The 72089-nt window shown below is 43.9% G+C and overlaps 4 protein-coding genes and 1 long non-coding RNA gene across 7 annotated transcripts in view; 3 read left to right on the forward strand and 2 right to left on the reverse strand.

Annotated features, from left to right (window-relative positions):
• LOC311102433 (putative E3 ubiquitin-protein ligase MGRN1) overlaps positions 1–7780 on the forward strand; it is a 13104-nt gene extending 5324 nt beyond the window's left edge. For 2 of the 3 annotated variants that reach the window (XM_084143786.1, XM_084143788.1), the window contains 11 exons: positions 1557–1674; positions 1768–1834; positions 2013–2056; positions 2169–2216; positions 2447–2515; positions 2767–2926; positions 3193–3302; positions 3485–3699; positions 4767–4924; positions 5119–5229; positions 6167–7780. In XM_084143786.1, the coding sequence (XP_083999912.1) occupies positions 1557–1674; positions 1768–1834; positions 2013–2056; positions 2169–2216; positions 2447–2515; positions 2767–2926; positions 3193–3302; positions 3485–3699; positions 4767–4924; positions 5119–5229; positions 6167–6279 (1213 nt within the window). In that variant the 3' untranslated portion in view covers positions 6280–7780. Of the gene's footprint in view, positions 1–1556; positions 1675–1767; positions 1835–2012; positions 2057–2168; positions 2217–2446; positions 2516–2766; positions 2927–3192; positions 3303–3484; positions 3700–4766; positions 4925–5118; positions 5230–5885; positions 5932–6166 lie in introns of all 3 variants that reach the window. The other variant, XM_084143787.1, reaches the window with a different exon arrangement.
• A 4993-nt stretch (positions 7781–12773) lies between these two features.
• LOC311139071 (forkhead box protein J1-B-like) lies at positions 12774–16428 on the forward strand (the record flags this gene model as incomplete). Its single annotated transcript, XM_084173939.1, has 2 exons — positions 12774–13346; positions 15589–16428. 2 exons carry the CDS (start codon positions 12774–12776, stop codon positions 16426–16428), a joined length of 1413 nt encoding a protein of 470 aa, XP_084030065.1.
• A 10370-nt stretch (positions 16429–26798) lies between these two features.
• LOC311101785 lies at positions 26799–27507 on the reverse strand. Its single transcript, XR_014609947.1, has 3 exons — positions 27465–27507; positions 27058–27354; positions 26799–26883 (listed from the first exon to the last, which is right to left on the reverse strand). It is a non-coding gene; the product is annotated as an uncharacterized lncRNA (long non-coding RNA).
• A 12547-nt stretch (positions 27508–40054) lies between these two features.
• LOC311144126 (serotonin N-acetyltransferase-like) lies at positions 40055–41220 on the forward strand (the record flags this gene model as incomplete). The annotated part of the gene is made up of 3 exons (XM_084180111.1): positions 40055–40220; positions 40600–40754; positions 40915–41220. 3 exons carry the CDS (start codon positions 40055–40057, stop codon positions 41218–41220), a joined length of 627 nt encoding a protein of 208 aa, XP_084036237.1.
• A 1907-nt stretch (positions 41221–43127) lies between these two features.
• LOC311144133 (inactive rhomboid protein 1) lies at positions 43128–59159 on the reverse strand. Its single transcript, XM_084180120.1, has 17 exons — positions 59019–59159; positions 54860–54999; positions 50358–50577; positions 49905–50111; positions 49095–49220; positions 48663–48832; positions 48144–48395; positions 47910–48021; positions 47566–47640; positions 47245–47406; positions 46909–47009; positions 46705–46768; positions 46510–46604; positions 46087–46162; positions 45366–45466; positions 44519–44672; positions 43128–44266 (listed from the first exon to the last, which is right to left on the reverse strand). Exons 1-17 carry the CDS (start codon positions 59133–59135, stop codon positions 43847–43849), a joined length of 2592 nt encoding a protein of 863 aa, XP_084036246.1. The 5' UTR covers positions 59136–59159; the 3' UTR covers positions 43128–43846.
• Between the last annotated feature and the right edge of the window lie 12930 nt (positions 59160–72089).

Here is a 72089-nt window from a genome sequence, read left to right on the forward strand (position 1 = left end):
CTTGGGCCGACACTTTTCTCCGTGTATATCAATGATGTCGCTCTTGCTGCTGGTGACTCTCAGATCCACCTCTACGCAGACGACACCATTTTGTATACATCTGGCCCTTCATTGGACACTGTGTTAACAAACCTCCAAACGAGCTTCAATGCCATACAACAATCCTTCAGTAGCCTTCAACTGCTCTTAAACACTAGTAAAACTAAATGCATGCTTTTCAATCGAACGCTGCTAGCACCCGCCCACCCGACTAGAATCACCACTCTCGACGGGTCTGACCTAGAGTATGTGGACAACTACAAATACCTAGGTGTCTGGTTAGACTGTAAACTCAACTTCCAGACTCACATAAAGAATCTCCAATCCAAAGTTAAATCTAGGATCGGCTTCCTATTTCGCAACAAAGCCTCCTTCACTCATGCTGCCAAACATGCCCTCGTAAAACTGACTATCCTACCGATCCTTGACTTCGGCGATGTCATTTATAAAATAGCCTCCAACACTCTACTCAGCAAATTGGATGTAGTCTATCACAGTGCCATCCGTTTTGTCTCCAAAGCCCCATACACTACCCACCACTGTGACCTGTACGCTCTTGTTGGCTGGTCCTCACTACATGTTCGTCGTCAAACCCACTGGCTCCAGGCCATCTATAAATCACTGCTAGGCAAATCCCCGCCTTATCTTAGCTCATTGGTCACCATAGCAGCACCCACCCGTAGTCTGCGCTCCAGCAGGTATATCTCACTGGTCATTCCCAAAGCCAACACCTCCTTTGGCCGCCATTCCTTCCAGTTCTCTGCTGCCAATGACTGGAACGAATTGCAAAAATCTCTGAAGCTGGAGACTCTTATCTCCCTCAACAACTTTAAGCATCAGTTGTCAGAGCACCTTACCGATCACTGCACCTGTACACAGCCCATCTGAAATTAGCCCACCCAACTACCTCATCCCTATATTGTTATTTAATTTGCTCTTTTGCACCCCATTATCTCTATTTGCACATAATCTCTTGCACATCTAGCATTCCAGTGTTAATACTATTGTAATTATTCTGCACTATAGCCTATTTATTGCCTTACCTCCATAACTTGCTACATTTGCACACACTGTATATATATTTTCTGTTGTATCTCTGACTTTATGTTTTTTTTTACCCCATATGTAACTCTGTGTTGTTTTTTTTGTTGCACTACTTTGCTTTGTCTTGGCCAGGTCACAGTTGTAAATGAGAACCTGTTCTCAACTGGTTTACCTGGTTAAATAAAGGTGAAATAAAAAAAAAAAAAAACTACAGACCCCCTGGTTCGATTCCAGGCTGTATCACAACCGGCCGTGATTGGGAGTCCCATAGGGCGGCGCACAATTGGCCCAGCGTCGTCCGGGTTTGGCCGGTGTAGGCCGTCATTGTAAATAAGAATTTGTTCAAAACTGACTTGCCTAGTAAAATAAAAAAATATCTGAAAAAGAACATCTTATATTTCCTGTATACTAAATTAACCTTGATAGTTTTTGTATTGATAAGATATTGACATCACTGTTTCTGTCCTGTGTAGGTACAACCCAAAGGGACCAGCCATGGTATCTGAGACTGTGCACTATAAGAGGGGTGTGAGCCAACATTTCTCCCTGCCTTCTTTCAAAATCGATTTCACCGACTGGAAGGAGGAGGATGTGAGTATATCTGGGCAGCAGCACTCAATCTTGTGGAGTGATGTCACCAGCTGACAGTTGATAAACTAATCTGTTGTCACCATTTCTTTACAGCTGAACTTTGACATGGACCGGGGTGTTTTCCCCATGGTGATCCAAGCTGTGGTGGATGAAGGGGATGGTAGGTGGTCCAAACGGTTTGGACGCATAGAGAGATGTTATTAATGTTATGTACTCCAGAGTTGGCAACTGTCTCTCAACTGCCTCGCCGCTGTACCACAATAGCAGGTGCTAGATTAGGCATTCTGTATGCACAGAGTACAGTAATCCCTTATTAATTAATGTTTGTCCTTTTCCAGATTGCTTGGGACATGCACATGTGCTACTGGCAGCCTTTGAGAGAGTAAGTAACTCATTGTGATGATCCAGTAGAAGAGGACAGTATTCGAATTTGACTCAAATTTGCATCCCTCATTGCGAAATATGTGAAGTTAACACAATTTCTTCCTTTCCAGCATGTGGATGGCAGTTTCTCGGTCAAGCCTCTGAAGCAGAAGCAAATTGTAAGTTAATCCAAGTTAATCCATGTCTTCTTTATTATATTAGTAGATTATTCAAAATACAAAATGCCTGAATACCAAAAACATGTTAATTTACAACACATATATATTTGTTAGCATGTGTGCTTACTTCCTCCTCTTTATGCCTTATGGGACGTAAGGCTATAATGTGCTCCTTCCATCATTCTCTGTCCTTGGCCACGTGTTGTTACCATGTGTGCTCTCGGTTATAGGTGGATCGTGTGAGCTACCTGCTGCAGGAGATCTATGGAATTGAAAACAAAAACAACCAAGAGACCAAGGTTCTTATTCTAGAACTCACCAAGAACACTTTTGTAGATGCATACAGTAGATTTATTTAACATGAATTCACAAAGGTTGTTGCATAAGGAAAGCAACACATTTTTACATTCGAGTCTTTCAGAAATGTAAACTAGAAATGTGGCTCATTATGCTGTAGGTTTTCAGACCGTTGGTTATCAGTTGGTTTGCGTAGTCTATTTTTGCTACATGTTCATCCCTCTAACAAATATGTTTATTTTGTTCTCTGCAGCCGTCGGAGGATGAGAACAGTGACAACAGCAATGAGTGTGTTGTTTGTCTGTCAGACCTCAGAGACACCATCATCCTGCCCTGCAGACACCTGTGTCTCTGCAACTCCTGTGCTGACACCCTGCGTTACCAGGCCAACAACTGTCCTATCTGCAGACTGCGTAAGGAGCGACGCTAGTTTGTTTCCAATAGGCTTCCAACTGGGATTTCATGCCTTATTTCCTGCCTTCGCTAATAGGAAATAGACCTGCCAGGCTGCCATGTTTCAGAGCTCAGCGAGAGAGACACCTAATGGATGTAGAGATGAACGCCCTGTGGGGACTGAGCTGATTTAAGGAAAATGCTATAAAGTTGACATTTTAGTGAAGATGTAGTCACATTTGACAGTGTGTAGTGTAATCCGTGTTTGGTCTGTCTCACTCCCCAGCCTTCCGAGCCTTGCTGCAGATCAGAGCTGTGAGGAAGAAGCCTGGGCCGCTTTCCCCTGTGTCTTTCAGCCCTGTACTGGCTCAGAACATGGACCATGATGAGCACTCGGTACGGCCCACGCATTTGTTGTTATTACACACACGGCATCATTTGTGTCAAGGATCATTTCTTATTCTACTTGTATTTAACAAACCTCAACTCCATCACTATGCAATTACAAAGCCTTTCATAAATGACTGTGAATGACTAGTAAAGATATGACCAGTCTTTCTGTGTGTGCGTCTCTCCAGAGCTCAGACTCGGTTCCCCCAGGCTTTGAGCCCATCTCTCTGCTGGAGGCCCTTAACGGCCTGCACTCTGTGTCCCCCTCCATCCCTCCCGCCCCCCTCTACGATGATATCAACTTCTCTGGGGGCCTGGTAGGGGAGGGCCGGCCGCTGGGCTCCCCAGAACACTCTGGGGACGGGGGCCTGCAGAAGGCCAAAGTCAGCAAGTCACCTGACAGGTAATCCTGTGACACCGGGGTTGTCACAAGCCCAGTTCACTTTCTCCTCCATCTGAGATGGACCATCTCCCTGAAGTGTGCACTTGTACACTACACTCCCCCTCATGGATTTAAAAGGAATGGACAGGTGTAAGGGATGATGGTGGAACCTCCCTCCAGCCAATATGTAAACCAATCCAATGCTTTGAAATCTTTTGCGGTAGGGTGAGCCAGTGCACACTTTAGGAAGAAGGGGGAGAAACTGAAGTAGGCTACAGTCTCCCAGTGCTGCCCTCTACAGTCCAGCTGCCTGCTACTGTAATTGTTCACACAATTACATTACCATTTGATTTGAACTGCCTCTAACTTGGAGCATATTCAAATGCAAGATTTAATTATTTAGTTTTACATTTAATATGGAGTTAATAGCCCTGACATTAACTGCGCTGGATGGATTTGCTTTTTGGCATTGGCTTTGACTCTGGATTGATTGCTCATCATTTTGTGTAACAGCTGGCCCAGGGTCAGAATAAAGAGGCTCCTTACGTTGTGGTGAGCTGCTGCTAGAGGTCTTCTCCTGTATCCAGCACTATGCTACAAACTGATTAGACGGCATGTCCTTGGCAATCCATCCAGTTGACATTGCTGAGCCTTGCCAACCTGCAGGAAATAACATTACTACAGGACAACAGTACAGAGTGCAGTCTGTTTATTATAAAGAACATTACTACAGGACAACAGTACAGAGTGCAGTCTGTTTATTATAAAGAACATTACTACAGGACAACAGTACAGAGTGCAGTCTGTTTATTATAAAGAACATTACTACAGGACAACAGTACAGAGTGCAGTCTGTTTATTATAAAGAACATTACTACAGGACAACAGTACAGAGTGCAGTCTGTTTATTATAAAGAACATTACTACAGGACAACAGTACAGAGTGCAGTCTGTTTATTATAAAGAACATTACTACAGGACAACAGTACAGAGTGCAGTCTGTTTATTATAAAGCTTCACGTCGGTTGTAAACGTGTTTTTTTGTTTGTTATCAATGTCACCTCATTGTAAGTGTTTGACCCCTGCAGCACCCTGAGGTCGCCCTCATCACCCATCCAGGAGGAGGATGAGGAGAAGCTGTCTGAGATGTCGGATGCCCAGCCTCACACACTGCTCTCCAGCAGCCCTGCTCCCACTGGGGCCACTGCAGCCCAGGATGTACCGGAGTCCATTTCCCCAGATGATGGTGAGTTCTGTCATGCTCTGAATGCACATAGATAGCTGTTGTGGTAGGTCCAGTCTACATCAAGTTTGGGTAGGTGACCCCTCCAAATAATGACTTGAATTACCTACCAGGGTACATTGCAAACCAGCGTAAGGACATTTAGGTCTTGTTGCATGTTGTGACCTTGTCTCTCCCTCCTGTCATGTGTGGTACAGAGGACAGGCTGCACTCTGGAGGAGAGCGAGAGATCCTTCATGACTGCAGCAGTGAACACAGCAGCCTGACCAAAACAGAGAGTGACCCGCCAGGGGACCTGTCTCTGCCAGGTAAGCTAATAATAACACAAGGCCCAGGCCCATATCTGTGCTTGTGTGCACAAGCATGTATGTTTGTCTGGATATTAAAGATATTCTCCGGTACTGTATACATTTTAGCCAGTAGTTCTGAAAGTAGTGCCCTTGAGGCAAAAGTGGTCCCCGAAAATTGCGCACTACATCACAAATGTACAGATATATGCACCACATCATTGCTCTCTTTCACTCTACTGTGTGCGTGTTGCTAGCTGTCACTCCCTTGGCGGGCTGAAGCTCATTGGCTGAAACTTGAATTGCTAGGCGGCTAGCCCACATGGTGGTAAATGTAGGGAAAATTGCGCTGCACAGCTTCCAGACAACAGTCAAACTAGGGATTTTTTGGCTAGTTCTGTTCATAGATTATGCATGAACTACACATTAACACATCCAGTCCAAAGGGTATTAAAACATACTTATTAGTTGCCAAGGTACCAGAGCATGTCTTTAATGCTTAAACCAATTGTAAACATACATTTTTGATTGCAGGTATAACACCTTTGGCTCATTTTCTCTTTATTCTCCCAGGCTTTCAGTCCTCCAGCTTTGCATCTAACCTGTGTGCTGTTGTTTATTCTTCTCTGTTTCCTTACTCCCTGCGCTGTCCCTTTACCTGGCGTTGCTATGGCCAGCTCTAGGTCCTGATGCCTGCTCTATTGGTGTGGAGGAATAAATGTGGTATGTAGGACTTCTCTGTCCTGTCTTTACCTATCTGCTTTTCTGTCGGAGAAACCGATCCCTCGCAATCTGTCAGATTCAGGACAGTTGGTTAATAATCTGCTGCAGGTTGTAACTCTGTTTATCATGCAAATTGACAGCAAGTTTGTATTGATAAGTATGCAACTGCTTAGATTTATTTCACATGAGTAAGAGATCCTCTTGTTTAATTGGATCATCCTCCTCGTGTCCACAGGGTCATCAGAGTCAACGGAGAGCCTGAAGAGTCAGAGTACCAACTGCTCCAGCCAGCCCCTCCTGTGTCCCCCCAGCAGCCTTCACATGGAGGATGAGCAACTTGACTCCTAACCTCTGGGCCCAACGTTTCTCCCTCTCTGGCTGAGTCCCAATTCTCCACCCTTCTTCAGAAGTGTGCACTTGCACACTTTCTCGCATTGGATTTAACAATGGTGGAAACTCCTTCCAGTCAATAATTTCACCAATCCAATGCTTTTAAATCCATGACGGGGAGTGTGAAAGTGCACACTTAGCCTGAAGGGTGGAGAATTGGGACTTAGCCATGGTCTCCTCCCAAGCCAACCCTCCCCCATGATCCAGTCCCCTTGGTCTTCTCCAAGGCCCACTCTCCTACTTTGGTCACCTATTCATGCCATAGCTGGCATCGATTCAAAGTTTGTTTGTGGTGGTCATTGCAAGGATTTACTAAAACCATACTATACCTTAACTAAAAAACAACAAGTCCTTGATTAGATTGCTTTACATACATTTAGGAGTGTGTAATTGTTTGTCCATTCTGGATGGGGTTGTGGTGCAGTGGCGGACGCTGCATGATTCCAGAGGTTGAATATGACTACCATCATATGGTGGTGCCAGAAGCACACTCACTTTCAGTTGACTCTACTCTAATTACTGCTAGACACTAATTGTTTTAGAGAGCATTAATACCATTCCTGTTGTTTTCATCTATGACAAACGAATAACTTTTTTTACATTTTATTTCTTGGTGCTTGTATGATATGAAACGTTTTTGAAAGCAAACTCTGAAACATTTCGATGGACATTTGACATGTTTAAACATGACAATTGAATGTTGTCATTTTAAAGGTTTTGAGGACTAATTCATTTTACCTTGTGAAATGGTGAATTCCCCTGTAATAGCAAGTCAAATTGAGGCATTTCATTTCAAGTTGTCTTCAACGGTAAATATCTACATTTGTGCATTTTTATACTGAATTATGTGATATTCTATATATTGTACCTGTACTAGAAAATTGTGTAGATTAATTAGCAAAATTGTATATTTGTGTATTATAGAATTCAAATAACGAGATTAGTAGTTACAGCTACATGCACAGTATCTCAAATTTAGCTGATAGATTTCCTGTGACAGAGCCCCCAGCTTTACACCCTAACAGCTGAACACAAAGAAATATAGAGCCTGCAACAAGCCAATATGCTATGCTGACTGTATAGCACAAACTGTGTTATTTGTAGATGTGGCAGATTTCTGTAGTTCTATTGTGGCTTGTCATCATGGCATAGTCATTGCCTTGCTCAAGTTCTATGACTTGCAGTGTCTGACTTTCCTGTAGATGTAGCACCGTACATATAGTTCTATGTGCCTTCAACAACTAAACAGATATGGCTGCTGCTTGTTGTGTTATTGGTGTTCTTGTGATGAAACTGTTTTCAGGATATACAGCTGTATGAGCCTGTAGTCTAGGAGTTTTTATTTTCATTGGCTGATATAAAGAGCTTTAAATGTATGACCTTTCTTTGCATTCTCAATGGTTCATGAAATATTTCAAAATAAATCTTATTGTTGTTATTAAACAATTATTAAAACCAATTGTTCAGCATTTACAATTATGTTAAATCCATATATTGATACATTTCATCTAAAAAAGTAAGTACATTTAAGAGTAGACTTGGTTGTTATATGGTCTGTGTTGTGTTTGTTTCCTTATTTTTTTCCCAGGAGGAATAAACTAAATGCTTCTTAACCATTTTACTTATGCAATATGTTGAGACATTAGGTTATCTTTTGCATGTGGGTTTTGTTGTAGACAGGCGTAAACCTCTCCAAACGGGGGGACCAGTATGAAAAAATGTATGCACTCACTAACTGTAAGTCGCTCTGGATAAGAGCGTCTGCTAAATGACTAAAATGTAATATCTAAAATGTAAACTGCTTTGGATTCATACTGTTCATGTCATGTGTCTTTGACTCTAACGATGTGCCATGTTAACTTTGATGATACACCTGTGCCTTGTTCCTGTTTCTCACTATTATTGACCTGGTATCCAGGATAACACCACATTTAGTGATTCATAACTCTTTCAATATCTGTCTGTCCCTGTGTGTACAGATGTAAGATCTTAATTTGATCAATATTTTGTTGCTGAGAATTTTCCTGCACGGTAGGAAAGGCAAACTTGTGTATTCGAGGTTTAAAAAGGCTACTCAAGTTTGTAATTTCCACTTTAAAATATCACTTGATTTGCCCTAATGAAAAATGTATCAACCCCTTCAAAAATGTCCATTCATTATAATAAACATAATTTAAATGTCCTGTTGCTGCAGGATTATTTTCATGCTGTAGCAAACTGGCTCAAATTAAGATCCTACATCTGTAGCCTATAGCCGCATGTGAATAACAATAAAATAAAAGTAATGTTGAACACAATGTCTCATGCTTGATTTCCATTGATCTGTGATGACCATTTGGGGTGAATTCGGAATAAGTGGGACACTTTTTGCATTTCCGTCTTCTATCACCTCTTTCGACATCTATCCAACATATTAGCCCAACACATGATACCTTCCTGAAATCCTCAAGATGTTTCCTAATCACACACAAAAAAATGTTGTTGATATCATATTCACAGGAGGCATGATACAGTCATTTGTGGACACTGTCAAAACCTTATCTTCAGTTCGCATTTGGTAGACTATGACACCATTATTGTAGTCCTAATTGTACCCCAATGACGATTCAATTTTGTGTGATTAGGAAACATCTGAGGATTTCAGAAATGTGTCGTGTTGGGCTAATATGTTGGATAGATGTCTGAAGAGGTTACAGAAGACGGAAATGCAAAAAGTGTCCCACCTTCTGAATTCACTCAAATAACAGTACTAATAACAGTAGTACAATAAATAATTAACAGGACATAGTACTACAAGAACCAGAGCCCTGTCTAACCTAAATATAAGGGGTCGCTTTCCTCCGTAAGAAAAGCCTACTCCATTCGTCCTACTTTAGCTAGCTATGGTTGGTAAAGCAGGACAACAACAAAAATGACAATTACAAAATTGAAAGATAATATTGGCAACTTTATGAATTTTGATGCACCAGTACATAGTATGCACATTTACATCACAATTTGGCACAATGCATTATGTATGACAGTTTTATAATCTTAACATCAAAACAGAAAAGCTATGTCACTGATTTTACCTTGAGCTTCCTGTTTGACGCTTTCTCTGCCCCTGAGAAATTCTCTGAGAATGCCAAGAGTGTGCAAAGCTGTCATCAAGGCAAAGGGTGGCTATTTGAAGAATCTCAAATATAAAATATATTTTGATTTGTTTAACACTTTTTTAGTTACAACATGATTCCATATCTGTTATTTTATAGTTTAGATGTCTTCACTATTATTCTACAATGTAAAAAATAATAAAAATAAAGAAAAACCCTTGAATGAGTAGGTGTGTCCAAACTTTTGACTGGTAGTGTATATATGAAACTCGTCAGTCTACAGGATGCTGACCTTCTAGGCAGAGTTGCAAAGAAAAAGCCATATCTCAGACTGGCCAAATAAATGGAAAAGATTAAGATGGGCAGTCTGAAATATGGCTATTTCTTTACAACTCTGCCTAGAAGGTCAGCATCCCGGAGTCGCCTCTTCACTGTTGACGTTGAGACTGGTGTTTTGCGGGTACTATTTAATGAAGCTGCGAGTTGAGGACCTGTGAGGCGCCTGTTTCTAGACGCTCTAATGTATTTGTCCTCTTGCTCAGTTGTGCACCGGGGCCTCCCACTCCTCTTTCTATTCTGGTTAGAGCCAGTTTGCGCTGTTCTGTGAAAGGAGTTGTACACAGCGTTGTACGAGATCTTCAGTTTCTTGGCAATTCTCGCATGGAATAGCCTTCATTTCTCAGAACAAGAATAGACTGACGAGTTTCAGAAGAAAGTTATTTGTTTCTGGACATTTTGAGCCTGTAATCAAACCCACAAATGCTGATGCTCCAGATACTTAACTAGTCTCAAGGCCAGTTTTATTGCTTCTTTAATCAGCACAACAGTGTTCAGCTGTGCTAACATAATTGCAAAAGGGTTTTCTAATGATCAATTAGCCTTTTAAAATGATAAACTTGGATTAGCAAACACAACGTGCCATTGGAACACAGGATTGATGGTTGCTGATAATGGGCCTCTGTATGCCTATGTAGATATTTCATAACAACTCAGCCGTTTCCAGCTACAATAGCCATTTATAACATTACAATGTCTACACTGTATTTCTGATCAATTTGATGTTACTTTAATGGACAAAATAATTGTTTTCTTTCGAAAACAAGGACATTTCTAAGTGACCCCAAACTTTTGAACGGTAGTGTATATACAAAAGTATGTGGACAGCCCTTCAAATTAGTGGATTCGGCTATTTCAGTCACACCGCTGCTGACAGGTGTATAATATCTAGCACACAGCCCTGCAATCTCTATAGAAAACATTGGCATTAGAATGGCCATACTGAAGAGCTCAGTGACTTTCAACGTGGCATGGTCATAGGATGCCATCTTTCCAACAAGTCAGTTCATCAAATTTCTGCCCTGCTAGAGCTGCCCTGGTCAACTGTAAGTGCTGTTATTGTGAAGTGGAAACATCTAGGAGCAACAATGGCTCAGCCACGAAGTGGTAGGCCACACAAGCTCACAGAAGGGGACCGCTGAGTGCTGAAGCGCGTAGCGTGTAAAAATAGTAATCGGTTGCAGCACTCACTACCGAGTTCCAAACTGCCTCTGGAAGCAACGTCAGCACAAGAACTGTTCAGCACAAGAACTGTTCGTAGGGAGCTTCATGAAAGGGTTTTTTCATGACCAAGCAGCTGCACACAAGCCTAAGATCACCATGTGCAATGCCAAGCATCGGCTGGAAAGGTGTAAAGCTCATTGGACTCTTGGGATGAATTGGAACGCTGACTGCGAGCCAGGCCTAATCGCCCAACATCAGTGCCCGACCTCACTAATGCTCTTGTCGCTGAATGGAAGCAAGTCCCGGCAGCAATGTTCCAACATCTAGTGGAAAGCATTCCCAGAAGAGTGGAGGCTGTTATAGCAGCAAATGGGGGACCATCTCCATATTAATGGCCATGATTTTGGAATGAGATGTTTGACCAGCAGGTGTTCACATACTTTTGGTCATATAGTGTATGTATTAAACTAAAACCATGTGGAGACTGTGTAGAAACGATAATGGACCTACAGTACATTCATACAGTTTCTTGACTGTGTCCAAATCGTTAATAATCACCGAAATGAAAGCTAGAGAGTCAGGGAGCATAGAACATTCAAAAAATGATGGATAGATGACTATCTTTAGTGCGCAAAATGAGTTTGACACCCTGAGTTAGAAAGTCAGAGTTTGTGAGCCTGTGTCCCAGACTCCCAGGGCCAGAGAGAGAGTGACTGTGATGGAGTTTTCTACAATTATCATATTAATTTGAATGAAATCATACTTTCCCTGTCAGCTGGGTAGACCTACTGATGAAAAAATGAGTACAGCAAACACGATTACCTAACATCGACAATAACCAGTAGATGTCACTAATACATAATGTCAAACCCAGAATTACCCAATTTCATCCCAGAGCCAGTATGTTCGCAATGTCTACACACAATATATTTTAACTATAACATGTATGTCTTCAACGTTTATAAAACGTCAATTCAAATATCGACCATGTGTAGGTACATTCACATCACAGTTGTAAACATTTAACTCCAAAGGTGGCTGTTTTACAATCATCTAAGGATGTATTAATTATCTGCAATTATTAAGGATACATTTTAAATATTATTTATCATTAACTGTCCAATAGCCTACAGAAGACCCTTGGTAACAAAACTGCACTTCAGTTTTTAAATCAAAACTCATCCTTCATACAATGCATGAATGCACAACGTATTCATGACAGTCAGAAGACAATTTTTAGCTGATGAATTAGGTAAAAAATATTACATAGAATATTCTGAATAATTACTTTCTGTTTGTTTTCACTGATTTAACACATGTTTCCTATATATGCACACATACAGTGAGTCGTAGAAACAGAGGTGAAACCTGGAAACCACGGAGCCAATCAGCGACCTGCAATTGGTTTATGGCTATTAAAACTCGTGGCGGTCTTTTCTGTGTTTCCCTCAGTATGTTCTGATCTTTCTCTCCGCCGTTATGGGATTATTATCACACACCGACAGGATCTGGGGTTTACATTTTTAGATAGCAGTTCCTCTCCAAGCCATCTGTACAGACATCGCAATAACTTGTAAGAGGTTGGGTACCATATGAGAACAGTGGACCGATCACTCAAGCTGCACTGCGGAGTACACCAAGACCAAGGTAATTGTACTGTTTTTGCTAATACTTCTTTTTGAATGAATGGCCACTGTTCTTTTATTTTTATGAGATTATAATGCAGTTTTTCATATTGTAAATTAAAAGTCAGCTGAGTGAGATCACACCAATATGGAAAGGATTCACAGGGAATGACAGCCAGCAAGAAATGTAATACAGTGATCTTTTGTGGGAATTTATTAACAGGGACACTTTACAATGCCAGTACTACCAAGTCAGGAGATTGCCACCAGATTCCAGGAGAACTGGATGAAGCTTCACCCAGAAGACCAAGACAATGTGAATGGTTCAGTGCACCTGGATGACAGTCTCACCAGCCTCCAATGGCTCCAGGACTTCACCATAGTCAGTGCGAGTCTAGAAAGCCTACCGGGCTCCACTTGCCAACCGTACCACCTGCCTCAGCCCAGCCACCTGCACCCTCAGGGCTCCGACTCCCCCTCCAGTCCACCTGCTGGGGACACTGCAGCCTCCAGCATGCCTCAGAGTGCAGGCAGCCCCATCACCTCCAGTGCCTCAGCCAAAAGGACTAGTTACTCCTCACTTCACCAGACAGTGACCAACAACCACCACCAGATCACTGTGCCAGCCAAGTCCCTGGAGGAGGTAGACTTCAAGACCAACCACGAGGTGAAGCCTCCCTATTCCTACGCCACACTGATCTGCATGGCCATGCAGGCTGGGAAGAAGAACAAGATCACACTGTCTGCTATCTATAACTGGATCACAGAGAACTTCTGCTACTACAGACATGCTGAGACCAGCTGGCAGGTTAGTGACTCAGTCTGTCTTCTACATTATTGATCAAACCTGAGAGAGGTACGCAACACAGGGGGAGAGAGATGTGTGGGCGATTGCATGGAACCAATCCCTCAGAGATACAGTATTTATTTTGATGTTGTATGGAAAATAAATTCTAGGCTTATCATGATTATATTTTTTAATCATTGATGTAATCATGGGTTATTTCTTGTTTGATTTTCTTTTGGAAATAAGTAGAACGTGCTCAACCAATGAGGACCACTTTGGAAACAAGCGTCTTAAAATACATTCAATTCAATTCAAAGAGGTGCAACGTAAAAATGTGTAGACATCATTGGACAGGAAAAGGCGCAACGCTTGCTCACCATTAAAAATGTGAAGTTTTATTAGACAAGTTTAAAAGATTGACGTTGTTTGATTTTCTTGGAATCTCTGTGATGGGGACTACAGTGGGGGTAAAAAGTATTTATTCAGCCACCAATTGTGCAAGTTCTCCCACTTAAAAAGATGAGAGAGGCCTGTAATTTTCATCATAGGTACACGTCAACTATGACAGACAAAATGAGAAAAAAAAATCCAGATAATCACATTGTAGGATGTTTAATGAATTTATTTGCAAATTATGGTGGAAAATAAGTATTTGGTCAATAACAAAAGTTTCTCAATACTTTGTTATATACCCTTTGTTGGCAATGACACAGGTCAAACGTTTTCTGTAAGTCTTCACAAGGTTTTCACACACTGTTGCTGGTATTTTGGCCCATTCCTCCTGCAGATCTCCTCTAGAGCAGTGATGTTTTGGGGCTGTCGCTGGGCAACACGGACTTTCAACTCCCTCCAAAGATTTTCTATGGGGTTGAGATCTGGAGACTGGCTAGGCCACTCCAGGACCTTGAAATGCTTCTTATGAAGCCACTCCTTCGTTGCCCGGGCGGTGTGTTTGGGATCATTGTCATGCTGAAAGACCCAGCCACGTTTCATCTTCAATGCCCTTGCTGATGGAAGGAGGTTTTCACTCAAAATCTCACGATACATGGCCCCATTCATTCTTTCCTTTACACGGATCAGTCGTCCTGGTCCCTTTGCAGAAAAACAGCCCCAAAGCATGATGTTTCCACCCCCATGCTTCACAGTAGGTATGGTGTTCTTTGGATGCAACTCAGCATTTTTGTCCTCCAAACACGACGAGTTGAGTTTTTACCAAAAAGTTCTATTTTGGTTTCATCTGACCATATGACATTCTCCCAATCCTCTTCTGAATCATCCAAATGCACTCTAGCAAACTTCAGACGGGCCTGGACATGTACTGGCTTAAGCAGGGGGACACGTCTGGCACTGCAGGATTTGAGTCCCTGGCGGCGTAGTGTGTTACTGATGGTAGGCTTTGTTACTTTGGTCCCAGCTCTCTGCAGGTCATTCACTAGGTCCCCCCGTGTGGTTCTGGGATTTTTGCTCACCGTTCTTGTGATCATTTTGACCCCACGGGGTGAGATCTTGCGTGGAGCCCCAGATCGAGGGAGATTATCAGTGGTCTTGTATGTCTTCCATTTCCTAATAATTGCTCCCACAGTTGATTTCTTCAAACCAAGCTGCTTACCTATTGCAGATTCAGTCTTCCCAGCCTGGTGCAGGTCTACAATTTTGTTTCTGGTGTCCTTTGACAGCTCTTTGGTCTTGGCCATAGTGGAGTTTGGAGTGTGACTGTTTGAGGTTGTGGACAGGTGTCTTTTATACTGATAACAAGTTCAAACAGGTGCCATTAATACAGGTAACGAGTGGAGGACAGAGGAGCCTCTTAAAGAAGAAGTTACAGGTCTGTGAGTGCCAGAAATCTTGCTTGTTTGTAGGTGACCAAATACTTATTTTCCACCATAATTTGCAAATAAATTCATAAAAAATCCTACAATGTGATTTTCTGGATTTTTTTCCTCAATTTGTCTGTCATAGTTGACGTGTACCTATGATGACAATTACAGGCCTCTCTCATCTTTTTAAGTGGGAGAACTTGCACAATTGGTGGCTGACTAAATACTTTTTTCCCCACTGTATATGATTCAGGAGTACACTGAACTTAACTTGTTATGACCTTGTCCTGACGATGCACATTTGACATGTTATAACCAATGATTTATATATACACATCATTAGTTATAACATTATGATGATCCAGCGACAAATGACAAAGAATCTTTAATAAGACTGCTGTCAGTTAGCTCATCTTTTCATGAACCCCATTCTATTCTCTCCTCAGAACTCTATCCGCCATAACCTGTCACTCAACAAGTGCTTCATGAAGGTTCCCAGGCAGAAGAATGAACCAGGAAAAGGGGGATTCTGGCAGATTGACCCTCAGTACGCGGACATGTTTGTCAATGGGGTCTTCAAGCGAAGGCGGATGCCCGCCACCCATTTCAACACCCAGACACACAGAAAAACCCAAGGATCATCCCGTAACCGAAAAACCCAGGAGTACCACCAGCATTGCCCCCAGGCCCACTACACAGTGTCCCACAGAGGGGCAGGTGCTGGGAACAGATGCAAACGTGGTGGCACAAAGTGGGAGATAGTCCATAAGTCACCACTGTTGACACCGGAACTCAGGGAACCAGAGACACTGAAGGGAGAACTAGACTGGGCCATGGTGTTTGACGACGTTCTGAATGGGAGCAGCAATAACTTTGAGGATCTAGACATGAACCTAGCTCTGAACTCCCTGGGCTGTAAGGTGGAGCTCTCCCAACAGGATCAAGGCCGGGGCCGGCACCTGGGGAAGTGGTGCAGCGGAGGGGCTGACTGGGACCACCAGCAGGCCTGCAGGTACATGGAGGTGAGCACCATGGGCTGCTACAGCATGGAGGAGATCCAGCAGCACCTCAACCTGACTGGGCTGCAGCAGCCGCTCCCTTTGACGGTCCACCCACAGCACTTTGAGGAGCTAACACTGTTCCCTGATGAGCAGCAGAGGCACCCCTGGGAGGAACTGAAAGAGGAGCTGCAGGCAGTGCCTATCACACTGGACCATAGTCTCAGTTTCTGTGAAGGCTTCTTCACTGAGATGCAGCCATGGGGGACAGCAGAGTCTTATGTGTGACACCCTCACCCAGCACCAGCCCCAATACTGAACAAGCACTCCAGCAGGCGGCCAGAGGACCTCTATAGACTATGATTTTGCTACATTAGCATTATGGATTCATTCAGAGAAAATACGTTAATTTATTTTTTATCTGAGTCACATTTACTGTGTTTTTTATGTGTATTTTCTATTTGCTTTTTGATTGTTTGCATCCATGAAACAAACAGGCTGGTGTTATTGTAGTAATGAATGTCTGTTATAGAACAAAACTAATCTATCCTAATTAGCAACCACTTCATTTTACATGAAGGGTTTCATTTCAAAATGCTACAGTGGGGAAAAAAAGTATTTAGTCAGCCACCAATTGTGCAAGTTCTCCCACTTAAAAAGATGAGAGAGGCCTGTAATTTTCATCATAGGTACACGTCAACTATGACAGACAAAATGAGAAAAAGAAATCCAGAAAATCACATTGTAGGATTTGTAATGAATTTATTTGCAAATTATGGTGGAAAATAAGTATTTGGTCAATAACAAAAGTTTCTCAATACTTTGTTATATACCCTTTGTTGGCAATGACACAGGTCAAACGTTTTCTGTAAGTCTTCACAAGGTTTTCACACACTGTTGCTGGTATTTTGGCCCATTCCTCCATGCAGATCTCCTCTAGAGCAGTGATGTTTTGGGGCTGTCGCTGGGCAACACGGACTTTCAACTCCCTCCAAAGATTTTCTATGGGGTTGAGATCTGGAGACTGGCTAGGCCACTCCAGGACCTTGAAATGCTTCTTACGAAGCCACTCCTTCGTTGCCCGGGCGGTGTGTTTGGGATCATTGTCATGCTGAAAGACCCAGCCACGTTTCATCTTCAATGCCCTTGCTGATGGAAGGAGGTTTTCACTCAAAATCTCACGATACATGGCCCCATTCATTCTTTCCTTTACACGGATCAGTCGTCCTGGTCCCTTTGCAGAAAAACAGCCCCAAAGCATGATGTTTCCACCCCCATGCTTCACAATAGATATGGTGTTCTTTGGATGCAACTCAGCATTCTTTGTCCTCCAAACACGACGAGTTGAGTTTTTACCAAAAAGTTATATTTTGGTTTCATCTGACCATATGACATTCTCCCAATCCTCTTCTGGATCATCCAAATGCACTCTAGCAAACTTCAGACGGGCCTGGACATGTACTGGCTTAAGCAGGGGGACACGTCTGGCACTGCAGGATTTGAGTCCCTGGCGGCGTAGTGTGTTACTGATGGTAGGCTTTGTTACTTTGGTCCCAGCTCTCTGCAGGTCATTCACTAGGTCCCCCCGTGTGGTTCTGGGATTTTTGCTCACCGTTCTTGTGATCATTTTGACCCCACGGGGTGAGAACTTGCGTGGAGCCCCAGATCGAGGGAGATTATCAGTGGTCTTGTATGTCTTCCATTTCCTAATAATTGCTCCCACAGTTGATTTCTTCAAACCAAGCTGCTTACCTATTGCAGATTCAGTCTTCCCAGCCTGGTGCAGGTCTACAATTTTGTTTCTGGTGTCCTTTGACAGCTCTTTGGTCTTGGCCATAGTGGAGTTTGGAGTGTGACTGTTTGAGGTTGTGGACAGGTGTCTTTTATACTGATAACAAGTTCAAACAGGTGCCATTAATACAGGTAACGAGTGGAGAACAGAGGAGCCTCTTAAAGAAGAAGTTACAGGTCTGTGAGAGCCAGAAATCTTGCTTGTGTGTAGGTGACCAAATACTTATTTTCCACCATAATTTGCAAATAAATTCATAAAAAATGCTACAATGTGATTTTCTGGATTTTTTCTCAATTTGTCTGTCATAGTTGACGTGTACCTATGATGAAAATTACAGGCCTCTCTCATCTTTTTAAGTGGGAGAACTTGCACAATTGGTGGCTGACTAAATACTTTTTTTCCCCACTGTATATATACATTTTCTGAAATGTTGGTAAATTAGCTTTTATTTTTTAAAGAACTTATGAAAGAGTATGTTTATTCACCGTCTAATCATGGCATGAGGTTGTTCAATAACAGACTTATTTATTTGAATTCTATCACTTGACGATTTCATTTCAGAGAGACAAATAATCATGTTTTGTTGCAAAACGCTATATATCCGCCTCACTCTCAGAGGAATAAGTAGTACTTCTAGGTTTTACACAGTCAAATGTGATAAATAACTATGTATTTTATAGAGAACTGTACAGATTATACATTTGTGATATCAATATTTAAACAACAAAAATAAAAATGAATCAATATGAGATCTGTATGTAGAATAGCTGCATTTTACATTTAAGTCATTTAGCAGAAGCTCTTCTCCAGAGTGACTTACAATTAGTGCATTCATCTTAACATAGCTAGGTGAGACAACCACATATCACAGTCAAATATACAGGATACGAACATTCCATTCCTGCTAAACAATGAATATATAGCGTTTTGCAACTAAACCTATTTTAATACATATATAAAATCTATTAATAAAACAATTGAAGAACAGTGATATTTTACACACACATGAAGGTACCCATAAGCAATCATTTCTGATGAAAAAGAAAATTGTGAAAAATGTGTGTATATAGCATTTTGGAACTCTTCACTTATTACTATAATATAATTTCGCAATCAGTATTGTGTGGGCAATCAGATCAGACATAATGCAAGAGAGAGTGGTGCCCGTGACAGTTTGTTGGCTCTCTAGCCGGCTACATTATGCTCTGAAAGTCTTCAACTGTAAAACTGTATCATGATTTTTTATATTCTTTCCATTAGTAGATATTCTAAAAAAGCTCAGGGTTACCTAACATTAGTATAGCCATGGTTTTAAGGGTATGTTATGTAAATGATGTTTTACGTATGATTCAAGTAATAAAATTAAAATATGAAAATCAGCATAGATGGTCATTTCTTTGGCAGTAAGTGTATCTAAACGTACATGTGATGAATGGGGAGATGAATTATTGAATTATTAATTAAAAGGCTGTAAATAATGCATTAATGAAATAAATACAGTGGATTTTAAAAAATGCTTTCGTGATGTAGTTTCTATGATCTTCCTAGGGATAGGAAAAACATGTACTTTATATCTCACTATACTGTATTATTTATTATTAGTGTATGTAGACAGACAGATAGGACAACTACAGTATCTTGCAAAAGCATTCATCCCCCTTGGCGTTTTTCCTATTTTGTTGCATTACAACCTGTAATTTAAATGGATTTTTATTTGGATTTCATTTAATGGACTTACACGAAATAGTCCAAATTGGTGAAGTGAAATGAAAAAAATAACTAGTTTCAAAAAAGTCTAAAAAATAAATAATGGAAAAGTGGTGCGTGCATATGTATTCACCCCCTTTGCTATGAAGCCCCTAAATAAGATCTGGTGCAACCAATTACCTTCAGAAGTCACATAATTAGTTAAGTAAAGTCCACATGTGTGCAAGGCCCCAGAGTCTGCAACACCACTAAGTAAGGGGCACCACCAAGTAAGCGGCACCATGAAGACCAAGGAGCTCTCCAAACAGGTCAGGGACAAAGTTGTGGAGAAGTACAGATCAGGGTTGGGTTATAAAAAAATATTAGAAACTTTGAACATCCCACGGAGCACCATTAAATCCATTATAAAAAAATTGAAAGAATATGACACCACAACAAACCTGCCAAGAGAGGGCCGCCCACCAAAACTCATGGACCAGGCAAGGAGGGCATTAATCAGAGAGGCAACAAAGAGACCAAAGATAACCCTGAAGGAGCTGCAAAGCTCCACAGCGGAGATTGGAGTATCTGTCCATAGGACCACTTTAAGCCGTACACTCCACAGAGCTGGGCTTTATGGAAGAGTGGCCAGAAAAAAGCCATTGCTTAAAAAAATAAATAAGCCAACACGTTTGGTGTTCGCCAAAAGTAATGTGGGAGACTCCCCAAACATATGGAAGAAGGTACTCTGGTCAGATGAGACTAAAATTGAGCTTTTTGGCCATAAAGGAACACGCTATGTCTGGCGCAAACCCAACACCTCTCATCACCCAGAGAACCCCATCCCCACAGTGAAGCATGGTGGTGGCAGCATCATGCTGTGGGGATGTTTTTCATCGGCAGGGACTGGGAAACTGGTCAGAATTGAAGGAAAGATGGATGGCGCTAAATACAGGGAAATTCTTGAGGGAAACCTGTTTCAGTCTTCCAGAGATTTGAGACTGGGACGGAGGTTCACCTTCCAGCAGGACAATGACCCTAAGCATACTGCTAAAGCAACACTCGAGTGGTTTAAGGGGAAACATTTAAATGTCTTGGAATGGCCTAGTCAAAGGCCAGACCTCAATCCAATTGAGAATCTGTGGTATGATTTAAAGATTGCTGTACACCAGTGGAACCCATCCAACTTGAAGGAGCTGGAGCAGTTTTGCCTTGAAGAATGGGCAAAAATCCCAGTGGCTAGATGTGCCAAGCTTATTGAGACATACCCCAAGAGTCTTGCAGCTGTAATTGCTGCAAAAGGTGGCTCTACAAAGTATTGACTTTGGGGGGGGGGGGGGGGGGCTGAATAGTTATGCACGCTCAAGTTGTATGTTTCTTTGTCTTATTTCTTGTTTGTTTCACAATAAAAAATATTTTGCGTCTTCAAAGTGGTAAGCATGTTGTGTAAATCAAATGATACAAACCCCCCAAAAAATTCCATTTTAATTCCAGGTTGTAAGGCAACAAAATAGGATAAATGCCAAGGGGGGTGAATACCAGGGCCCAGGAATGAACTGTCCTATCTCTATCCCCTACCTACACCCTCTCACCATACACCACTGAACCTTCATCTTATGAGTACCAGCCTGCCTAAGCCCAGGTTACTCAGTGCATTCTGAAATGGATAGTACAAAATAAAGGACTTGACCCAGCAGGGCAGAAGAACACACTTCAATCTCTGCAAGATGAAACGTTGCTTTCAGTTCCCTCAAGGAGTTTGTTATTTATCAGCCTTTCCCAAAACATCTGAATTCCATTTACAGAGGAGGATCCATTAGCAATAGAGCGTGATGAGGTATTGTAGCAGTGCTCATTCAATTTCACTCATGGTGGTGTAGAAGTTCTTCCAGGATAAAAATAATAATTTGGTGATTTGTGTGTGTGTGTGACCCGTTCTGAACACTTCCCTCCTTCTCTTGCCCCATGTTATAATGAAGAGACCCTCTTTGTCTTTCACAACAGAAAAAAAGTACATATTTCCCTAAGGCAAGTCTGAGCTTGTCGAAGCTTCATAAAATGGCCAGACCCACTGGACAAATAACCGTGGTGCAACTTGTTCTGTCTGTGTAAGTCTAATGTTTATGTAATCGTCACCCTGAACATGAGTAGTCCAGAGGCAGGTGTTAAGGAAGAGTGTCAGGTCAGGTTGAGGTAGTGGAGCAGGTCTGGGCATGCAGGGGCCATTGTGTTATAATGCAGTTCTGAGTAAACATAAACCAGTTGGATGTGTAGGTAGGTTGGGTCATCCTGAGGTCCATGGTCAATCCGCACGTCACTTAAACTCAAACTGAACCACACCACAGCTTGTGGGCCTTATGACAGTTTACTTTCTAGACAATCTAATGGAAGGTACAGCTGGGTGGTGAGGTCAAATCTAACATTCCCCCCCCTGGACAAACTTCTTGTCTGGTGTCAAAGCCAAACCTCCTGAACTGCCCTGATAGACTTATCTCCCTGCAGTCTGAACCATGGGGCTCTATTCAAACAAGGGGATGTGGCACACTGTTGTCCCAACATGCAGATCTGTCAGGGGGAACAAGCAGGGCCGTCAGTGCCCCCTGACCCTGGCTGCTTTACGTCCTCCTGGTACTGCTGATTACAGGAGCTGACTGCTGGGGGGAACAGGACAGCCAAGGAGGAGCTGAAACAAAGGGAAAACTGATACTAATGGGTTAATTCATGTATACAATACATGAACAAAACAAATCCTGTAGGTTTGTATTACTGTCTTTCCAGTGATATACATTAGAAAGCACAACACTGAGTGGGGACGGGCTGGAAAGCTCTATGGCTTGTTCTGTGTATGTTTCTATTAGATCTGTGCAAACAGTCCCGACCTGACATACATATTATTAAACAAGAGGTCCCCGATCCCCAGAGTCCATTCACTCTGAGAATGATTGCTTCTCATTGTTCCCTGCATCTTCATCCAAACCAAATGGAAGTCTTTGTGTGGTGGAGAGATGAGCGCTGGGGATCTATCTCCTTCAGATGTGTGTGAAGCCAGAGCAGAGAAGGGGATGGGGCGATGCATCTGACTTCATACTGCCTGGCATTAGTCAAGTAAACCTCTGTCCTAATACACAGCTCTGCTGAGTATAAAACAGGCAAAATATATTTCTATACTCTTGAGCTTGGTTATAAATATGTCTTCAATTATCACCATTGTATATATCACAATAGGAGAAACCTGACAAGTTCCAACGTTGACATTCTCGGCTATACTTAAAAATCTACCTCCACATATTTGGGAGACGAAACGTCATGGTTGATATTCAGAGACACAAAAGAGATCAATTTTAATCAAGTGGGAAGTCTCTTATCTCTCCCATTAGGGGTTAAAACAGACTAATCTAATTTTCTCACATGGTCATTTCATTTCCATGGTCCATTCCCAATTCTGACTTGGGCTGACTGACCAATGACATCCTCCAGAAAGAAAGACAATCTATACATAGAAAAAAATAAGATTAGTTTTTACCATGCTGTTTGAACGACCAGCTTGCCGACCAAGTTGCCTACTGTTTGTGACTGGAATCTTCACAGAAACTCAAGAAAATTGTATTTTTTCTCTCAGAGATAAAGCATGGTTGGGAATAATGGTTTAATATCCAATGGTCTTTTATTAACTTCTCTATGAAGTCATGTGGTCTCCCACATGAAAAACTATTGTAGTATAGATGCTGTTAGGAGGTCAATGGAACTCAGACCGTGAGGGATAGAAGGATGCTGGATTGGAACTAATTAAACACATTTTATTTTAAAAAGTGGATATTCATCAAATCCGTCATGATTGATGTATTGTAAGAGGCCCACAATGTGGTTGCTAACGTCCGATTTGGATATATTTGGGTGTTTTCACTGCATAACATTTAGAAGTTGTCCCTTTCCATCTCTTTATTGTGTGGGGAACTAAATAGACTCAATGAGTGATAATCAAATCTGTTGTGGTAAAGAATTATTGGTAGTGCATTCCTGTCCTATTATTCACCCATGACCATAGACGTGCCTCTGAGGTGTCCTGCAGTGCTGGTTCACAAGTTCAGAAAGCAGTTGATTCCTTATAAGAAACAGTAGCGGGCGCACATCTCACCCCTGAGGACTCCCGACATAAATAAAACCACAGCACAGGCTTAATGCCATTTTTATTATAGCTACATTCTAGATCGCTCTGTGTATACACCAACACAAAGCTGGGTTCATGCAGTGTGCCCTCTGGCTTTGATGGGCAGCAGGGTAAAGGTCAGAGGTCACAGATCTGTCAGCTAGTTCTCCTGTTGAGGCTGTAATTAACTTGGGCCCCTCTGAGGAAGGGGGTGAAAGGATTGTCTCCAAGTATAGTTTTATAACAGTGATGATTGGTCCCCTGTAGCTCAGTTGGTAGAGCATGGCGCTTGCAACGCCAGGGTTGTGGGTTCGTTTCCCACGGGGGGGCTGTATGAAAATGTATGCACTCACTAACTGTAAGTCGCTCTGGATAAGAGCGTCTGCTAAATGACTAAAATGTCAATGTAAATGTATAGATTTGGTCTGACTAGATTTGGTCTCATCCTTGACCCTATAGATAGTCCAGTTTGAACATCTCCCAATCTCAGTGCATCAGCAGGATATTTGACCATTGGTGTCAAAACAAAAGAGGGGTCCAGTTAGAGCAGCAATATGTCAGAGAATCCTGCAGCCCAAGGTGAGGTGACAGGCTGGAGAGAAACATGTTACCTCTGGTCAGCTGATCCTTAGTCATCATCATTTACGTTACATTTTAGTCATTTAGCAGATGCTCTTATCCAGAGCGACTTACAGGAGCAATTAGGGTTAAGTGCCGTGCTGATCGACAGATTTCTTCACCTTGTCAGCTCGAGGATTCAAACCAGCAACCTTTCGGTTACTAGCCCAATGCTCTAACAGCTAGGCTACCTGCCACCCTTTTTGTTCAGCTTCCCCCACGTCCACACCAGCCTCCACCTGCTTTGGGTCTGCTCTATCCCTGTGGGGAATGTAGATTATCATCAATAATGAACACCAAACAACAGCCTCCACTCCAGACCAGACCGAGGAAAGAAGGGAATGAGTGGTGGAGAGGTGGGGCCTTGTAACATCCCCTGTAACACAACATGTTGAATTAGCTCTTGCAAATCTCTCGATCGTTATAAGAAAGGATTTTCTGCCACATCATTGTAGTCACAATTAACCCTATTTTCCCAATAAATTGATGTGTTTGTTTGAGTTGTGTGCTGTGTGTGAGAGAGAGAGAGCAGATGCTCTGTGCTCTTTTCTATTTTCCGTCTCCTCACAGCTCTCCTGATGAATAAGAAGGTGGGTTTCTATTGCAGGCATTGTCTGGGTCTTGAAGAGGGTCTTATTTGATTAGCTGCTCCCTGCTTTATGAAGCCTGACATCTGGCTCCCTGGGCCAGCTAACTGGTTAATACAGGGTAACACTACACCTTCCTTCCCTAGGCCTGTGGCCAGGTGACCGCACTGGGAACCTAGCTCTGGATGGAGGGTTGTGTGTATGTATGCTGGAGGCAGATGTGATGGGAGCAGAATCTCTCTCACCTGCTCTCCTCTCAGGACATCATCATACTCAACACAATAATCTCTCTCTCTCTCTTACTATCAGACAAACAATCAGTAGTCAATATTGACCAATCAAAATAACAAATGCCTACCATACCTACGAACACGGATAAGCCAGTAAAAGCAGACCTGTATAAAGATTAGAATGACTTCACCTTGGGCCCAGAAAAAAGCGATCTGGGCCCGTATCCTTAAAGATTCTGAGAATCCTCTCAGAGAGCTCCTAACTTAACCTAAAAATTCCTTGCCAGGAGTTTTAGCTTAGAAGTGATTCCAGAACATTTTCAGTGAACTCTGAGCCAGGAATGGATGAAAAATCCTATCTTAGTGAGGAGGTGTGGTTGACCCCGTTGCTAGGTATGAGTCATCATTTCAAAAGCCGTGATTGGTTGATCCTACAAGTTTGATGAAAATGAACTTTTGGTGATAATGAGCAAAGGATGTACCCTCAAATCAATAAACATAATTATACACTCTAATCTTATGCAGACTATAATTGTAAATAATATTTCACATTCAAGAAAATATCTGGAAAATGAATAGTAAGCTGTAGGGGTTATAGCCTAACATTAGAATCTAAAATATGTGAAAACTTAAGCTCATTACACCCTGTTCAAATAATGATTTGTGTCTCATTTGCTCATATTAATATCCTAGCTGGCATATTTTGTACTTTCACTTCCATATGGACCCCATTGAAAACAAGATGGCCTATCTCAAGGGGCTGTCCTTAATGAAGTAGAAATTGCAACGTTACAACTCAGTGTGAACTTAACGAGGGTAACACAGCTCAGCTTTTAACAATGTCTGTGATTGCTGGCTGGTCTATTTATGAAGGCTTGTTAACAAATATCCTACAAACACAGAAAATGGAGAAAAAAAGGAATCGCAAGCCGAACTGGACTGAGGAGCAAGGTTTGTTGCTGGCCCAGTTGGTGAACGAACATAAAGGTATGTTACGAGGAAAATTTGGCCCAACTGTCACTAGCCAAGGCAAGAGGCGCGCCTGGGACACAATATCCCAAACAATCAATGCCTCTTTTCCACTGGTGGTGCGGACAGGCGACGATTGTGAGAAAAGGTGGTATGTGCTGCAGTCCAAGGCAAAAGATGAGATTGCAGCACACAAGCGGGAATCCTCACTCACAGGTGAGCAAAATACTATGGCCTACCACATAATCTGGCAATTTGCTCCTGCTGGCAAAGTTAATTTACATGCCTAAGTACTGTGTTCATTGACTGTTTCTTTCTAGGGGGTGGACCACCTGCAAAGCGGCTGTCCCAGGTGGCCGACACTGTCTTTCAAGTCCTGGGACACTCTGAGGTCAGTGTCACCGGGCTGCCAACTGGCATTGACACGTCAATGATGCAGGCCCTTGAAATGCAGCAAAGGTAGGACACAGGGTTATTCATATCAACAGTGTTTATTCATTGCAGAAGCCATTTCATGTGTTATCCATGCTCATTGTATTAAATTAATTTAATCAAAACAATAATTAAACTAGGCCTATGTATTTCTGTAGCATGGAGCCATCACAAGAACCGGGCCCATCAAGTTTGCCGCCTGAACCATCTGCAGCTGCTACTCAGGATAGCCCGGCGGATCAAACACCATTCCCATCCGCAGCACCTGCTCCGTCAGCATCCCTGCAGGAGAGAAGATTGCAACTCACAATTGATGTGTTTGAACACCTAAAAAATAAACCATTTAGAGATTGTGTTCTGTGTCTTGCATTTAACAGTTGCAGGTGATGTGCAGTAAAACTGTGGTAGTTCTTAATACCATCACAAGTTCTCAAATGACATGGGGCTACAGCTTGCCTGAAATGTAAATTTGTGAAGTTTGCCCTGTAAGGCAGTCCACTCTGGGCTAGGTTCCCCTGTGGAATGTGAATATCTTCTTCACCACCATCCTCATCGTTGTCTCCATCCTCATCGCCATCCTCCAGAGGTTCTGCAATCTGTCTAACCTTGCAAATATTGTGTAATATTGCACAGGCTATGATGAGTTTGCTGACTTTTTCAGGCCTCAGCCGCACCTCTCCGTGGAGAACATGAAAGCGCCTCTTAAGCTGGCCTATGCCACGCTCCACCACCGCTCTTGTTGTCTTGTGGGCCCTACAATAGAATACAGACCTTTAATTATTTTATGGAAATATTGCACTACTTGGATGCTCTAACATATTGCTTGCATTTCATTTCCATGATTTTTGTATTGTTTGGCTTACCTGTTATAGTTTAGTTGGGGCCCTTGGCGTGGCTGGAGGTAAGGTGTAAGGAGCCATGGTTTGCATGGGTAGCCACTGTCCCCTAACAAGTGGCAATTAGCTGGCACATAGCGTCTCTCAAAAAGCTGTCTGATGCCACTCTCGGAGAGCATTCTCGCATCATGTGTGGAGCCTGGCCATTTAGCCACAATGTCCAAAATCTTCCAGGCCGCATTGAACACTATTTGCACATTGATGCTGTGGAAATTCTTCCTGTTAACAAAGACAGCCTCGTCCTCTGATGGCGCAATTATTCTCACATGTGTTCCATCAATTACACCCACAACGCCAGGGAATCCTGCAATGTCCATAAATGCCCTTTTATGTGTGTGTAAAGTGCGGGCATCCAGCGGGAATGAAACAAATTGTGTCACAATATTAGGTTGTGACAAAGCTGTCAGTGTTTGGGTGATGACTCTGCTGACGGAGGATTGGGACAGACCCAAGTCATCACTGCTGCATTGTTGCATTTTCCCTGTTGCCAAATACCTCAGGGTTGTGATTACTTTCTTCTCCGGTGTAATAGCGTTGTGGCGTCGAGTTGGTGAAGTAATTGCATCTCTAAGGAGATCCACCACAAACATGATTCCTGCACGATCCAATCTGTAGCGTCTCAATAATTCCCTGTCATCCAGTGTTTGCAGGACATCTCTCCTGCCTCCTCTGTTGGCCATTTTGTGCAGCTGCTTAGGGTAACTCCTAAGCCACTAAAAGTCCTCTTCCCTGCTCTTAGCAGATCTCGCCTTAGGAGCCCTTTTAAGCGCTAGGACTCTTGAGGAATAGCTTTTATATTAACTGGGATTTTCGTGTCACTTTTAGGGGAAATTCTAAGAAAACGTCATGCCTCTGAGAATTTTCTTAGAATTTGGCCGCTAGGAGCCACTTTTTGCACAAAAATTCTTTAGAGATACGGGCCCTGATGTTTGTGAGTGCAGTACAATTTATTATGGATTCCGGAAACTGTGGCTCTGCATGGAAGGACTTCCTGGAAGGACTATTCTGCTTTTGAAAATGTTTTATGTAACTGCCATTCACAAAACGTTATTAACCAGACTATACTGTGTATATACCGAATAACAAAGCTCATATTGTGGACCAATTTTCAACCACTAACAACAACATTCTAAATGTAAAATCACCCGAATATTAACACATTGCAGAAATGATAGAGGCAAACAAAAGATGTAAAAAGCCACACTCCACCATTGATCAAGATAGTGCAAACGGTGGCCTTTCTTGCAGAAGAGATCAGTGGGATTCATTAAAAGTGATGTAATTAGCTGGGACTACACCTGTCCCCGGCAGGCTGTTGATCTACCATACAGTACATCTGCCTGCCTATTGTGATTGGCCAAGAGGCACTGCAGGGAGGTGTGTGCTGTGTGTGCAGCTCCCAGAAGTCCCCTCTCCTCTCCATCAGCGCTACTTTAAATATTCATGCTGGATCAACAGTGGATCGGCAGCCTCACAGGTCCAGAAACACAATCCTTCTCCTGGGTTTTCTCCTTCCCTGCTTTGGGAGGCAGAGGTCTATGGTGGCAGACCTGTTATGGGCCGTTATCACACGCATACACACAAACAGAGCACACACAGTAAGCCATCATCATACTTAATACCTGATGAAAGCAGGCATAGTGCAAGTGTTAAAGTGCATTAATCAGACAAATGTCAATTTTCACAGAAAAACTGAAAAATTGTTATACACCTTATCCTGTTGGACAACAACGTTATAAAAAGGTATTGTTGATCACTCTCTTGATGAATTACTGCACTGTCAAATAGTCAGAAGGCTCATTTTCACCTAAAACCAGGCGACGGCATGAGACCTCAGAGAGAAGAAGCTATACTGTGGGTAGGAGCATGGTTGGTTTCTCAGGAAGGGGTATTAGGTACCAGGGGACCCTGGGAGTCCCTAGGGGCCAGGGCTCATTAGGCAGCTGCTTAATGAGAGAGCTGAGGGAGAGATGGGATGACTTGTGGCTAGGCTCTCATTAATGCTGTACTAGGTGGTAGCACTAGGAGAGAGAGAGAGAGAGAGAGAGAGAGAGAGAGAGAGAGAGACCTGGAGACCCATCTGACCTAAATAGACAGGGTGAAGTACATTGTTGTCACGCTCTGACTTATGGGACTCTTGTATGTTGAGTCAGGGTGTGGAAATCTATGTTATTATTTCTATGTGCACTTTCTAGGTTTTGTGTTTCTATGTTTGGCCGGGTGTGATTCCCAATCAGAGGCAGCTGTCGCTCGTCTCTGATTGGGGATCATACTTAAGTAGCCTGTTTGCTATCATTAGTTGTGGGATCTTGTTCCATGTATAGGCTTGTATTGTGTTTAGCCTGAGGACTTCACGGTTTGTTGTTTTGTTTGTAGTTTATATAATAAACATGTATGCTTTTCATGCTGCGCCTTGGTCTGACCCGTCCTTCAACGAGCGTGACAATTGTGTGCAAGAATTGGTGATGTAACAAGCACATTTACATCAGCCAATATCTCACTCATCACCACAGATTGGCAAAGTCATTTTAAAGTAGTAGTGCTTTTGTGTAAAGCCTAGTATGAATGCCTTATTCGAACAGACTTTCATTTTTGAAATGTTTATATTGTCTTCTAGAGTGCACAAACAGATTTCAGTCACAAGGAAATCTATTATACTACACACTCAAGCACACAATTTGGCCAAATGGATTCAGTGCACTTACAAAAAAATGTGTCCTCGGCCAATCCTTATTATGGACCTTGGATACTTGATGATGATGCCGACCTCTGACCTTCAAACTAATTCAGAGCGTTGTTCAATACCCCTTTTCTGGTCAGATGAATACTTAATTGTGTAACTTAAGTGTTTGAATCTGTCCATCCCATGGCTGAGAGAGGGGTCTATGTGTAGTGGTAATCATGGGGGCTTGGTCTGGCATTAGGGTCAGAACCTGTCCACACTCAAGATGCTCCCCACTTTTTTATGTCAGAGCACCAATTATCCTGGACCACAGGGACATGCATTAGCCAGCTTCTGCCAGGAGGGAGGGTGTGTGAGAGAGAGTGAGAGAGAGAGAGAGAGAAATACTGCTGTAACCTTAGATGGTCTAATACAGGGTAGTCCTATTCCCAATGTGGATTCTGTTTTGGTGAGAACAAGGAGGCAGGATGCTACCATTGAATCGGACAATCTGAGGAACATTGACTAGAACCTGTGAATGAGTTTACTTCAAATATAGTTCACAAAACATACAAATTATGCCATAATCAATGTCTGTAGAGATGGTGCGTGTATTCTGCTATTTTTGACATTGCAGATGTATTTGTGAAAAAGCAGAGAAGAAATCCTGCATCTGTTTGCATTGAGGAAACCAGCTAGACCAGTGTTGAATCACATGATGGTGGTGCTGCTGTCCTCTTGGCATCTCTGACACAATGGGCTCAGCAGGGGGTGGCATTCCAAAAGGCCCACGCTAACCTCCCATTGGTCAACCGCAAGCTCAAGTTAACAGCTCATATGAAACACTGACTGGCTATTTTAAGAGGAGAATGTGTGGTAAACATGTGAGTAACAATAAAGACAGTCACACAAGTAATAAATAATTAGCTGGCCCAGGGAGCCAGATGTTTGGGAGGACAGACAGAACATTTATTTGGGTCCATCCATCTGTAAGGTGTTTACTGAATCTGTGTACAGAATTGGAATGGACAAGACGGAGAACACTGAAACAAGAATGTCGAACCCCATGTCAGATCATAATCAATTAACAGTACTATCAATAAGATCTTGCTTTTCTGCTCCGAAGTTATATTGGCCCTAGGGTAACTAAAGCTAGATGTTATGCACCTGTGTTAGGCTAATAATGTACAAGAGGGAGTGAGACATTGCCATTTCATGCATGTTTCACAGTGCTCCCTGCTGATGGTCTCCATAAAATTGGCCTGCTGGTCCTCATGATTTCAGGTAGGTGACATAAGCCTGTGTTTGTTCAGTTCAATTATACCGCCTGTTCCGCACCTCAACCTTACAATAAACCTACACAACCACTTACCTAAAATATGCTAATAGAATTCACAGAGTGTAGTCTGTCTATTATATACTTCCTGTCATCGTATCTTCAGTTGTCTCTTTATTGCTGTCCAATTTCCTGACAGCCATTTTACCATGACAATAGGAGTATGTCTATATAGCCCTCTTCTCCTCCATGTCTGGTCAAGGTCACTATCGTCTACAAAATGACCCTGTCCTTAACATGATGTCTAATGTCCGGTCCTGCATTTTAGACTATGACACTTTTATAGCCAACATGTAATTCATATGTGAAAGAAAAAGAGGAACAAAACGTACAGTATGTTTTAGAAATAGGTTTTCATAATACTAATGTTGTTATAGAAATACTGCATGGTAAGAATTAATTTGATAATTTACTCTAGAATTTGTGTGTTGAAAAGAAGAGACAGGTAAGCGCTGACGTGGATACTGTGAAATGTTTGGTGCTGTATTGTATGACAATATACCCAAAATAATCAGAGGGGTAATATGATAGGTCTGTAATGTATAGTTACTTGGAAAAGTGACACTGTTCGCCAATATTGCAAGTCTGGGCTTGAAGTGGCTCTGGGTCAACACTGGTGGCCTTTCAACTGATAATAAAAGATTGGATCATGAACAACCTCTGTTGAACAGTTCTTGACAAGCTGTTTAACATTAACTATTGATCGTCAAAGTTTGTATTCTTGTATGATTCCTAAACATTGTGAATGCAGCATGTATCATTTCTAGAAAAGCCCTGTACAGATCATTCTCAACACTTTCATTCTGTACCCTCCAAGGCGCCCTCTAGTGGGGAAACTGCAGTATAATCAACGACAGACGAGTAAATATGGTCCTTGCATTAAAAGCGTGAACAAAATGCATTGTAAACTATGCGCTGTCAATAAATAACATATGAACACATTTACTGAGAACCAATGATGCACGTTAGAACTGCAGCCGACTTCCAAGAACAGGCGTCATGTTTGAGTAGACCAGTATGTTAGGCAAGAACACTCTGAGACCCATAATTGTGCCTCCTGGATATGGACTAATAACTACTTGCCTCACTGCCCATTATGTGTTGATGTAAATGGCCTATACTTGCTACCACAGCAAGCCCAAACATGCTCTGACTGTGTTGATTACTGATTAGACAGTGCAGGCACATACATTCCAAGCAGGAACTAGTGAAGCACCTGTAATAATAATATGCTGCAATTGTACTTGAGTCAATAGATTGGTCACGTTAGGTATTCTTTTGCCCATATCATGTGTGCCAGGGGTGATACGGATCTTTATCAACATTATATGACTGTTTGGGTATCTACGCACTGGGCAAAAACTGGTTGAATCAACGTTGTTTCCACTTCATTTCAAGCCAAAAATTAAATGTGATGATGTTGAATCAACGTGAAGAATTGATTGGATTTAAAAAAGTAATCAACGTAAGGGAATTTCGTATTTTTTCACCCAACTTTTAATCTAAATCCAATGAAAAGGTGACATTTTTTGTTGATTTCACGTTGAATTCACGTTAGTTAAAAACTCAACCAAATGTAAATCAAAACTAGACATTGAACTGAAGTCTGTGTCCAGTGGGTACAATTTCTCCAATCTCAGAGTAAGATCAATGTTCAGCTATGATTCAGCTCTGCATCCTCTTATTGTAGCTCAGGCCAGTATGAGGAGTGGAGGCCTTACTCATAATATCTGTATACACTGAGTGTACAAAACATTAAGAACACCTTCCTAATATTGAGTTACACCCTATATTCGTTGGGGCATGGACTCTACATGGTGTCGACAGCATTCCACAGGGATGCTGGCCCATGTTGACTCCAATGCTTCCCACAGTTGTGTCAAGTTGGCTGGATGTCCTTTGGGTGGTGGACCATTCTTGATACACACGGGAAACTGTTGAGCAAGAAAAACCCAACAGCGTTGCAGTTCTTGACACACTCAAACCGGTGTGCCTGGCACCTACTAGCATACCCCGTTCAAAGGCACTTAAATATTTTGTCGTGCACATTCACCCTCTGAATGGCACATACACAATTCATGTCTCAATTGTCTCAAGGCTTAAATATCATTCTTTAAACTGTCTCCTCCCCTTCATCTACACTGATTGAAGTGAATTTAACAGGTGACATCAATAAGGGATCATAGCCTGGATTCACCTGGTCAGTCTGTCATGAAAGAGCAGTTGTTCTTAATGTTTTGTACACTCAGTGTATATTACGTATTTTCAAGCCCTCATACTCCCTCCCTTCATTAGTCCAAGTATGACATTGTGTGGTTTCTGTTATTCATCAAACTGGATACTGGACACTGGATAACTGTCTCTAAGCACAAAGAGGAGAATGTCTCTCACTGGACACCTGCCGGGCTACGGTCTGCGTCAAGTTACAAGGTCAGTCAGTCAGCAAGTGCAAGCCCAGATCCCTCCCCAAGACAATCAACTAAACCTAACCTCAACCCTACCTCTAACCCTAGCTTCATGTTCACACTCTGTCTCAAAACTAACCATAGTCTCAACCCTAACCCTAGAGCTTACCGTGTGCTTCCCAGTCAAAACAGTTTGTGCATATATTATGACAAAATTCTGTGACGTTTTTTGTTAGTTTTTGGCAGTTTTATTTCCGGCTGTTCATGCACACACCAGTCGAAGTTCGGTGGCCGAAGTCTACGCCCTTTAGTCTGTGATTGGTCAACAGTACTACTCCTAGTAGGAGTGGGAACATTAAGTGTTTGTTCTCATTCAACGAGAGATGACTAGGTTTCATGCACATTTTTTCACTTGAGAAATACTGCACCAAACATCTTAGTTAAATGTAAAATTACGCAACTAAGATCTCCTCACCAAAAACATCAAAATGAATGACAGATTCCTTGAGTTATCTTAGATTAATTAGTACTATTTTGAGGAAGTATTTCTGGCTATGTTGTTGCTATGCTGGCTCAGGAGGGACAAACAATAGTAATATTACCACTTTTTTCTAGTTTTTCAAGCGAAGGTCTTCTGGGAGTATGAGAGCACAGACGGTCGTTTCGCCTAGCTGAGTTCTGCTAGGAGCAAACCGAACCTACATTTTGTATGCGGATGCCTTAACCCAAGCTTCATGTCCACACTCTGGCTCAACCCTAACCCTAGCCTCAACCCTAACCCTACCTTCATTTAGGACAGGCTGCCCAACCCTCTTCCTGGAGATCTACTGTCCTGTAGGTTTTCAGTCCAACCCTAATTTAGCATATCTGATTCAGCTAGTTAAGGTCTTGTTGAACAGCTAATAAGTAGAATCAGGTGTGTTAAATTAGGGTTGGACTGAAAACCCACAGGACGGTAGATCTCCAGGAAGAGGGTTGGGCAGCCCTGATTTAGGAGGACTCAGACCATATTTACCCCTGGATTTCAGCCATCCACCCTCCCCTTTCCCATTGGTGTTGACCTGTAGCCCAGTCTCTGTGTCATTTGTTAGGCCAAGTAGAGCAACTAGCCTCATAAACAGCTAGCCTAATCTCCCAGCACAGAAGGGTAGAGGTGTTATGAGACTATGGTGTCAGAGGAAGGGTGATCATCTGGATGTGCCTGAGCAGGCAGCAGGTCGGTACAGATTAAAACAGTCTGGCACACTGTGCCAACCTCACCCACTAACCTCATTAAGCTGAGACTGCCAGTACAGCTCAAGAACCAATTCCATTTGCAAACACACTGACGCACATGCATGCACGCACGCACACACATGAGCGCACACACACACACACACACACACACACACACACACACACACACACACACACACACACACACAGTATTGTACAACTAACCTTGTGAGGTCACACAATTCAGTCCCATTCAAAATCCTATTTTCCCTAACCCCTAACCCGTACTCTTACCCTAACCCTAACCTTAACCCTAACCCTAACCTTAAACCTAATCCTAACCCTAAACCTAACCCTAGCTCCTAACCCTAACCCTAAAACTAACCCTAGCTCCTAACCCTAACCCTAATTCTAACTTTAAACCTAAACCACCTAGAAATAGCATTTGACCTTGTGGGGACCAACAAAATGTCCCCAGTTGGTCAAATTTTTGTTCGTTTACTATTCTTGTGGGGACTTCTGGTCCCCAAGTATTTAGGAATATAATGATATTCGTAATCCAAAACATTGAACATTAACAAACAAGAAGGACATGACGTCACATGAAAAACACGGGATATAGAGGTGAGAACCTGATATGCCCTCCCAAACAACCATTGCACGTCACCACAGTATAGTTTCCATCTCAACTCTCAGTTAAAGTGGCTAGAAGCTGCAGCTCTGAGAAGTTTGAGTGCACCTTGAGATAATTACCTTCCTGACAACAACAGTGAGACCCCACTCTCTCATCTCCTCTTTCCTTTTACAGCCAACTAGTGAGATTAGGAAGACAAGTGCTTTAGATTGGTCCTAAAAAAATCACATCATCATTTTAAAAAAAAGAATCTGTGCTTACGCTTTAGGCCCAATATCCAGTGAGCCCAACAAGTGGGGATTTTCTCATTGTGATTGTCTTTGAAAGAAGCTGCTGTTGGCTGGAAATAGAGATTTCACCATCCATTTATAAAGTAATCCTACAGACAATGCTTTTTGGTAGAAGCGGTGGTCTACAGAGCCAAGTTACTCCACATTCAGTAGTGTTAAGGCTATTATGGCTGTGTTAAGCCTGTGTGGATAAGGCTATGGAGGGAGGGGAAATTACCTTAAAAAAAGTAATGTTCACGTGGGCAAAGGACATTCTTAGTTGTCTACAATATCATCTTAATCTAAACATTATGACAAGGAATGAAAGGCTATACTAATAACTGATAAGGAATGGGCGGCATGACATTATTTAGCTCTCTCATCGTAATCTTATTGGCTTGCTGTAAACTACTCAAGCAAGATAATTTTTTGGATTACTGTCCATTTCAGTCACTACATGAAGAAATGCTGCCATCTAGCAATCACAATATTTACTAACTAACAGACACTCAAAGCTGCACCTTACAGATGGCCCTAATAGAAATGTGACAGTTAAAATGATAAATTACTCCATAAAAAGAAAATCAAATATTCTACATTGGATTAGCTGCATACAGTGGGGGAAAAAAGTATTTAGTCAGCCACCAATTGTGCAAGTTCTCCCACTTAAAAAGATGAGAGTGGCCTGTAATTTTCATCATAGGTACACGTCAACTATGACAGACAAAATGAGAAAAAAAATCCAGAAAATCACATTGTAGGATTTTTTATGAATTTATTTGCAAATTATGGTGGAAAATAAGTATTTGGTCAATAACAAAAGTTTCTCAATACTTTGTTATATACCCTTTGTTGGCAATGACACAGGTCAAACGTTTTCTGTAAGTCTTCACAAGGTTTTCACACACTGTTGCTGGTATTTTGGCCCATTCCTCCATGCAGATCTCCTCTAGAGCAGTGATGTTTTGGGGCTGTCGCTGGGCAACACAGACTTTCAACTCCCTCCAAAGATTTTCTATGGGGTTGAGATCTGGAAACTGGCTAGGCCACTCCAGGACCTTGAAATGCTTCTTACGAAGCCACTCCTTCGTTGCCCGGGCGGTGTGTTTGGGATCATTGTCATGCTGAAAGACCCAGCCACGTTTCATCTTCAATGCCCTTGCTGATGGAAGGAGGTTTTCACTCAAAATTTCATGATACATGGCCCCATTCATTCTTTCCTTTACACAGATCAGTCGTCCTGGTCCCTTTGCAGAAAAACAGCCCCAAAGCATGATGTTTCCACCCCCATGCTTCACAGTAGGTATGGTATCTCCTGAGTGGCGCAGTGGTCTAAGGCATTGCATCACAGTGCTAACTGTGCCACTAGAGATCCTGGTTCAAATCCAGGCTCTGTCGCAGCCGGCCGCGACCGGGAGACTCATGGGCGGCGCACAATTGGCCCAGCGTCGTCCAGGGTAGGGGAGGGAATGGCCGGCAGGGATGTAGCTCAGTTGATAGGGCATGGCGTTTGCAACGCCAGGGTTGTGGGTTCGATTCCCACGGGGGGCCAGTATAAAAATAAATAAATAAGTATTCACTAACTGTAAGTCGCTCTGGATAAGAGCGTCTGCTAAATGACTAAAATGTAAAATGTAAATGTAAATGTATGGTGTTCTTTGGATGCAACTCAGCATTCTTTGTCCTCCAAACACGACGAGTTGAGTTTTTACCAAAAAGTTCTATTTTGGTTTCATCTGACCATATGACATTCTCCCAATCCTCTTCTGGATCATCCAAATGCACTCTAGCAAACTTCAGACGGGCCTGGACATGTACTGGCTTAAGCAGGGGGACACATCTCGCACTGCAGGATTTGAGTCCCTGGCGGCGTAGTGTGTTACTGATGGTAGGCTTTGTTACTTTGGTCCCAGCTCTCTGCAGGTCATTCACTAGGTCCCCCCGTGTGGTTCTGGGATTTTTGCTCACCGTTCTTGTGATCATTTGACCCCACGGGGTGAGATCTTGCGTGGAGCCCCAGATCGAGGGAGATTATCAGTGGTCTTGTATGTCTTCCATTTCCTAATAATTGCTCCCACAGTTGATTTCTTCAAACCAAGCTGCTTACCTATTGCAGATTCAGTCTTCCCAGCCTGGTGCAGGTCTACAATTTTGTTTCTGGTGTCCTTTGACAGCTCTTTGGTCTTGGCCATAGTGGAGTTTGGAGTGTGACTGTTTGAGGTTGTGGACAGGTGTCTTTTATAATGATAACAAGTTCAAACAGGTGCCATTAATACAGGTAACGAGTGGAGGACAGAGGAGCCTCTTAAAGAAGAAGTTACAGGTCTGTGAGAGCCAGAAATCTTGCTTGTTTGTAGGTGACCAAATACTTATTTTCCACCATAATTTGCAAATAAATTCATTAAAAATCCTACAATGTGATTTTCTGTAAAAAAAAATCTCAATTTGTCTGTCATAGTTGACGTGTACCTATGATGAAAATTACAGGCCTCTCTCATCTTTTTAAGTGGGAGAACTTGCACAATTGGTGGCTGACTAAATACTTTTTTCCCCCACTGTACAGCACAAAATAAATATCAAATAAATTATCACCTTAAATAACCAGCATAGTGCTACATAAATGACATCATATATGATCATATTACTTTATTTGACTACAAATCTGTTCATTTGTCTGGTGACATCAAGAGTAGTCATTCTGTAACCTATTCATCCTACCCCATTCCGCCCAGTACATACAGTATAAACAGGGTTACTCTACTCCAGGAAGCCCAGCAAACAGTCTGCTTTCATTCTCATTAATTAGCAGGTGAGCTAAACCTCTGAGCCATGAAATCAGCCTTACAGCAATCCACCCAAATCTCCCTCTCTCTGTCTCTCTGGGTTTGTTACAGTGAAAGCCCACATGCCCTTGGAACATGCCTATCACGCCAGTAAGCCAAAAGCCATGCTACATCCCTTTCTGCCACCTTCTCCAAAACCCAAGGGCCCCACGTGTCAACTCAATGTGAGCTACTGTATATGGGCTACATTTGCTACATGCAAATACCCTGGACCAAATCAACGACATAGGAACGTGAGCATATTCTAGCACGAGGCTGGCACATGAGAGTAATCCAGAGAAGATGACGTGGGCACTGACTATATATAGCATGCCAAAATGACATCACCGATATGAGAAAAAACCTTGGTAATCTTGGTCACACTTTGAGCTTTAACTTATAAAGCTTAATGAAGGCTTCAAAACTCTTTAAGCCTACACAGATGTTTCACTAATCATGTTTTAGTATATCATATAATGGTTATTTAAGGAGCCCTTACATACAGTATGGTGCTTTAAAGTGTGAACTGTGAACTTGATGGATTTTTTTATGGATGCATTTAATAACAGTACAATGAAAGGGAGAATATATTAAAAACTGGCCTCCAATTGAGAAAAACCCTGAACAGAATGAAGACTGAAGAGAATCAGTCAATCAATCAATACCATACTGTATATCACAGAGTTCAATGGTTTCCTTTAACCCAGACACTGCTATGCATAAACATGCTAGCCAACAGGTTTGGTGAATTCTCCACCTCACGTGCCCAGACAGTGATCCCCTCTTTGGAATAACCACTTTGACTGATCAGGGGTTGGGCCAATAAGAGAGAGAGTGCATGAAAGAGGGGGATAGGGAAAGAGAGAGATAGCAAGAGAAGGAGATAAGGGAGGGTAAGAGCAGAGGAGGTGTAGAGACAAAAGGGACAGGAAGTACTGGTGAGGAGCAAGACTAGTCCATTGACTGAGAGACACAGGCAGATAGAAAGCACAGAGCAAGATAACTCACTTCAGATGTGTTTGATTCAAAGACTATTATTATCATTAAACCACTCAGGAACAAAAAGAAACGGTCAAGAGGAAACCAACATCTAACCAAGAAAAGATCTACAGTATTTTGTACAACAGAAGACTGGAAAGAGAGCTGCTCTACTTGTAAAGACAGTACAGAGACTGTTTCATTGTTTTTATCCGTCAGCCCAGTATCTGACCATCATGACACATCAGGTCAGCCGCTCTCCGTTCCTCAAGCCCTTCTACAGGAGGTCCCCGGTTGGTGGGGTCATCCCGCGACCCCAGAGACGCCACACGCTCCCCGCCAGTGAGTTCAGGAACCTGACCCCACAGGACGCCATCAGCGTGTTCGAGATCGAGAGAGAAGGTAAGAGTATATCCAGATTCTACTGGTTGCTAAGAATATTTGGATTGTATAGGATTTGTTGGACTAGAGGGGACTTTTGGGACTTATGTTCAACAAAATGCACATTTATCTTATAATTTCTAACACATAATAACAATAGCTGTCAGTCTCCACGATATAAATAGCTCAGGAAACTAAACAACGCCATAATACCACCAAATTAGTGTTTATCGCAGCTTTTTGTCCCCAAAAATTGATTGTGAATAACATCAATTGACTGTGATAAGAGAGCAAGCAGCAGTTGGCATGCCTGTAATCCCTTGTTTGTTTGCTAATCTTCCAAGATGCTTCATCTGCTCACTGCCTGACTGACCGTGTGTCTTGTTTTTCCTCCCACCAGCATTCGTCTCTGTGTCTGGTGAGTGTCCACTCACTCTTGACGAGGTGCTGAACTTCCTAAGTCAGTGTCCGGAGCTCTCCCTGGGCTGGTTTGAAGAGGGCCAGCTGGTGGCGTTCATCATCGGCTCAGGCTGGGGAAAAGAGAGACTGGAGCAGGTGAGACAGACACCACAATTTACAGTAGCTACCTCCACTGCATCTTTGGAATTGTTTTGCATGCCCAAAGAATCTAAAAAGGTAACCATCAATAAAATACAGGTTTTTTACTCTGATCATACCTGGTCATTAACCCTCCCATTGCCTTTCCCTACGCTAGGAGGCCATGACCCAGCATATCCCAGAAACCTCGGCAGTGCACATCCATGTGCTGTCTGTGCACCGCCACGCTCGCCAGCAGGGTAAAGGTTCCATCCTGCTGTGGCGCTACCTGCAGTACCTGCGCTGTGTGCCAGGCCTCCGGAGGGCCCTGCTGGTCTGTGAGGAGTTCCTGGTGCCCTTCTACCAGAAGGCAGGCTTCAAGGAGAAGGGGCCTTCTGCCATCATCGTGCCCAACCTCACCTTCCAGGAGATGGAGTACCATATTGGCGGCGCGGCCTACGCACGGCGGAACAGCGGCTGCTAGTCACTGCCGGCCGTCCCCACCCCGCTCATAATCTGATCAACCCTAGCACTGAAACCCCATCCACCATGTCAACATAGACTCTGGTCATCACAGTTGACCATCCAGACCACACTACAGCAGACAGACAGACAGACAGACAGACAGACAGACAGACAGACAGACAGACAGACAGACAGACAGACAGACAGACAGACAGACAGACAGACAGACAGACAGACAGACAGACAGACAGACAGACAGACAGACAGACAGATCCAAGCACCAACCTGGTCTCAGAGCATTTCATATTATTCTCCATGTAAATTCGAGACACTCCATTTAGTATGATATGTTATGTTTGGTATGGTTACATAAGACAGATAGTTACTTAAGGAGGGTGGCAAACCCTTCACGTAACTCTAACCTTAACCCTTTTAGCTAACCTTTCACGTAACTCTAACCTTAACCCTTTTAGCTAACCTTTCACGTAACTCTAACCTTAACCCTTTTAGCTAACCTTTCACGTAACTCTAACCTTAACCCTTTTAGCTAACCTTTCACGTAACTCTAACCTTAACCCTTTTAGCTAACCTTCCCCTAACCCTAACCCTAACCTTAACCCTTTAACCTAACTCATAAACTTCACCTTAACCCAAACCCTAGCCTAGCTGATGTTAGCGAGCTAGCTAACGTTAGCCACCTAGCTAGAATTCATAACATATCATATGTTTTGAAAATTCGTAACATATTGTATGTTTTGCAAATTCGTACGAAATGGGTGATGGGCATCTACCAATTAACACATACCATACCAAACGTAACATATCATACTAAATGGAGTGTCCCAGATTTAAGTGCAGAATAATACGAAATGCTCTGAGACCAGGTTGCAACCACAGGTCCTCCATGAGAGAAGGCACTGCTCCATCAGTCTCAGCTGCAGCACCAGCAGGCTCCGAGACACCAACTGTCAGTGCCTCACAGACAGCATCCCTGACCCCCTGCAATACAGAGAGGGGACGGGCACCATCACATGAAGGGGACAAGAATGGGTTTTCTTACAAAACAGCAATAGAAAGCAAATAAAAAAAGCAAAAAAAATGCTGTTAGTGATAAAAAACAAAATCAGAATATGTTTGAGATGCAATGTCAAGTTTCTGCATACTTTATGTATATGTCATTGAATTATCAAAGTATTAATTTTGCATTCCCAATATTCTTTATTTTTATTATGCTTAATTTTGAGAGTATTTAAAGTAAATGTTCCTTGCCACAAACCACACTTTGTAGTACTATTCTTGTTTGAGGTCTTCATTATTATTAATACTACTATTGTTATTGAGATACTAATACTAACGCTACTATTGTTATTGAGATACTAATACTACTATTGTTATTGAGATACAAATAGTACTATTGTTATTGAGATACTAATACTACTATTGTTATTGAGATACTAATAGTACTATTGTTATTAAGATACTAATACTACTATTGCTATTGAGATACTAATACTACTAATACTACTATTGTTATTGAGATACTGTTATTGAGATACTACTATTATTAGAGTTCTCTGAGTGTGATGTAAATATTATTTTATTTTTGTAAACCCTATGAGTCCTCTGGTGTGTTGAACACTTAGGCTGTTGCTTATCCTTTTGTATGTGACTGTGTCATCTCTTATTAACACTATGATGTCCTAAGGCAATAAAGAGATACTCCCTTTAACATTGACATACACCATGAAAACAATGGTGCCTTCAACAAAGCTGATTGTTAGCGAACGGTAACTAATGTTCATGTCTGAAAGTAAAGGGCCGTATTGATCACCATAGGTGTCATCTTGGATCCATACACTTAAAACACACTGATGATGAGAGAAAATCAGACAGACTTCACTGATGGATTTCTTTTTTTTCTTTTTTACTGTTGTATTCAGTTACATATGAGTAGATAGGTAGCTAAAACACTACCTTGTTTCAATCAATCATTACTTCTTAAGAAGCAATAAACAAATAAAAGGATAGTATTCGAGTGCTCAGCGTATTGTAACAAAAATATGGCAGTAGTTGGTACATTTATCAGCAAGGCACCAAAGGTATTAATATCTGATTTGTTTGTCCCTGGTTGTTTTGAGAGGTTGCCTGAATATTAACAAAACCTACTCCTGGATTGTGAGTGTTAAAAACATAAAAATAAAAATAAAGAACAAATTGAAAAAATACAGAAATATTTCCTTCTGTCTATTGTACCAGTGATGACTCCTCCAAACCCTGCATTATACGTGAAGAGAGAGAGAGATGTGGGAGGGGCTTAGATAAGGGGTTAGACCATCCCTTCTCTCCTTGGTCAGTGGAGGAGAGAAAATGGTGTGTATGGGGGGGTGAAAAGAATGTGATTAATGCAAGTACTCATGACGAGTGCAGTGGCATTCCTACTTATTCATACAGACAGACCATGTAAAAAACACAAGCATATTGTCATCAGAGTTCAGTTCACAGAGCCAGAGGAGAGGGAGTTCCACACAGGGCCCTCCTCCTTAGCCACACTATAGGGCAGAACAGATACAAGGATTGGTTGATAACACCTGCCAATCGATCCCTCTTGACCTGATGGCCCTCCTCCGGCACTACCTTCCCACTCCTTAGTGGAGGTGGGCGTTGAGGTCGTACTTCTCACAGAACTTGTCTGTGAAGGGGATGCAGGTGAGCAGCTCACACCAGTCACACTTGATGGGGTAGACATAGAAAAGCACCACGAGGCCGGCGAACAGCCCCAAGAACACCACCAGGAAGACGATGATCTGCAACCGCTTGCGGTACATGTCCATGCGTCCGAAGCTGATGTAGGGCAGGAAGGCGAAGGACAAGAAGAAGCCAGAGATGAATCCAAAGATGTGGGCAAAGTTGTCGATCCAGGGCAGCAGGCCGAAGGCGAAGAGGAAGAGCACAACACACAGCAGCTTGATGAAGGCCCGCCATGGCTGGGCCAGGATCTGCCAGCTCTGGAACAGCTCCACAAACAGGCAGGCCAGGATGCCAAACTGGGAGCCCGCCGGACCCACCTGATGGAGGGAGTGGGAGAGAGAGGGACCGGTCAGTCAGAGGAAAAGGTCAACATAGAAATACTCAGCACCTATATTAGACACATTCTATGAGCTGCACAAAACAATGAAAAATCACCCCCAAAGTCTGAATCACACATCTTGTTTGTCTCATCCGACACTATTACCACTCATCTGATCTGATCTGTCCAAATTGAACCCTACATATTGAGGTGTGTGTGTTAATGTGTGTTATAGGGGTTTATTGAGTACCTCTGCTCTGTAGGGCAGGAAGATGGCGCTGGCCAGGTTGCCAGTGATGCCAGACAGGATGTATATGATGGAGATCCTCAGCCAGCCTGCCAGCTTCTCCAGATCTCTCAGGATGGTCATCTGGAAGCACACTGACACCATGCAGTGAAGGATCCTACAGGGGGACAGAAAGACACGTTACACCAAGCAGTGAAGGATCCTACATGGGGACAGAAAGACACGTTACACCATGCAGTGAAGGATCGTACAGCATGTATGCGCGTTTGCGCGTGAATGTAAGAGTATGTCCTCGTCATGTGATGGAGGGATCCAGCTAATCCACCTGCTTTGAGAAGGCACCTCCACAGCCAGCCAACCAGGGATCTCTAGGTTATCCATCATTGCTCTGCTGTCTGTCTATCTCCTCAAGCCTAATGAGGGCTGCTGCCTGCAGAGAGGCCACTTCCTTTAATTACCCCGGAGAGGAGAGAGAGGAGAGCAGAGGAGACAGATAAGAGGCAGCAGAGAGATGAAGGAGGACTGCTACTCTGCTCCCTCCTCAGAGTGGTACGGTACTGTACACTCAGCTCATTCTACTAATAGGCTCATGACATCTGCGCTGTGGAACCACTGACATTCTGACTGAAGGAGTTATTGGAGAAAGTGTACATGGAACATAATGGATCAGTGAGAGGACACATAATTGGTCACCCAATGGAGCGTTTGGAATTGTTGGTCACCCTTCTGCATCATCGTAATGCAACTGCTCCAGGGATGGCTAACAGTACAGTACCAGTCAAATGTATTAAATGCTGCTAAGATGGACAGAGGATTTGTGATGAAATGGCAGGGGCAGGCAGCCACTTACCCAGCATGCAGGAAGAGAGAGAGCCACAGTCTGTAGAACTGATCTGGGATCTCTGGGTTAAGGAAAGGCAGCAGGCCACACACATCATCCATGCAGTGAACCTGGGGGAGGAGGTAGAATACATCAAATACAGGACACCATCTCTCTCTCCCTCTCTCTCTTTGTCTCTGTTACACACCCACACACACACACACACACACACACACACACACAATAGCATAATTGATACCCACTGGATTTACAATAACTTTTTTTTACTGTCATGCTATTCTAAGATAAACATGCCACTGCACGTATTAGTGGTAGAGGATGGCATTTTCATTTGACACTTATTGTGGAATGAATACATCATATTTATAATGAAGAACATTCTGTCTGAATATATTTATTTGGCCCTCTATATTCTGTACCTCAGAGCAGAGGGGATTACTGTGAGGACAATTTGTCTACTCAGTAGGGAATTGCATGGCACCCTTTATGGTGATTCAACACTATCTAATCTCACAGCTTAGACCTTCCTCTGCTCCTCAACGGCTGCCTCTGACTCATCCTGTCTCGTTAACCTAGTTGGAACGGGCCGGGGTTATGGTCTGGGTTATGAAGGGGTCAGGACTGGGGATATCGTATCCATCATTCTAGCTAGCCACTAAAGATGACTTGGCAATATACTAATGCAATGCAATAGTCAGATGGAGGTAGAAGTAGAGAGATGCTTACTTACTTGGGAGCATAGAGTAGCCTCCTCGTGGAAGTAGCCCTTCATGAAGTCACAATACTCCCTGGACGTGATCTCACACCTGAGGAACAGGAGAACCACAGCATGACCTCATGACCACACACTCTCTTGACTCCTCCTCTTCATGTGCACTGATAGGTCATGAACAAGACACATGGTGACCACTACATTGCTTACATATTGCTGCTTTACCAGATCAGTGCAGATGAACGCAAGAGGGGAGAGGAAGTCAATTTAGATTATTGAGATGCAGCCCCTGCATTGTTTAAGCATCCATCTACCAACTACATGTACCACAGACATAGGCAAATCACCACCAGTGTCAATAGTAAATAGACTCATAGGAATGTGTGTGTGTGTCTGGTATGAATGTATGCATGTTTGGTTTTGTATGTAGGTTCTCCTCACCTCCCTTTTGTGCCGATGCAGCAGGGCCGGCCTGTGATGGTGCAGTCTATGTGAGGCAGGTTGGTGTGGTTCCCTGTGTTGTACCTGGTGCAAACCTAAAAACACAGCCAGAGGAAACAGTTAGACACTGAATGATTGACAGGTCCTCTGACCTCTCACCCTGTCATCCTGACCAATAGGGTCCACAATACTCACTGGCCACTTGGTGATGTCATCAAGCCATTCATGCGGTGCCACTGATGCAGGCTCTAGACAGATCCTGTTGTGGCGAGAAAAATATTAATGAAATATTAGTATGGATACACAGTACTGTCAGTGGTCCCAATAAACACACAATGTAACTACAGTAGCATTAGGAGTGTGACGGCATACTGCTGAATGTAAGCGTGGTTCTCTCACCTGGGGTCCTGATGGCACACTGAGCCGTACTGCCTGTCTTTGCCCTCCAGCTGAGGGGTGCTGGGATGCCACGGCCACTTCACCCACACGGCCAGAGTACTCTGAGACAAAACAAAGATGTAAAGGAAAAAATATTGACCCCTGACTAAGTCTCTCATGGAGGTAGAGTAGAAAATAGTGAGGTAGAGAGAGTGAGTGAGAGAGAGTGAGGTAGAGAGAGAGAGTGAGGTAGAGAGAGTGAGGTAGAGAGAGTGAGTGAGAGAGAGTGAGGTAGAGAGAGTGAGATAGAGAGAGACAAAGAGAGAGAATAGGTCAGCTCAGAGACTCACGACTCACCGAACACTCCTCCTCTGAGGTCTGTAGACAGCCGGAGCGGTCGTTGCGTACACAGCAGGCAGAGTGTCTCTCTATGTCTCTCTTGTCCCGGATCAGGTCGTGCACCTGCTGGTCCTGACGCATGCAGGGAGAGAACTTGGCCCCCAGGTGGATCAGAGCCTCCTAACGAGGGAGAGACAGACGGCATGCAGACAGTGAGGAATAGACACGTAAAACACCATCACTTTATCAGGCCTAGTTCACATAAGTACCTGTCAAACTGAATGGATTGGACATACAGTATCTGGTCATGGAATATGGGTGCAATGTGAATGTGCTTACCGAACTGGGCCCCACCCAGAAGTTCTCTTGTTGTACAAACTTGACATTTTCATATACACCTTTGTTTCTTAGAACCTGGGGAGGAAAACATTTCATATTTAAAGTTGATCCTGGAATGATGGAATAGAAGGTCATAATAGGCTAACGACTGTAAGATCATTGTAAAGCTGTAATGATTTGTTCGGACATTTCTTGATTTTAGTTTTTGATTATTTGTTTGACATTTTACTGCACTGTTAGGAGCTAGTAACACAAGCATTTCACTGCACCCACTATAACACCTGCTAAACTGTGTACACAACCAATAAACTTTGATTTGACTAGGGAAGTGAGGTGGAACTCACAGAATCAACCGTCTCGTGCTGGGAGAAGCCCACGGGGGCGATGCCATAGATGCAGACAGCCAGGATGGTGATCAGCAAGTGGACAACAGTGATCCAGTATGTAAAGAAAGGCCTGATGGAAACACAATGTCCATATTAGTAAACAACGGTTTTAACACAGAGGTGCTCTACACTACACCAATGATCTCATATATTGGACACATTGAGCCTCAGCATGGTCTTGGAGAGCATTACCTATGGTCATCCATGTCCTCTATCTGCCTCTTAACATAGCTGTCGATGCGCTTGCGGTAGGTGCGGTTGGTGAGCTTTCCCACCATGCCCAGCCCGTAGGGCCTCTTCTCCCGAGCGAACAACTTCTTGACGGGCACAACGATGCGCTGCCCCCGCCGCTGTCCATTCACACTCACCACCTCCTGCCGCAAGGGCACCTTGGGCGGTCCCGGGGTTCCCTCTTTGGCCTTACGCCACCCTCGCTCTAGAGGCCTGGGAGGGGAGGGGAGACAGAGAGGAGGAGGGGTAACGTCAGTGATGACAAATTAAAGAGGAACCCATCACTGAACCACCAGTGGGGAGTGTGTGGGTTCTCTTTAAACCAAACACTGTGTCAACACAACTGAATGGTTCACTGAGATGCTCTGGTATTGTATAATGAACTATTGGATACTGGCAACAGGAAACCAAAGATACTCTAGTCATTTCAGATCTGTTGTTTCTGTGTACTTGTTGTCATGATGAGTGTGCCTGACTCACAGCATGAGGTGGCTCCTCTCCAGTTCAGTCTTGTCCAGAGCACTGCCGGTCAGCTCCGTCTCGTCCAGCTTACTGCCCTCCTCCTGCACCACATCCATCATAGCCGCCTCCGACGGAGACTCAAACACCTCGTCAGCGTATGTGGACAACTCCTCCTGCATCAGACAGTCCTGGGGGAGGGATTAGGAGGGGGTAGGACAGGTCAGAGAACAGTAGTGGGTGGAAACTAGACACATGAGATTTCCCTGGTCAGCTCACACAAGGCCATAATGAAAACACACACCAGCTGGTCGGCCAATCACAGGCCATTAGACTTTATCCTAGACTGCAACTCTGTTAGAGACCTCCAGGGGGTGCTGTATGTCCTCTTTTAGATGGAGGCTTGAGATTAGTTTCTAACTACAGACAGAGTAGATGAGGACGTGTCCTTACTCTGGCGAAGAAGGATGTGTCCAGCTCATCAGGTAAGTCCACCACGTCCTCCTCCATGAAGCTGGCAGGGGTGAAGCTGCGCCTCTGGGTCCGCCGCAGGGTGGTGTTTTCCCGCAGGGAGCGCCCCTGAGACGCACACACACACACACACACACACACACACACACACACACACACACAGTATAAGCTGTCACATAGCACAGCAGGTTGTAGTGTTTTGTCTAGTGACATACAGCAAGCAAACGGTGCACACACACACACACACACACACACACACACACACTCTAACATTGAGCCGAGTGTATTCTTGCATGTCAGAATTGTTGGTGACAGTACCTCATAATTATAACACATGCATTGTAGGCATATCACAGCTTGAGTACCCATGTTTGTTCATACCTCCATGTCACTCTTGCACTTCCAAAATGGTAAGCTCTTTCATAACAGTAGTTCTAAGCACAGCATTGCTGCTCTTGTACATGCAGCACATATTGTGCTCTTCCTCAACACTGAATGACACAGCACAGAGATAACAGACTGTGTCCTTTTGAAAATAAATGAATCAGCCCTGATGGAACACAGTGTTGTTTTAGAACGCTGGGGGCTGACTGATTCCACACAACTGATCAGGCCATGCTGTTTCACTGATTGGAGGGTACCTTATCGATTAAGGGAAGAGTTTGGTCATAGTGGTACTGGGTGGGTATGGTTTGGATCTGTGTGTACAGTATAGTAGAGGGCTTTAGCAGTTGACAGTCTCTAAAAGAATAAATCACTTCAATAGAATGTCTTGTCACACAGCAAGCTCACCTTAACCAGAGCTGCTGCTGCCCTGAAGCTCATCTTGGCGACGGACTCCCTCTTGCGTCGTCGCGGCAGCCGGTTGAGGCCTGAGCGGGAGGAGGTGAAGGAGCAGAGGGAGGCGGCGCCGGGGGTGATGGGGGTCTGGGGCACACTGTACCCGTCCACCTCCTCCACCATACGGAACGCACGCCCCCGCGCCAACGGGTCCACGATCTGAAGATGACAGAGACATGCAGCAGGGTTAAGAACGGGCTAGCTAGGAATGAGTTGATATTGTGAAACTCTAGATTATGTTCGAATAATCTACCTAGATTATAATTGAAAAAATACTGTGGAGATGAAAGATAAATATCGATACATCAAAAAATATATTATCAAGATCTACAATGAAACCCTCACTGAGGTGCTAAAATACTATAGGCATAAAGACCAAATATATAGATGGCAGAGGTACCATACCTTCTGCATGCCAAAGGCATGTGCTGAGGAGGGCACGTAGAGGGGCGGGGGCGTCTCGGTGCTGGTCAGAGAGATGTTGTCCTGACTGGACAGGTCCATCTCCCTGATCACCTGGGGCTTCAGACGGCCGTATCGCAGGCTGCAGTGGCGCAGACTCTTCCTCTGCCATTTCTGGGTGGCATCGCCGTCCTTACTGACCCCGAACCAGTCCGCTGTGCCCCTGACACCACAAACACCAGCCACTCAGTCCGCAGGCAGCACACATCTCATCTCACGAACCCCAACCCACCCACAGAACTCTCTCAGTCGGATCACCTAGTTCCGCAGGAATTCTCTCATAGAGGGAGTCTATTAACTCCAGCTATCTAGCAAAGAGTGCGTCAGTAAATGGCCTGTGAGATATGGAGCTGTTGATAGATGTCGCTCCTCAAAGCCCTGTTTGGAAGAGTGGGTGGGCAAACATGCAATGGACTGATAACGCCACACTTCCCAAGAAAGGAAAAAATGACTAATTGCCCTCGACTGTACTAGTAATAGGCCATCAGGCACAGAGAGAGGGAATAAGCCCGGACATGTTCCAGTCCAGGCACGCGCGCACGCGTGCACACACGCACACGCACACGCACACACGCACACACACACACACACACACACACACACACACACACACACACACACACACACACACACACACACACACACAGCCAACCACTCTCTCAGGGGTCTGGTGTATATTGTATAACTTGCCCTGCCTTTGCAGCATTACAGCACAGTAATAAAGTCATAAACATTTGAATCAATGTAAAGACTGAACTTCCTCCACTCTCAAAGCATGCTGGAGGCATTCTGTTGCCGGAAGCCACCAACAAAATCAGTCAATTTCCTCCATACTTAAGATGACTAACTTTAGAATAAAGAGATTTTTGGAATGGACCATTCTATTACAAAGTGACCCTGTTAAAGGAGTAGTTCACTATTTTACAACTTGATGTTAGATGGTTCCTTGCGCTGAAAGTAGTTTATGGGCCAGGAGAAACTGTAATCTATGGTTCAGTTCACTTTAAACATCCACTACAAACTTCAGCTAACTTTAGCCACCACAATTAACGATCAATGGAAGTGATGGAGCATGTGAGCATGTTTTTTTTAATGGCCAAATCAAACCTAATATGGAGTTGATTTGAAATGATTTCAGGTGATTTCAAGTTTGTAGTGGATGTTTAAAGAGAACTGAACCATAGACTACAGTTTGTAGCTCAGTTGGTAGAGCATGGTGCTTGCAGTGCCAGGGTTGTGGGTTCGATTCCCATGGGGGACAAGTACAAAAAAAGTATAACAAATTTATGCAGTTGCTCTAGATACAAGCGTCTGCTAAATAACTTAAATGTAAATCAGCAACATACTGTATTCACAGCTTCAGCCCCAGGGCTGGAAGTGGAACTATCCCACTGAGGAAGTTGAGTTGTCTGTGTCTCTAAACTAGTTAATTACCTGCTAGAGGGTGTGTTTGGGAATGTTCCCTATCCTGAAGTCTTGAACACTTCTCACAGAGCCTGCCTGCTCCATGACATGACATGTATTGCAATTCGATACTGTGATTTTATTGTGGTTGATGTTCCAAACATATTGCTCACAATATGTCTTCTGCAGAGGGACAAGAGAGAGCCATGAGAAAAATAGTTTTGATCAGTCATGGAAATAAAAGTGCATGATAATATCGTATCATGAGGTCCCTGGCAATTCCCAGCCCTACTTCCTAGCAATAGTTATTATAGCCCACTAAACTCTTACTGTACCTGTTGCATGTGAAGGATTATTCTGGGTAATATGGACAGATCATTTGAAATACTGTGTCCTGTGTTCCTCTGGGTTGTGGATGGCTGTACCCTGTGGATGGATGTACTATCTCTATCAGTGTGTCAGTGACATGATTGAATTTCTGGCATTCCAGACCAGCTGCCCTGTCCTCCAGGTCGTGGCGTGTCATCAGAGCGTGCCAGCCTGCCTGCCATCCGTGACCTCTGAGGCTATAAATAGACCTCTGCCTGATGGAACATCTGGAGCACCTCTCTGCCTCTACCTCTCTCTCTCTACCTCTGCCCCTCTCTCTCTCTACCTCTGCCCCATTCTCTCTCTACCTCTGCCCCTCTCTCTCTCTACCTCTGCCCCATTCTCTCTCTACCTCTGCCCCTCTCCCTCTCTACCTCTGCCCCTCTCTCTCTCCCTCTCTCTCTCTCTCTCTCTCTCTCTCTCTCTCTCTCTCTCTACAGTACCTCTGTCTCTCTCTCTCTGCCCTCTCTCTACCTCTGCCCCCCTCTCCCTCTCCCTAAGTCTCTCTCTCTCTACCTATGTCTCTCTCTCTCTCTCTACCTATGTCTCTCTCTCTCTCTCTCTCTCTCTCTCTCTCTCTCTCTCTCTGCCCCTCTCTCTCTCTCTACCTCTGCCTCTCTCTTGCGCTCTCTCTCTACCTCTCTCTATTTCTCTGTATCTCTCTACCTCTCTCTCTCTCTCTCTCTCTCTCTCTCTCTCTCTCTTCTCTCTCTCTCTCTCTCTCTCTGTCTCTCTACCTCTGTCTCTCTACCTCTGTCTCTCTACCTCTGTCTCTCTACCTCTGTCTCTCTACCTATGTCTCTCTACCTCTGTCTCTCTCTACCTCTCTCTCTCTCTCCCTGTCTCTGCCTGTCTCTATCTCTGTCTCTGCCTCCTTTCTTCCGTGAGCTGTTGTTTTCTATTGAATCATATAACCTGTACATTCAATAAGGATCACAATACAATGTTCTCTGCCTCTGCCAGTCTAATCTAATCAGTTGCTACAGAAGGCCACGCTAACCCAACCCTACCGCTATACACAAACTAACCAGAATGGCTTAGTTTAAAGAGCAGCTCAGGTTATTTTAAGACTCAGTCAAATGCAATGATGGTCTTTTAGTGACTGTAACATCAAATCAGTGGTCCCTAACTCACACAGAGATTCATAAATCTAAGGCGTCATTATTGCCGCTTAGTCTTTGGTCTGACCACAATGGAATGTGGTGGTTGTTGTGTATTCCAGGAAAATGGCAGGTCCCCGTGTTGGGCCCCTTTATTATGACTAACTAAGAGTCAGATGTGTCAATGAGGTGAGTCATATAACAACACCAGTCATAGCACAGGAGAGAGAGAAAACAATAGCACCCCTGAAGAGAGGCTTATAGCTATAGGCAATGGAAGAGAGTTCATTCAGTTCCTTCAAGCTGTCTGTGTCTTTATGCCTGATACAGTATTCTATCTTACAGCACTCTCTTGATAATTCTCTCTGTTCTGAACTTCATACTGTTTGTACTCTCCAGATCTGAGCCCCCACCAACATAACCTAGGACACAAACATTGGGGGGGGGGGTAAACACTTAGCTAAACCTGTGTCAATATGTTATCCATCACAAGATGTTCTGGCTCCCCATGGTTGCTGTGGTAAACTGTTACATACTGTATGTTACTGTAATGTCATCATACAGGAAGTACTGTAGGCCCAGTCTGACCTCTGACCCCTGACATCTGGCCTGCAGTACCTGAGCAGGGTTCTGGAGAGAGAGTGATGCTTCCTGGGGCCGCGGCGAGATGCCCGCTGACCCTTAACGGGCACCGTGCTAATCCGCTCAAAGTGAACCCTCCTGCTGCTGGAGACGGGCAGGGGGCAGGGGGCGGGGAGAGAGGGTAGGAAGGTGAGAGGAGGAGGGTGGGAGGTGGAGGAGGACAGGGCAGGGCAAGAAAGAGAAGGAAAGAAGAAAAGAAGAGGTGGTGAGCAAGAAACAGCATCTAGAAAAGCAATAAAGGCAGCCATAGTGCAAAAGGAGTAAAGATTTTCAAGCATTGAAATTGTAAAGGGAAATAAAGTTAGAACATGCATTAGAATCATACACACTAACCAGACAAAGAATCAGGCATGCAGAGGGTTTTCCAACTCATTCATTCAGATTGTGAAGAATCAATGCACACAATCACAGCCACACAGTTACTTCAAGTTTTATACACTGTAATATGAGCCCATCTGCAGACCCAGACAGGCACTATGATAAAACATACCACAAACAAACGCCTATAAATATCAGTCTGTCCTGTCAAATATCCACTGTCCTCCAGACAAATTGCAGACAAAATCCACATGTCTGGTAAAAATCTATATGCAATCAAACCGCCAAACTGAAGTGGGTGGGCAATCAGGCAGAGGAACAGACATCATGGTCTCATGCCTTGTTACTGGCATCACACAAGTAGCCTACAGTAACACGAACTGGACAAAAACATGCCATACATGATTTACAGATCTGGAAAAACATGCTTATTTCACACCATCATGACAAATCGTAAAACTGAGTTCATAATCAAATATTTACAGTGGGCCCACTGCTCAACACCAAAGGTAACCAAATCACATGGAGGTCATATGATTCCGTGTCACAACCATGATCTAACCAATCAAGATGTCCTTCAGTAGCTCCAGAGCGTTGATATGTTCCCCTTACCTCTTGATGGTCTGTGTGATGGAGGACTGGCGTAGCAGGGGTGGCCGGCGGGGATCAAAGAGGTCGCGAGGCGGGGACCGGAGGTGGGAGGGCTCCACTGGCATGCTGATACTGCGGAGGAAACCCTGGCGCTTCACCGGCTGCAGCGGGGGGGGGGGGGGGGGGGGGGGGAGGGGAGACCCATGGAAAGAGACAGAGATTAAGTTCACACAATGAGAGCCATATTGCATGCAGAGATTCACATACAGTTACAACAGAGCACAACACAACACTGTGTGAGAGACAATGAGAAAGCAGGGAGATGAATGAAGACAGAGACCCAGAGAAGTAGTGTGGGACACAAGAAAAGGCAAGAGAGAGAGAGAGAGAGAGAGAGAGAGAGAGAGAGAGAGAGAGAGAGAGAGAGAGAGAGAGAGAGAGAGAGAGAGAGTCAATGGTAGGCTTCGAGGGGACTCCTATGGTAGGTACACCTATAGCTCATCTCTTGGCAGTAGTACTGTAGACTACTTTATCACTGACCTCAACCCAGAGTCTCTCAGAGCGTTCACAGTCAGCCCACTGACACCCCTATCAGACCACAGCAAAATCACAGTCTACTTGAACAGAGCCTCAATCATGAGGCATCAAAGCCAAATGAACTGAATAATATTAAAGAAATGCTATAGATGGAAGGAAAGTAGTGTGGGAAGTAATTGACAAATAAACAAACCAAAACAAAGACAAAGTCTTCTTCATGCTTTGTTGATTTCAAAAAAGCTTTTGACTCAATTTGGTATGAGGGCCTGCTATACAAATTTATGGAAAGTAGTGTTGGGGGAAAAACATACGACATTATAAAATCCATGTACACAAACATCAAGTGTGGGTTAAAATGGGCAAAAAACACACACATTTATTTCCACATGGCAGTGAGGTGAGACAGGGATGCAGATTAAGCCCCACCCTCTTCATCATATACAGTGGGGAGAACAAGTATTTGATACACTGCCGATTTTGCAGGTTTTCCTACTTACAAAGCATGTAGAGGTCTGTAATTTTTATCATAGGTACACTTCAACTGTGAGAGACGGAATCTAAAAAAATCCAGAAAAAAAATCCAGAAAATCACATTGTATGATTTTTAAGTAATTCATTTGCATTTTATTGCATGACATAAGTATTTGATCACCGGCTCTCACAGACCTGTTAGTTTTTCTTTAAGAAGCCCTCCTGTTCTCCACTCATTACCTGTATTAACTGCATCTGTTTGAACTCGTTACCTGTATAAAAGACACCTGTCCACACACTCAATCAAACAGACTCCAACCTCTCCACAATGGCCAAGACCAGAGAGCTGTGTAAGGACATCAGGGATAAAATTGTAGACCTGCACAAGGCTGGGATGGGCTACAGGACAATAGCCAAGCAGCTTGGTGAGAAGGCAACAACTGTTTGGCGCAATTATTAGAAAATGGAAGAAGTTCAAGATGACGGTCAATCACCCTCGGTCTGGGGCTCCATGCAAGATCTCACCTCGTGGGGCATCAATGATCATGAGGAAGGTGAGGGATCAGCCCAGAACTACACGGCAGGACCTGGTCAATGACCTGAAGAGAGCTGGGACCACAGTCTCAAAGAAAACCATTAGTAACACACTACGCCGTCATGGATTAAAATCCTGCAGCGCACGCAAGGTCCCCCTGCTCAAGCCAGCGCATGTCCAGGCCCGTCTGAAGTTTGCCAATGACCATCTGGATCATCCAGAGGAGGAATGGGAGAAGGTCATGTGGTCTGATGAGACAAAAATAAAGCTTTTTGGTCTAAACTCCACTCGCCGTGTTTGGAGGAAGAAGAAGGATGAGTACAACCCCAAGAACACCATCCCAACCGTGAAGCATGGAGGTGGAAACATCATTCTTTGGGGATGCTTTTCTGCAAAGGGGACAGGACGACTGCACCGTATTGAGGGGAGGATGGATGGGGCCATGTATCGCGAGATCTTGGCCAACAACCTCCTTCCCTCAGTAAGAGCATTGAGGATGGGTCGTGGCTGGGTCTTCCAGCATGACAACGACCCAAAACACACAGCCAGGGGAACTAAGGAGTGGCTCCGTAAGAAGCATCTCAACGTCCTGGAGTGGCCTAGCCAGTCTCCAGACCTGAAACCAATAGAAAATCTTTGGAGGGAGCTGAAAGTCCGTATTGCCAAGCGACAGCCCCGAAACCTGAAGGATCTGGAGAAGGTCTGTATGAAGGAGTTGGCCAAAATCCCTGCTGCAGTGTGTGCAAACCTGGTCAAGACCTACAGGAAACATATGATCTCTGTAAATTACAGACCTCTATATGCTTTGTAAGTAGGAAAAACAGCAAAATCGGCAGTGTATCAAATACTTGTTCTCCCCACTGTATATCAACGAATTGGCAAGGGCACTAGAACAGCCTGCAGCACCCGGCCTCACCCTACTAGAATTTGAAGTAAAATGTCTACTGTTTGCTGATGATCTGTTGCTTCTGTCACCAACCAAGGAGGGCCTACAGCAGCACCTAGATCTTCTGCACAGATTCTGTCAGACCTGGGCCCTGATAGTAAATCTCAGTAAGACAAAGATAATGGTGTTCCAAAAAAGGTCCAGTTGCCAGGACCACAAATACAAATTCTATCTAGACACCGTTGCCCTAGAGCACACAAAAAACTATACATACCTTCGGCCTAAACATCAGTGCCACAGGTAACTTCTAAAAAACTGTGAACGATCTGAGAGACAAGGCAAGAAGGGCCTTCTATGCCATCAAAAGGTACATAAAATTCGACATACCAATTAGGATCTGGCTAAAAATACTTTAATCAGTTATAGAACCCATTGCCCTTATGGTTGTGAGGTCTGGGGTCCGCTCACCAACCAAGAATTCACAAAATGGGACAAACACCAAATTGAGACTCTGCATGCAGAATTCTGCAAAAATGTCCTCTGTGTACAACGAAAAACACAAAATAATGCATGTAGAGCAGAATTAGGCCAATACCCGCTAATTATCAAAATCCAGAAAAGAGCTGTTTAATTCTACAACCACTTAAAATGAAGCGATTCCCAAACCTTCCATAACGAAGCCATCACCTACAGAGAGATGAACTTGGAGAAGAGTCCCCTAAGCAAGCTGGTCCTGGGGCTCTGTTCACAAACACAAACAGACCCCACAGAGCCCCAGGACAACAACACATTTAGACCCAACCAAATCATGAGAAAACAAAAAGAGAATTACTTCACACATTGGAAAGAATTAACAAAAAAACTGAGCAAACTACAATTCTATTTGGCCCTAAACAGAGAGTACACAGTGGCAGAATACCTGACCACTGTGACTGACCCAAACTTAAGGAAAGCTTTGACTATGTACAGACTCAGTGAGCATAGCCTTGCTATTGAGAAAAGCAGCCGTAGGCAGACCTGGCTCTCAAGAGAAGACAGGCTATGTGGACACTGCCCACAAAATGAGGTGAAAACTGAGCTGCACTTCCTAACGTCCTGCCAAATGTATTACCATATTAGAGACACATATTTCCCTCAGATTACACAGATCCACAAAGAACTAGAAAACAAACCCAATTTTGATAAACTCCCATGGCAGACCTGGGTGAAATACCACAGTGTACCATCACAGCAACAAGATTTGTGACCTGTTGCCACAAGAAAACCAGTGAAGAACAAACACCATTGTAAATACAACCCTTATTTATGTTTATTTATTTTCCCATTTGTACTTTAACTATTTGCACATTGTTACAACACTGTATATAGACATAATATGATATTTTAAATATATTTATTATTTTGGAACTTCAGAGAGTAATGTTTACTGTTAATTTTTATTGTTTATTTCACTTTTGTTTACTAGAGAGAGAGCGAGAGAGCGAAAGAGAGAGCGAGAGAGCGAGAGAGAAAGAGAGAGAGAGAGAGCGAGAGAGCGAGAGCGAGCGAGAGAGAGAGAGAGAGAGAGAGCGAGAGAGAGAGAGAGAGAGAGAGAGAGAGAAAGCGAGAGAGCGAGAGAGAGAGAGAGAGAAAGCGAGAGGGATAAAGCGAGAGAGAGAGAGAGAGAGAGAGAGAGAGAGAGAGAGAGAGAGAGAGAGAGAGAGAGAGAGAGAGAGAGAGTGAGAAAGAAGTCGAGAGAGTGTGTGCTGTACCTGAACGAAGGTGGGTGGCTCATCCAGGGACACCTGAGCAGTGGGAATGTCCAGTTTGAGCCATGGAGGCTTTTTCCTCTGCAGGCTGCTGGTGCTCTCACGGCGTGGTTCAGCCATGCTCCCGACCCCACCCCACGCCTCCCACCTACAGGGAGAGAGAGAGAGAGAGAGAGAGAGAGAGATGAAGGGAGAAATGAGATTTATACATTTCCATCCATCCTACAAGTGTAATCTCATCCTCCTCTTCCCTCAGGAGTTTCATTTAAAAGTCTAATCAACAATTTGTAAATGATAGCCTGAGAGCATCCCAATAATAGCTTGTGCTGCAGAGTCATTACACAAGATGGTGCTAATGAGCCTTGAGTCACCCCATGTGACAGGACAGGGTATGTCCTGCTATCATAAAACCAGTTAGAAAAGCAGAGAGCGCCAAATGGAAAGATTACCAGACCACAGCTGTTTACTCTTACCCAGAAAAAAGCACACGGAACCATTTAACAAAGCAATAAATATTTGTGCAGCGGGAGTGGGAAAGTTTATGATCTAAGGACTAATCCCTAAATGCCAGAGATTAAATTGAACATAATCCCACCTTGTCGTTATATATTGCTGTTTTCTAGGCCCAACGTGGGAGAGCCTAAATTGCTAGGTCTTTTCCCTGTGCCTTCCCATGACGCAGCCTTGAGACCACAGGTGGTGCAGCGAACCTCACCGGCCTCCGTCAGAGAAACCCCCTCATCACCAGAGCATCATTATCACCAATCCTTTACTTCAGCCTGGGTTCTCTCACAGTCTCACTTATCTCTAGAGGTATTTTATATCCTGATATTTTCCTCACTGCTGATTATGGTAAAATCATACTGTGTCCTTCAAACACCAGGATGGCACTTTTAAAGTGCTCTGCGACATTCTCCTCGGGGGCATCATAGGAAGATTGAAAGAATCGTTCACGAGGTGAAATACATGAATGTGTAAATAAAAGACTGCTTTCCACCGAGAAAAACACTCTACGTGCGCCATTGGGTAGTTCCTCACCAGAGTAGCTATTATTAAACCCTGTGATTGTGAGGAAAAACACTCTCCTCACTTGTCACATGATATTTGTCTTTCACAGACTCTAATTTTGCTCAAATGCCCCACAAGACCAGGGATGCGGGCCCTAATGAGGTATTGTGCTTTCACTTCAGCAGCATCAGAGGGTTATGAGCAGGCTGGCAACAGTCATACAGGGTCATGTATTCCCTTCTATGGTTACAGAGCTTTAGGTCCTTGGAAAGTCCATGGCAACATCGAGCACATCTGCTTTGCGTTGCATTTTAACACACTGCAGGCTCCTGTTTTAGCCCAAGTGATGATGGGAGCGTTCAGGTGAAACATAAATCCTGCCACAGAGCCAGCGAGGCTGACAATGAAGGTCAGTGGAAGGAGGCAGGAGTGAAACCCCAGGCCGGAGGCGCTGTCCACAGATAGAGAGAAGAGGAGAGAAGGTGAGGTCAACCACACTGTGCTAGTAACACCAGCCTGGTCCCAGTCAGCCAAGTCATCATTGACGGCCGCTGTTCACGAGCCATCGGTTCACAGCAGGACACACATGCAGTCAGTCCCATCCTGACCTGTCCTATCATGTGTGAAAATGGTCTAATACACACAACAACCTGGGTTCAAGTAGTATTTGCTTTATGTAAAATACTTTATCTGAGTTTGATTGCGCTTGCCTGGTGCAATGGAACCAAGGGAATAGTACAAAAAGTGCAAACCACGCCAATATGCCACTCCATATAGGCTCAATCAAATTCAGTAATTATTTGAAAGAAAACACATACTATTTGAACCCAGGTCTGACAGAGAGAGATCGTACTGAACAAGTCCATAAGCTTGTGGTAAATAGCTAGCTACTGTGAAGACAGAGCCAACAAGAGGTTGGTCATTTCACCCATGGACGCCATGCTGAGACATTCTGCCCCACTGCAGAGTAGAGAGGGGGCTCTGTGGTGGAATGCTGCCCGACCTCCCCAGCCTTTATGTCTGGTCAGGAGCTCTGGACTGTGATGACTGGCCAGGATTAGCTGTTAGCTGAGAAAGACGGGAACAAAGCAGGCCAGCCTAGGGTGTGAGGGAGGGAGGTGTGAGGGAGGAGAGAGGGGGAGACCTCATTGACTCACAACCAGGTTTTTCTGTGCAGAGGAAGATGAGCAGAGAAAATCTCACAAGGTTACACATTTCAAAGCACGGTCACTCAGCTCCATATGAGCTCAGACTTCTAGTGACGGTACATGTCATGACTGTAGGTTTTCTGTCCTGGGGTATAAGGCGTAGTGACAGCCTCCCTTGGTCTCCTACTGGGGTCATGGACCAGGTGAATCTCTGCTAGCTACCACCGCCTGGAGGAGGGAAACCTCAGCCTGTCTGTCTTCAGCCTTTGCGCTTGTACAAAACACCCACTACAATATTGCTGCCAGAACCACACACACACAAACACTCTCTTCTATGGCCCAGACGGCCCTGAAGCTACAGCTCCCATAATTTGCTTTTAACTGCAAACTCCAGGGTTCTTAGTGCTCAGTGATCCAACACAGCAGAGGCATATGCCCTGGTTCTGCAGATTGTATCAAGGGATGGGAGCCTAATTATCTTCCACACTCAGTGTCTTCTGATTCCAGGACCTGGAGCCGCGACCGTAGTGTGTTTGAACTGGGCCTCAGCCTCTGTCTACTGCTGAGTCCACGATCCACTGTCCCCTGGGTTTGTAGCTAACACTGGGGCCTGGGGGCTGGAGGTTGGGGGCTTTGGCGCCTCCGATTCTCCCCACGGTTTTCCTACGGCCAACCCACTTAAATCCTGCTGCTTGCTTGCTGCCTGCTGCCTGGCTTTCCTCTCATCCTTACCACCCTGTGTACACACTCAAAGACCTTCAACGCTGCCCGTAACTCTGAGAGAGTCAAGGTGGTTGATGCGTCTGGCACGCTTCACATCACACTGAGACCAATGAAAATCTGAAACCTTAGACAGACCTACTGACAGACAGACCTACAGACAGACCTACAGACAGACATACAGCTGTGTGCTTCGGAAGCCCCTCTCCTTCTCCCTTGTCCTCCAGTCCAGTCCAAAGTCAACATGGCAGCTGACTTGGCAGTTCTGAGGCTTGTGTCTGGGGAAGAGGATGGGAAGATGGCAACCGCCAGCCGGATACTAGGTCTGCAGGCTCCAGGACACCCAGCATGGACACAGGCTGTGGTCATGGCAGTGATCGGGCTGCCTGCTACCACGTGGGAGTCTTTAACATGGCAGTCATCTCCTCTCACCAGGATAATGAATGAGTACAGTACATTAGGCCTGCATGAAGGCCAAGGGCCTAGCTAGGATTCAGGGTCATCCATCCCAGTCTGAGAGGCACACTGACTGAACTTTATAGGGAGGAAGTCCTTGAGCAGTGGAGATATCCTTGAGGAGAGTTGATGTTGATTGAATTCTACATTTTGGACCCCATCCAAGGATACCGGATTATCATTTTCCCTGACTCCTTATAGTTTCAATTCACATTCAAGTCCCAAAAGGATTGAAAACACCATCTTACTGTAAGGCAACTGGCTCAACCATTTATATTAATTGAGTCAAAGAGACAATGAAGCCAATTCTATGTGCATAGAATACTATATGTCTTATCTAAAGGTTAAAACAGAACGTTGCGTGGCAACAATTTCATGCCTGGAGATAGCAACAGTTTTCCCACCATGATAACTACTCTCTCTGTCTGACTTTACACTCAGCATTCTTAAGGTTAACCATAGCTGCGGGAAGTAGTTTGTGCGTGAGGCTGGACAAATCTTTTTGCCTGCGCTGGTTCTGCAGATGGATAAACCGGTCCGCTAATACAGGACTATTAAAGGCCCAGTGCACTACTTTTGTGAAAAAATAATTATTTCATATATCTTTTTATACTTTTTAAAAATACTTTTTTTTTTTTTATTCTGATTTTTCAGGAGGTGCTACAGCACTCTCAGCACCGCTACTTCCCACGGCTATGAGGTTAACGTGATTTAATCTGTGGGCCCTTTAAAGAGATTTGTTTTAACTTCCAGATCCACGTCTGAAGAATAAAAACACCCACTCCTATCCTTGCAACATGCACACTGCAAGATCAGCTTCCTGCTGACGTTTCAACTCCAGGCTAATGCATGTGAGAAACGAACAATTCATACTCAACCATGAGATGCATTTACAACAAACTCGAATAACTATGTTTTTACATTCTGGAGCTGCTGTTGCTCTACAAGGCTAATGCTCTCCATTAGCGGGGGGCGGGGAAGACTGACAGGCAGACTAAACCCAGAGGACAGACCCTGGTCTCTCCAGGTGCAGGGTAGGACAGAGATGTCCATGAGGCTTTCAGGTTATCAAACTGACAGCCTGGCTCAACCACAGTGTTCTACCTCTCTGGGGAGCCATGTAGATCTAGTGTTGGTGTATGTGCTACACACACACACACACACACACACACACACACACACACACACACACACACACACACTCCCTGGATGAGGTTTTTAGGCCATCTATTAATATAATGACTTGGTAAATGGGTGCCAGTCATGCATAGCGAGGCAGTGAGATGTGACAATGGAGGGCCCAGCTGTAACAGGTAAAGCTTGAAGACAAACAGTGGTGAGGAGGGCTGGGGGCTGCATGGAGCTTTGTAGATGTGACTGCCTCTCCTTCACTGCCTCTTTCAGCTGCCTGTCTGAAAGGGCTTTGGGTGGGCGAGGGCAGGGGTGGGGGGGTCGTGTTAGTCCTCATTGTGTACTTTTCAACAGGACCTAGTTCTCCTGCTGCTATCTCACAACAACGTTTCCTTAATTGACACATCCTGTCTCACGTTATCCACATTCTAAATATAGCCCTCTATTGATGCCTGCTAAGTAGAAACAAATGTTCCACGGAACAATCTGCATTTATCTGTTTAAACTCTGGTTACCCTAACTACCTGATACTATACACCCCTCGACATAAGATCTCATCGATAATTTAAATAAATACAGAAAATGACAACATGATCCATACAAGAAACCAACTCCATTTCATATACCATGTGTACAGGAATGCATTTGTCAGCACAGCCTCTCTCATCTAATGCCCAGATTTGGAAATACAACTGATACATTATACATTTCTCAAATGGGTCTTGTACAGTATGTTTCCCAAGCCCTCCATCCAGGGACATAACCTGAATTCATAATAAGCTATGTCACTGGAACATTCCATAGCAACATTCCATATGATCTTCAGTGGAACAGCCCCTCACCATCTCTTCCCCTTGAGATTGCTGGCTCAGCTGTTAGCATGGCTGAATCGTTCAAATTCCTGGGGACCATCATCTCCCACAATCTCAAGTGGGAGGGAAACATCACAGCGATCACCACGAAGGCACACCAGTGGATGTACTACTTGCGGCAGCTGAAAAAAACTCAAAGTCTCCCAGGCAGTCCTGATCCGGTTTCACACATTAATCGTTGCGTCCATCCTCACCTCCTCCATCACCGTCTGGTTTCATCGCCGACCCCTCCCACCCCGATCACCCCCTACTCCAAAAATGCACCTCTGGCAGGCGATTCAGGTCACTCATGACTAAAACCTCCCGCCACCTGAAAAGTTTCTTCCCCCAGGCTGTGGCCCTCACCAGTCATCTGGCCCATAGTGACTAAAGGACTATGGACACTAAAGGACACTTTACGCTGCACACCGCATCAAGCCATCTCTAAACTGTATATAAAATAACTACACTCTACTGTATTGCACTCTGTCCATCTCTCTGCATTTAGATATATTCATACTGATACTGTAAAAGTGTACATCCACTGTACATCAACCGTATACCCACTGTATATTTGTATATCTGCTCATTCTCTTACAGCTCTATGCTCGCTCTACCTAGTTGTATATAATGTATGTAAACTTTGTATAAACTCTGTTGCCTGTATTCTGTCTTTAAATGTTGTCTATCACTAGCAGCACCATATCACCAAGTAACATTCTGAGTACAGTACCAGTCAAAGGTTTGGACACACCTACTCATTCAAGGGTTTTTCTTTATTTTTACTATTTTCTACATTGTAGAATAATAGTGAAGACATCAACACTATGAAATAACACATATGGAATCATGTAGTAACCAAAAAAGTGTTAAATAAATCAAAATATATTTTAGATTTTAGATTCTTCAAAGTAGCCACCCTTTGCCTTGATGACAGCTTTGCACACTATTGTCATTCTCTCAACCAGCTTCACCTGGAATGCTTTTCCAACAGTCTTGAAGGAGTTCCCACATATGCTGAGCACTTTTTGGCTGCTTTTCCTTCACTCTGCGGTCCAACTCATCCCAAACCATCTTAATTGGGTTGAGGTCGGGTGATTATGGAGGCCAGGTCATCTAATGCAGCACTCCATCACTCTCCTTCTTGGTAAAATAGCCCTTACACAGCCTGGAGGTGTGTTGGGTCATTGTCGTGTTGAAAAACAAATGATAGTCCCACTAAGCGCAAACCAGATGGGATGGCATATTACTGCAGAATGCTGTGGTAGCCATGCTGGTTAAGTATGCCTTGAATTCTAAATAAATCACTGACAGTGTCACCAGCAAAGCACCCCCACACCATCACACCTCCTCCTCCATGCTTTACGTGGGAACCACACATGCAGAGATCATCCGTTCACCTACTCTGCGTCTCACAAAGACACAGCGGTTGGAACCAAAAATCTCAAATTTGGACTCATCAGACCAAAGGACAGATTTCCAGCGGTCTAATGTCCATTGCTTGTATTTCTTGGCCCAAGCAACTCTCTTCTTATTATTGGTGTCCTTTAGAAGTGGTTTCTTTGCAGCAATTCGACTATGAAGGCCTGATTCACGCAGTCTCCTCTGAACAGTTGATGTTGAGATGTGTCTGTTACTTGAACTCTGTGAAGCATTTCTTTGGGCTGCAATTTCTGAGGCTGGTAACTCTAATGAACTTATCTTCCTTTCCTGTGGCGGTCCTCATGAGAGCCAGTTTCATCATAGCGCTTGATGGTTTTTGCGACTGCACTTGAAGAAACGTTCAAAGTTCTTGAAATTTTCCGTATTGACTGACCTTCATGTCTTAAAGTAATGATGGACTGTTGTTTCTCTTTGCTTATTTGAGCTGTTCTTGCCATAATATGGACTTGGTCTTTTACCAAATAGGGCCATCCTCTGTATACCCCCCCTACCTTGTCACAACACAACTGATAGGCTCAAACACATTAAGAAGGAAAGAAATTCCACAAATTAACAAGACACACCTGTTAATTGAAATGCATTCCAGGTGACTACCTCATGAAGCTGGTTGAGAGAATGCCAAGAGTGTGCAAAGTTGTCATCAAGGTAAAGGGTGGCTATTTGAAGAATCTCAAATATAAAATGTATTTTGATTTGTTTAACACTTTTTTGGTTACTACATGATTCCAAATGTGTTTTTCGTAGTTTTAATGTCTTCACTATTATTCTACAATGTAGAAAATAGTAAAAATAAAGAAAAACCCTAGAATGAGTAGGTGTGTCCAATTTTTTGGACTGGTACTGTACTTGGCGAAAAAAAAGGTGATTCTGATTCTGATTCTGAAAGTGAGCAGCATTGCAGGAGAAAGCACATCAAGTCTAACCAGTCTGGTCAGTCACAGTGTCTGGTCTAGGTGGGGGGTTTCCTCCCTGCTGCTTCTGTGTGCTCTCCTGCTCAATGCACAGGACAGCACATCTGTGTCTCAAATGGCACTCTATTCCCCATACAGTGCACTACTTTTGGCCAAAAAGTGGGGTGTCATTTGGGACAATCTACAGTATATATCTCTTTAGTAGGGCCTGTGAGTGGACAGTCACAGGAAAATGATCCGTCTTATTGTAAGTGACAGAGCTCCAGACAGTGCAGCTGGCTGCGGGGCAGAGCTGAAGCTGTGGAGGAGGCTGGGTAGATGAGGGCGGCTGGGCAGAGGGAGGCAGGCTGGGCGTAGGGGGAAGAGGAAGAGAAACAGAGAGGCAGGCTGGCGTGCAGGCCAAGGCAGGCACCATGATGGATGACCTCATTAATCTGGGTACTGAGAAGGCTGGACACTTCCTTCCTGAAAAACAGAACTTCCTGACCATAGGCTTTGGTTCGTCGCTCTCTCATTCTCTCTCGCTTCCTCTCTCTCTTTCCCCAGGATTTCTCAGAATATATCTTTCTCTTTCTCTCTTCCTCTGTTGCTGAATCTCAATCACTTTATGTTGGTTTTCTCTAAATGTCTTGGTGTATAATTGTACATGTCCCTCTTTTCTCACACTGAGCGATACACTTGCCTACTCATGACCCAAGATATACTATGCAAAACTATAAGACAATGACTTAGCTTTAGTACCGCATATCAAATGTTCCCTTTTCACCTAACAGAATATGCACCATAAATACTGTAAACCTGGATAAAAACAGAGATTCTCCCTGGTAATGTTGAACTTCACCATGCTGGAGTTGTCACTAACCACAATGCAGCCTATCCATCATGGCTGCAGCCTGCCTGCCTCACGCCATGTTGAAAGCAAAGTAAAGCCTGATATAAAGGAAACAATGGGAGGAAAATATGCCATTCAGCAGCTCACTCTTTTATCCAAACACTGATCTCACTCCTCATATGACTCCATAGGCCTACTATGCTGCAATCTGCATGCACCGTAGGCAATAACACTCCCACAAAGTCATTATTGCCAAAAAGCCCAACAAGACCTCATCCTTCAAGTGTGTTTGGATGGATAAGGAATGTGCTAAGCAATTAGAACAAGCATCTGATCTGGCAATGGACCTAAATGGGAGATCTAGAGACCGTGAATCAATTGCACTTAATAACAACGGCCTCAGTGTTGTGTAACACCTGGCCCATCTGAGGCCCATCTGGGCATTTATTGCAGCATGGGTGCTGCTTTTGATCTTTATATAGCACACACACACACACACACACACACACACACACACACACACACACACACACACACACACTCACACACACCACTACCAAGCGAGACCAATTAAGAAGCTGATATAACCTGCAAAGCTGCTGTGTCTTAGTTTGGGTGCCTATGGATGACTTCTGAAACAGCCACAGATTAAAGGACTAAGAATATCAACATAGGATTCATGTTGGAGGAGAGACAGCAAGACCAGGTGACCATGCTGATTGTGGAAGCGGAGTTTAGATGCAGACTAAAGTTGCCTCTGTGATATAACCAAGGGTGTAATCACAACTATATGTTCCTCTTTTCCCTCCATCCTTCCTTCACACCATCTCCTTGATGACTAACAGAGCAGTGTAACTCTAAACCACGTGGTTTCCATGCACATGCGCCGGGATGACAAGGGTTTTTTCACCAGGGTTTTTTAAGGGGAAAAGGAAGGAGGGTCCAGCTCTGGTTCCTCTCCTCAGTCTGGGCGTACGGCCTGGCGGTATGCTCCTCATACATGGAAGGAAATACTCCACATAGCTGCAGACCAGGCCAGCCCAGACCAGGCCAGGGTAGCGGAGGCCAAGGAGCCGCCCTGTGTCCGGCCTGCTCCGCACCATTAAGATTCAGTGTGTGTCTAATCTGAGGCAAACTGACACAGTGACATGTGACAGGCTGTCACCCCGAACCATCCCCGTCTGATATTAAAACACAAACACACACACACAACAGGAATACCCTCTGCAGCTGACCCAGGGATCCAGTGTCATGGCTGGGGAGGGGAGGACGGGAGAGGCCAGAGGGGAGGGGGGAACTGGCAGGACAGGCCTGTCTGGTGGAAGCTCATCCCATTCCCGGGCCGGCTCGCCCTACCGTCCGGGAAACACACACACGCGCACGCACGCTCATACACACACTACGGGGGGATTTTACAGTGCAAAGTCAACACTTCAAAGGGAGTGTGAACGTGCTACATTGGGTGCATGGGAAAAACCTCTGCTACTGCTGTCCAAACAGTATTGACTGTATGCTATGATCTAGTGCCAGAGGTACTATGTATGAGAGGATAAGTAGGTCTCTGACGCTGTTCTGTGTGCATACAGTCTATTTATAGAACTTCAATGGCCAACGTCCTGCTGGAGATGAAACTATAGACTAGCTTATATAATGACAGACATCCTAGATATCAAGGCAGTAGAAAGTACTGTAGGATGATATAACGGCAACTGCTACTACTGTAACTGGCAAAAAAAATGGCTGCATCCTTTTAACATCTCACTAGTGGCTTCACAGTATGATGTGCACTATACTGTACATTGACAGTGTTGTGCACTTCAACACTCCTGCAAATAGCCTCATATACAGTCTATTTAACAGCCAGCCCGTGTGGGAACAAAGTACAGTAGGCAACATCACAATGAATACATTGAGAAAACAGTGCATATATCTTCCTCGGGAAATCAACGTGAAAAAAGGTTGAGGTGTGTTTTATATCAGGGAGAGGAATTAGCCCTGAATTGCCACGTCTACTGAATCAGTTCACTTGAAGTTGAGTATGTTCTGCCCAGGCAAAACGGTTTTTCCACTTTTCTTTAGGGGGAGAAATATTTTTGCAAGGGTGGATAATTCAACAGATAAATTATTAAGCCGTTCTATACTTGTGAATAATTCACTGTGTATTTCCCATTGGAGCTGGCATGGCACACACAGAGTGAGAGAGTGAGAGAGAGAGAGAGAGAGAGAGAGAGAGAGAGAGAGAGAGAGAGAGAGAGAGAGAGAGAGAGAGAGAGAGAGAGAGAGAGAGAGAGAGAGAGAGAGAGAGAGGAGAGAGGAGAGAGAGAGAGAGAGAGAGAAAGAGAGAGAGAGAGAGAGAGAGAGAGAGGAGAGAGAGAGAGAGAGAGGAGAGAGAGAGAGAGAGAGAGAGAGAGAGAGAGAGAGAGAGAGAGAGAGAGAGAGAGAGAGAGAGAGAGAGAGAGAGAGAGAGAGAGAGAGAGAGAGAGAGAGAGAGAGAGAGAGAAAGAGAGAGAGAGAGAGAGAGAGAGAGAGAGAGAGAGAGAGAGAGAGAGAGAGAACCACTTGGCCACTCTGTGACTACAGTAGTACACTTACTGCCTTTTTTCTCAGAACTCTTTACTGTGCCCCTCTCAGCTCAACTGTTTAGTGTGCCCCTCTCAGCTCAACTGTTTAGTGTGCCCCTCTCAGCTCAACTGTTTAGTGTGCCCCTCTCAGCTCAACTGTTTAGTGTGCCCCTCTCAGCTCAACTGTTTAGTGTGCCCCTCTCAGCTCAACTGTTTAGTGTGCCCCTCTTAGCTCAACTCTTTAGTGTGCCCCTCTTAGCTCAACTCTTTAGTGTGCCCCTCTTAGCTCAACTCTTTAGTGTGCCCCTCTTAGCTCAACTCTTTAGTGTGCCCCTCTTAGCTCAACTCTCTAAAGTGCCCATCTAACTGAAGCGCTTCTCCTAACCCACAGCAGCACTTGAGATGGTTGTTGCATATCTTTATTCTGGTGGAAAAACCAGCCTCACTGTAAATCTGTATCTTGTCTGGACACGTGCCAGTGTTTGTACATCTCATATAAAGAGAGATGACTCTAAACTTTCTTCGTGGGCCAGATGCCTTATATTATTCTAAGACATGTAAATGTAATTTGATTTAACACAATCTAACACTGTATCTTCTTGTGCATGGGCAGTGATTACATCAGCGGATTCTTAGGGCATGCACACACACACACACTCATACAACCTCCTCAACTCTGAGATGTGGTGGGAATAGAGAGGGTGTTTTATCCTAGCCTGAAGTCCCTGAGACTGCTGCTATCATGCCAGGGTCCCAGACTGTACTTTTTCCCACGGAAACTGTCCTTATCTCCCCCAGCAAACAACCCAGTGTGCCCACGCAGAGAGGCCTGTCACCTGGGGAGAGAGTGGGTGTAGAGACCCAGCTAGACCCAGGGCCTCTCTGACATCCACCTACCAGACCACTGCAGCCTGGAGGACAGGGTGTGACCATGACAACAACTACTCCATGTAGCCTGTATAACAGCCTTGTAACAGGTATATCTATGAATAGCCAGTATTTAACAGCATTGGGATGGGTAGGAATGCTGTAGGGCACAAGGACGTGACCTCATTTTAAAGGGACATTGACCTAATTTGAAAGGGAACTAGGAGATCTGGGTCAAAGGTTAGAAACACAGAGGAGGTGTGTGATTGGACTAATTCAACCATGACCATTTATCAACATTAACCTTTTAAGCTGGGTTGGTTTAACTGAGGTTGAGTGGTTTATCAAGATAACGTCTACAGTAGAACAATGCTGACACCATCTTCTGTCAAACTAAATGTTAGCCTACATAACGACAATAACATTACATTTTACATTTTAGTCATTTAGCAGACACTCTTATCCAGAGCGACTTACAGTTAGTGAGTGCATACATTTTTCATACATTTGTCATACTTTTTTTTCATACTGGCCCCCCGTGGGAATCGAACCCACAACCCTGGCGTTGCAAGCGCCATGCTCTACCAACTGAGCTACAGGAGGCCTACTCAAAATACCAAAGGGTTATCCAAGTAATAACATTACTCAATATTTCATGATAGATTAATATGACACTTTTACACTCCATAATAAATCACAGTAATTACATGTGTATAAATAAAATACTGTCTCTCCGCTCTCTGCACTGACCGTTGACAGCCAAGAGATAAGATAATATAATTTTTCCCATTACTAATTCACAAATTCAAAACACTGCTGTAAAACCGTCCTGACAGGGCAAGCGAAACCACTGGGTGAGCCACAGCATGCAAATCTGAAACAGCCCTCTCTCTCTCGATAATCAGTCGATCAATAACATTAACATTTGACATTGTGACCGGATTCTAGCGTGTTTGACCTCTTGACCTCTCACCGTTTGACATAGAAGTGTCTGTATGGATTTACATCCTCTTGAGAGACAGGGCAGCTTTAACAAAACAAAGGAAAACTACCTCAAAGCAGAATGTCTCTCCTCCACTACTATCCCCAGTGGAGAGGCGCCCAGATGCATCCCCAAACTAGCTAAACAAGCGCCTTATTGTCTGT

Source organism: Coregonus lavaretus, assembly GCF_964263955.1.
Source record: "Coregonus lavaretus genome assembly, chromosome: 2".
Classification (NCBI taxonomy): Eukaryota; Metazoa; Chordata; class Actinopteri; order Salmoniformes; family Salmonidae; genus Coregonus; species Coregonus lavaretus.

Excerpts from the sequence above, each read along its gene's own strand:
- LOC311144133 (XM_084180120.1), bottom strand. The coding sequence starts at position 59,135 with ATGGCTGAACCACGCCGTGAGAGCACCAGCAGCCTGCAGAGGAAAAAG. Across the intron at positions 48,022-48,143 it reads GAGGACATGGATGACCATAG|GCCTTTCTTTACATACTGGA; the intron begins GTAATGCTCTCC and ends TGTTTCCATCAG. Across the intron at positions 46,605-46,704 it reads ATGACATCACCAAGTGGCCA|GTTTGCACCAGGTACAACAC; the intron begins GTGAGTATTGTG and ends CTGTGTTTTTAG.